The 72,089-nt window shown below is 35.7% G+C and overlaps 1 protein-coding gene across 1 annotated transcript; it reads left to right on the top strand.

Moving 5' to 3' along the window:
- Positions 1-14,537: 14,537 nt before the first annotated feature.
- Positions 14,538-33,049, top strand: LOC149577698 (uncharacterized). The gene is made up of 13 exons (XM_089825224.1): positions 14,538-15,113; positions 29,979-30,151; positions 30,272-30,309; positions 30,439-30,547; positions 30,667-30,690; positions 30,969-31,037; positions 31,124-31,180; positions 31,331-31,418; positions 31,499-31,574; positions 31,860-31,922; positions 32,027-32,187; positions 32,266-32,341; positions 32,616-33,049. The coding sequence occupies exons 1-13, from the start codon at positions 15,068-15,070 to the stop codon at positions 32,872-32,874; spliced, it is 1,239 nt and encodes a 412-aa protein (XP_089681350.1). The 5' UTR covers positions 14,538-15,067; the 3' UTR covers positions 32,875-33,049.
- The last annotated feature ends 39,040 nt before the right edge of the window (positions 33,050-72,089 follow it).

The raw sequence follows: 72,089 nt of genomic DNA, 5'->3' as shown, positions 1-72,089 counted from the left end.
CTAACATGTTGTAGTTCAATCATCATGATAACAATATTCTCATGATTAGTAATTATTCCCACCTTTAGAACTTATGAATATCAATTGTAAACTCACCTTTTATTGTTGTATACTATATATTTTGTTTCTTATTATTTTTGGCTTTCTTTACTTTCATTGATGACTATTATGAAGGTTATTTTGTATAACTCATTCTTATGCTACTCATGAGTATCTTGTTCTTATTGATGACCTTTATGAAGCATATTTGTTGCATGTCTTTGAATCCATTGTCATGGTATTTTTATGGTGGCATTTCTTTCTAATGGTAGTGTATTTCTTGTGATGACTTTTCCATTTTATTTTCTTTTCAATATGACATGATATCTAAAAAATAATTCAATCTCATACAAACATATTTAACTTTTACTATACCTCAAGAATTACATAGAATATACACTACCTTATTTTTACAAACTTTCCATTCTCTTTATCTATATTTTTCATATTCTTAGGTTTGTAGAACTTAGCTTGTTGTTAGATACATCTAACCTCTTCAACAATTGAGAGGAGTTTTGCATCTAGCTCAAGTCAATGTAGTTGGATACTATATCATGAAGATGTTTGTATGGACCAACATCACTTGATTTTGAATCATCAACCCAAACACTATAGGATTTTTAAAAACAACTTCTTTTGAACTACTAATGGGCATCTTATAGCTTATTGTGCATTTGGAACCAAAATTATTTAACTTGAAGAGGTTAAGTGTGAGACAATTAATAATATATTGTATTTTGATCCTAAGGATTGCCTTTTTATCTTCAAGAAGATACTCAACAAGAATTATTCTATTATATTAGAGATCCCATCATGGTTTATGTTTTTCCATCTTCTATAGAGTCTACACATAATCTAGCTCAACGTTAACACCTATCATGTTGTGTGGTGTCTATCCTATGGGAACTTCTCTTGAAATCTCTGTTGTTTACTGGCTATGTTTTAGAGTTACATCCAATACTTTATTTCTCTCAAAGAAATCTATGTACTTATATCCTCTAGCTCGAGACCTAAAATATGATTATAACATTATCCTCTATCTAGTGTGTCCTCTTAATTACTCTTATAGTTTATGATGATGCATATATGTCTATTCTTTAGGATAATTAATCAATTGTGATCTTTATAAAAAAAATAGATCTTTGTCCTTTATGACACTATGGTTCCTTCAAACATCTTGTAATTCAAACATGTCAAAATAGTGATAATGAACAACAAGCCTATCATTTATCTTTTATGTTCTTTGTTGTATAATTTAACATTTTGTTATCTTCTAACCCTTTATTACTATTATTCCATTAGGATATTCCTTAGAATGTCTCTACAATGGTGAATACCTCTTCTTACCTCATGAATTTAATCCTAATCAAAGAATTTTGTGCTTAAATGATGTAGGAGCATCCTCGGATAGTTAACAATCCTGTGTGCATAAGCTTTGAGGTTGGATTTGTGGATTTATGGTTTGCATAGTTGGGGATTTATTTGAGGAACATTGGAAAACCTTGTCCTAAGTGCACATAAAGTTTAGAGTAATTGTGTTGAAGTTAGAGCTATGTTGGTGGTTGCTAGCAAAATGTTCTTGATTTCTTGGATAGACTTTGGAGATGTTTTTTATGAGCTTTGATTCATGGGAGTTGGATTATGTGCTCTTGGATTTGGATTGTTGGGTGACATGTGGACCTATGCCTAAGGGTGCATACTCTTATGTTTTCACATGAGTTAGTCATGCATTGCAAACTTGGGGCTTGTCCTAAGTATTTATTATTACATGTATTTTATGTTTGTTGTCAAGTTGATTTATGGCTTGTAATGAGATTGGTTATATAATGTAACTTTATAGGCTGACCTCTAGCTTGGTTTAGTATAAGTCTCTTAAGTCATTGATTTTAGCACATGGAGTAGTTGAGAGGAGCAAAGTTGAGCAGAGCTAGTAGTTAAATGTGGACTTGGGAAAACAAGAATGTTGCTTGGTGGCTTGTGAGCATGATTTTAGATTATTCTTGGGGTTTTCTACTAGATTGTGGCTCTGGGCTAGCTGGATTTTGGATCTTGTGAGGTCTTGCATAATTGTTGTTGTAATTGCTTTGTATTTTGCCATAACCTGGAAGGCCTTAAAATTGACCATGTTAGATATAAATCTTATGATTCTATTATGAGTATTAACATTGTTTGGATCTAAATGTTTGTGTTATTGTTATTCTTCCATTACGTGGTTAATATGTTGGGGTCTAGGACATCTCCTTCGGGGATTCTTTTGCCTTATACTACACGAAGTGGTATTAGTTCTAGTTGATCTTGTGGTGTTAGTTGCTTTGGGTTTTTTTGGAAGATATTGGAAGATGCCCCTAAGAAGATTGGACCCTAGAGAAATTGTAGATCTCTATGATGTCATGGAGTGTAATGTCCCCATTTTAGCAGTTGACCAAGTGTGTGCGCGTTAGCCTTGTTCTACATGGTCCCGAGGGCTAACGAAGGGTTTAATGGGATCTTGGAGTGTTTTGGCCTAGTCATTTCCAGTTTGGGCCAAAATGAAGTTGATTTACTCAGTTTCAGGCATACTTACTATTTTTAGTAAGTCGGCAAGACATAGTGCAGGTCAATTTTGGGGATTGGATTCGATACTCCTCGGTGAGAGCTTTCCGATGAGCTATCACTCGCATTATTCGGAGTCCGATTGCTAATACATTTTAATGCCTGAAGTTTTATTAAAGTAACGTCTAATTTAATTGTAAAATATTAAAGTGTTACTTTAATATTTATTTTATGGTAATGTGTACCCAAGGGAGACATAAGGGGTATTTTAATATATGTTTTATATTACACATCTTTTATCCCACATTGCCCATATGAGTTGAGGGGACCCGTGGGAATAGAATAAAAGGAAGCATTTGTGGCTTCATTAGACAGGTTGAATATGAGAAGAAATTGGTGTGTGAGTTGCAGCTTTGTTCTTGGCATTTGAGGACGTCTATCCTCTCTTGTAACATTCTAGACGTCATTCCCTTGGGGTTTGGCCTTTGGAATTCTTTCTTATTGGCTTTAGTATCAGGCAGTTTAGTTGCATTTCCGGCTACAGGCAGATTTGATATTTTGCTCATATCTTCTTCACTACTTGTCCGACGCTTATGCCGCTTGGAGGGATTGGTATTATGAAGGTAGTGGACTGATTGGAGGACAAAGTATTGTAGCAGCAAGTTCGTAAGCATGGGCTGGAGTATTATGACAATATTGCTGAAGTAATTAGTGAGTTGATAAATCTGCCATGTATTTGGTTTTATGAATTCTGAAAATAACATTTTATTAGCAGCAGTTCATTTCCACTTTGCATATTGTTGTAGTTTCTCTCTTGTTTATGTTGTATGATACCAATTCCATGCACGAAACACAACAAACAAATAAACGTTTGATTTCCAGAGTTATAAGGGGTTTTAAGAGGTTGCATGCAAACTGTTTGACAAAATTCATTTCAGCAAATTGGTTTAGTTTTATGGGACATCCAGGGGTGTCCATTACAGTGGTATCAGAGCTATAAGTCCTGCCATCCTGTGGAGGTCTTATAGGGAATTTGGAACAGCCAGATAGAGGGAAAAAGTAAGTAAAAAAAACACAGGCTAAGCATTTATGTTTGAGCATGCGACAAGGGTCTTATAATTTCCGCGATACCAGAGCAAGACAAAATAGGATTTCAAACTTGCAAAGCAAACAGTCTAGTACATCCGTGCAGGGGGACATTGAATTCAACCATACAGACACAGAGGAGATATTCTGTGATCAGGACAATAATATGGGTGATCGAGATGACAAGAATACAGGATTAGGCGGAGGCAGAAATGCTGGTCCAGATCAAGGGGAGGTACTGTTCCGACAGTTACTGGATACATTAGAGCAGGGGCAGCGTATGCAGCAGGAGCAGAATAGGCGAATGGACATGATGTTGCAGCTCATGGCTAGACAGATGGGTGTCAATATTAATCCAGGTGATGCCAACAACAGAAACAATAAGAACGAGGGAAACAATAACAACGGGGGAAACAATAACCATGAAGGCCAAGGCAACAACAATGGTCCTGAGAATAACATTAATGGTAATAATGGACACGGCAACAATGGGAATGAGGCTAATAACTTTAGACACGTTGCACGCCCAGCATGGACTGTGAGCTCGAGACCTCTTCTACCCACTTTTCCACCCAAAGATCCGGTTCATCTAGTAAACGAACCGCAGATTACCGAGTTACAGGATCAGTTCAGGAGGGACTGGGAGGCTAGTGGACCAGAGTTTCAGGCAGATATTTCTCTTAGAGATTATATGGACTTGAGGATGAGACACATGCCTAAAGCAGGAGGGAGGAATCAAAACTTTGAGCTGAGGAAGAAAGTTGGAAAACTTTCTTTACCTTATTATGATGCTTCAGGGAAGATGACTGCACGAGCTTGGGTGCAGAAGGTAGATACATACTTGCAGCTTAATCCTATGCCTGAGGAGGAGGCTATCAAGTATGCAGCTATGCACTTGGATGGTGTTGCACATGAATGGTGGCATCATGGCATGGTGACTTTGGGGCATAATCAGATTACATCCTATGAGGAATTCACCGAAACATTGATTGGGAGATTTGACACTAAGGATCCCGAGTTACATTTCAAGGAGCTAGCACAGTTAAAACAGTCAGGTTTTGTGGATGCTTACATTGCCGAGTTTCAGCGCTTGTCTGTACTTGTTACTGATATCTCTCCTAGGAGATTGGTGGTGTTATTTTGTGATGGTCTTGCTGATCCATTACGAGGTTGGGTGAAGGGACATGATCCACTCACGTTAGCTGAAGCAACTAAAAAGGCACGAGATTTAGCCCCTTCGGTATACAAAGGAAAAAACCATTCAACAGATTCTTCCTACCGCAAGGACAAAGACAAAAAATCATTTCAAAAAGAGTATAGCAAACCCAAAGAAGGATCAAAAGGACTAGACAATGAAACCTTGAATGAACTTCGAAAGAAGAAGCTGTGCTTCCATTGTAGAGAGCCTTGGGACTTATCTCATAAATGCTCTCTCAAGGCTAAGGCAAATCAAATGGAGTATTTTTCAGCAGAAGAGTCAGAGTCAGAAGGGGAGGATCAGCACTCCGATTCAGATGAGGGTAACACTATAGAGGAGAGCAACATTCCTAAGGATGATAGATCGTTGGCACGCTTGACAGGGGCCCAAAAGGCAATCACATTTAAGGTCAGGGGTACTATCCAAGGGCAGAAAGTGATATCTCTTATTGACACTGGGGCTACACATAACTTCATAGATGCATAGTTGGTAGCCAGGAGAGGGTTACAGACAGAGGAGCATGATGGGTTTAGAGTCATGGTGGCTAACGGTGATAAGTTATTATGCACTCGGAAGATATCTAATCTTCGCATCAGGTTTGGAGATGGCTACGAGTTGGAAGATGAGTTCTATGTTGTGGACATGGGAGATTATGATGTCATCCTCGACATGACATGGATGGCTTCACTAGTTGAGTTCACACTCAATCTAGCGAAATTGGAGATGAGATTCCAACATGAGGGGAGAACTGTGGTACTTAGAGGGCTTTCAGATGGAGGTTGCAGAATAGTGTCCTTGAGGAGAATGCAGAGACTTTTTCGTCATGATGACATAGAGTGGGCAGCAGAGTGCCACATTATGCCAACTTCACCAGAGCCACAAGAAAAGAGTCATCCACTAGATGTCCAGAAGATACTTGATAGACACGCTAAAGTATTTAGCGATATTCCTCATGGGGTTCCTCCTGACAGAGGGATGGAACATGTTATTGAGCTCGAGGAGGGAGCCAAACCAGTTATGATTACTCCCTATCGTCATCCTAAGAAACACAAGGATGAGATAGAGAAGGCGATTAAGGATTTGTTGGAGACGGGGCATATCAGGCCCAGTAAGAGCCCTTTTGCTTCAGCAGTAGTATTGGTAAAGAAGAAGGATGGGACAATGCGCATGTGCATCGATTACAGGGCACTGAATAAGAAAACAATTAAAAACAGGTATCCCATTCCTAGGATTGATGAGCTGATTGATGAGTTGCATGGGGCATGCTTCTTCACCAAAATTGATTTGCGATCCGGATACCATCAGATCAGGATGAGAGCAAAGGACATTGAGAAAACAGCCTTCCGATGTCACTATGGCCACTTTGAGTTCATGGTTATGCCATTTGGTCTAACCAATGCACCTGCTACATTTCAAAGTTGTATGAACCAGGTATTCAGGAAGCAGCTGAGGAGATTTGTCTTGATCTTCTTTGATGACATCTTGGTCTTCAGTAAGACCTGGGAGGAGCACTTACATCATCTGGAGGAGGTGTTATCTATTCTGGAGAGAGAGTCATTGTATGCCAAGGAATCTAAATGTGAGTTTGGCATGACTGAGCTCCTTTACCTGGGGCATATCATTAGTGCAGATGGCGTTCGGGTTGATCCCGAAAAGATTAGAGCTATTGTAGAGTGGCCTACTCCCACAAACCTTACACAACTTAAGGGATTCTTTGGTTTATGTGGTTTTTATAGAAGGTTTGTTAAGGGATTCTCACAGATTGCTACACCCTTGACAGATCTTACCAGGAAAGGAGCCTTTGTGTGGACAGGGGCAGCACAGAGGTGTTTTGAGCATTTCAAGCAGGTAATGTCTTCATGTCCAGTTCTAGCTCTACCGGATTTCACAAAGCCTTTTGAGCTTCATTGTGATGCATCAGGTGATGGGATTGGAGCAGTATTGATGCAGGAGAAGCATCCCATTGCATTCGAGAGTAGGAAGCTTCGAGGAGTTGAGAAAAGTTATTCTGTCTATGACCGGGAGATGTTGGCCATAATGCATGCATTGGCCAAATTTCGATCATATTTGGTAGGTGGACGTTTTGTGATCAAGACTGATCACAACAGTATTAAATACTTCATGAGCCAGAGTGATCTTAATGACCGGCAACAAAAATGGGTGACTAAATTGCAGGCTTATGACTTTGACATAGAGTTTGTCAAAGGTAAGAAAAATGTGGTGGCTAATGCCTTATCTCGGAGACCTCACTTATGTGCTCTGGTAGAGATTTCAGGAGATTGGAGAGATCGGATTATAGCAGAGTATGTCGGAGATGCTTGGGCTTCTGGATTGATTTCAGGTACCATACAGGATGATCGCTATGAGGTGATAGATGGATTGATCAGAGTTCAGGACAGGGTTTATTTGATTCCATCATCACATTTGAGAGAGGCGATATTGAAGGCATTTCATGATGCACCCACAGCAGGACATCCGGGGGTCTTCAAGACCTACAGGCAGATTCGAGAGCGGTTTTCATGGAAAGGGCTCAAGGATGATGTTCAGAGGTATGTCAGGGAGTGTATGGTTTGTCAACAGAATAAGGGAGAACACACATTTCCTGCAGGTTTATTACAGCCCTTGCCCATTCCTGATAGGAAATGGGAAAGTATTTCGATGGACTTCATCACTGGTTTACCACGAGTGCAGGGAAGGGATTGCATCTATGTGGTGGTGGACCGCTTGACGAAGTTTGCTCACTTCTTTGCTATTTCGTCCACTTACACAGCAGCACAGGTGGCATATCTTTTCTTTAAAGAGATATTCAGGTTACATGGGCTGCCCAGATTCATTGTCAGCGACCGGGATAGTAAGTTTATGAATGTTTTTTGGCAAGAGTTGTTTAGGTTGTGTGGTACAGATCTTACACCTAGCACTAGTTATCATCCGCAAACAGATGGGAAAACAGAGATTGTGAATAAATGGGCAGAAGGATATTTGAAGAACTATGTAACTACACAACAAAAGGCTTGGATCAGATGGTTGCATATGGGAGAGTATTGTTATAACACCACTTATCATATGTCCATCAAGATGACTCCTTTCATGGCACTCTATGGTTATGAAGCACCTAGCTTCATGGATTTAGTTTTGGGGGACAGTAGAGTGCCCAAAGCCAAAAACTTATTGCAGGATAGTCAGGACATCCTGAAAGTGCTCAAAGAGAATATACAACAGGCCCAGAATCAACAGAAATTGTATGCTGATCAGCACCGAATAGAGCGTAGCTTCGAGGTAGGGGATATGGTTTACTTGAGGCTACAACCATATAGACAGTCATCGCTCAAGAAGAGTGGAGCTGAAAAGTTGAAACCTAGATTTTATGGTCCCTACAGGGTGATTCGCAAAGTGGGCAAAGTCGCCTATGAGCTTGAGCTTCCAGAGGGCAATCGAGTGCACAATGTGTTTCATGTGTCTAGGCTTAAGAAAGCCATTGGTCAGAGTGTAGTGCCTTCTGTAGATTTACCCCCTTTGGATGAGGAGGGGAAGCTTGTGTTAGTACCTAAGGCTATTGTGGATACCAGAGAGAGGAAGCTTAGAAACAGGATAGTGAAGGAGTATTTGGTCAAATGGAAAGACCTGCCGGAGGAAGATTCTACATGGGAGAGTGAGCAGGTTATTCAGCAGGCTGGACTGAGATTGCTTGAGGACAAGCAATTTCAAGGGGGGCGGACTGTAATGTCCCCATTTTAGCAGTTGACCAAGTGTGTGCACGTTAGCCTTGTTCTACATGGTCCCGAGGGCTAACGAAGGGTTTAATGGGATCTTGGAGTGTTTTGGCCTAGTCATTTCCAGTTTGGGCCAAAACGAAGTTGATTTACTCAGTTTCAAGCATACTTACTATTTTTAGTAAGTCGGCAGGACATAGTGCAAGTCAATTTTGGGGATTGGATTCGATACTCCTCGGTGAGAGCTTTCCGATGAGCTATCACTCGCATTATTCGGAGTCCGATTGCTAATACATTTTAATGCCTGAAATTTTATTAAAGTAACGTCTAATTTAATTGTAAAATATTAAAGTGTTACTTTAATATTTATTTTATGGTGATGTGTACCCAAGGGAGACATAAGGGGTATTTTAATATATGTTTTATATTACACATCTTTTATCCCACATTGCCCATATGAGTTGAGGGGACCCGTGGGAATAGAATAAAAGGAAGCATTTGTGGCTTCATTAGACAGGTTGAATATGAGAAGAAATTGGTGTGTGAGTTGCAGCTTTGTTCTTGGCATTTGAGGACGTCTATCCTCTCTTGTAACATTCTAGACGCCATTCCCTTGGGGTTTGGCCTTTGGAATTCTTTCTTATTGGCTTTAGTATCAGGCAGTTTAGTTGCATTTTCGGCTACAGGCAGATTTGATATTTTGCTCATATCTTCTTCACTACTTGTCTGACGCTTATGCCGCTTGGAGGGATTGGTATTATGAAGGTAGTGGACTGATTGGAGGACAAAGTATTGTAGCAGCAAGTTCGTAAGCATGGGCTGGAGTATTATGACAATATTGCTGAAGTAATTAGTGAGTTGATAAATCTGCCATGTATTTGGTTTTATGAATTCTGAAAATAACATTTTATTAGCAGCAGTTCATTTCCACTTTGCATATTGTTGTAGTTTCTCTCTTGTTTATATTGTATGATACCAATTCCATGCACGAAACACAACAAACAAATAAACGTTTGATTTCCAGAGTTATAAGGGGTTTTAAGAGGTTGCATGCAAACTGTTTGACAAAATTCATTTCAGCAAATTGGTTTAGTTTTATGGGACATCCAGGGGTGTCCATTACATGGAGACTAAGATTTTAGAGAAGGTTAAAGTTGATTTTATATCTAAGATGGAATTGATGAAGAATGATATGGTCATTGAGATCATGAGAGCTATAACTATTGTACCTAGGAATGTGGGTATTGAAGATGGCCATGATGAATTTGTTGAAGACTTTGAGGTTGCTGGATCTAGTGGTGAAGATAGAGTTGGTCGCATGGAGAGACTTGTGAAAGACAAAATTGGTCAGCTGGATAGATTAGGAGTTCAATTGAAGCTAAAGCATAAGATGGATATTTCTAATTTCTCAGGTACTTTGAATCTTGAAGACTTGATTGATTGGATTGGTGAGATGAAATAATAGTTTGAGTTAGAGGATATTGGTGATCTACTCAGATTGAGGTTAGCACAAAAATTGAAAGGACATGTTGCTTTATGGTGGAAAGAATTACGAAGAGATAGAGAAGAAGATGGTGAAATGAAAATCACTAGGTGGAGATTGATGGTTACAAAATTGAAATCTAAGTTCATTTACTGATTATGAACTTGACTTGTTTAAGAAATTGCAAAATTTTGAAGTAGAAGGATGTGACTGTGAAGGATTTTACTTAGTAGTTCTACAAGTTAACTATTTGGTTTGGACATAGAGAAATTTGTAAAGAAAGACGGCAATATATATTAATGGTTTGAGATTCAATATTTAGGATGAGATTGGTACGCTGAAGATTAATTCATTTGAGAATGCTAATCAATATGCTCTAAGGGAATTAGACAATTTGAAGAGAAGACCTCAAGTCAATTCTTGAGGGAAGGAGAAGTAGAATGTGAAGGACAAACAGATTGTGGAGGATGAACCAAAACTTGTTGAACAAAGGAAGATAACAAGTAAAGGTACATTTTTCAAATGTGGTGAAGAATGACAAAGATCTTTTGAATGTCCCAATATTGATAGAAATTATAGTAATAGAAGAGTTGTTATTGTGAATGAGCATATGGATTCAGTAAATGAGACCGAGGTGGAGCAGAACTTGTTGGTTTGACAAGTGTTGCTTAGTAAGAAGGTGTTGGAACCTTGTGAAAGGAGGAATAGTTTGCTAGAAAATGCTAGAACATGACTGGAGATTGTGGTAGTATTGATAAACTAGTTGTTGAGGAGATGGTTTAGAAACTTGGTTTGAAGAGAGTGAGACATCCTTGTCCTTATAGGATCAGTTGGTTGCAAATTGAACATGCTTTGGAAGTGAGGGATCAATACCTTTTTAATTTTCAGATTGGGCAATATGTTGATCAAGTGTTGTGTGATATCGTGGACATGAATAGTTGTCACATATTACTTGGTAGACCTTGGTAGTATGATTTTACAGTAGTGCATGATTGTCGAGAATATGTTTATTGTTGAGAAGGGTGGTAGGAAGTTTCCCTTAATTCCTTTGTAGAATGTAGAATTTAGTAAAGATTAGTGTGGAAAATAGACTTGTGGCACACCCAAGGCAAATGTGAATATACTTATTGCTAGAAAGGAGTTGCAGAAGTGGAACAAAGGAAAGAGTGTACAAGTTGATGACTTAGATGACATATATGTGAAGATCCAATTAGGGGTTTATGTGTTGAACCTTGCAAGATGTTCTTATAGCTATTAAGAACATCTTTTCTTCGCACCTAGGGTGTCTGACGCAAGCGCATACTAGGGTAGTCAACAATCTTGTATGCAAGAGCTTTGAGCTTAGATTTGTGGACTTATGGTTCATGGAGTTGAGGATGTGTTCGAGGCACATTGGGAACCTTGTGTGCATAAAGTTAGGAGTAATTGTGTTGAAGTTAGAGTTATTTTGGTAGTTGTTGACAACATGTTCCTAATTTCTTGGATAGACTTTGGAGATTGTTTTTGCAAGCTTCAATCCATGGGAGTTGGCTTATGCTCTCTTGGATTTGGATCATTGGATGGCATATGGACCTATGCCTAAGAACATGTACTCTTATCTTGTCATATGTGTAAGTTATGCAATGTAAACTTGGGGCTTGCCCTAAGTATTTAGTTATTTCATGTATTTAATGTTTGTTGCCAAGTTGACTTTTGGCTTGACTGTGTATTTAATGTAACTTATTAGGCCAACCTATGGCTTGGTTTAGTATAAGTAGAGGGTCTTGTGGTGTCTTGAGTCATTGAGTTCAACATGGAGTAACTGAGAAGAGAAAAGTTGAGTAGAGCTAGTGTGAGCTTGAGAAAACAAGAAGGTTGTTCGGTGGCTTGTGATCACATATTTAGATTCTTCTTAGGGTTTTATACTAGATTGTGGCTCTAAGCTAGCTAGAGTTTAGATCTTCTGAGGTCTTGCTGAATGCTTGTTATAATTGCTTTGTATTTGGCCATAGCCTGAAAGGCCTTACAACTAGGCATGTTGGATATCAATCTTATGATTCTATATGAGAATTGACATTGTTTGGATCTAAATCTTCATGTTATTGTTATGATTCTATTGTGTGGCTATTTGCTGGGGGCTAGGACATCTCCTTTGGGGGTTCTCTTGCCTTGCACTACATCATTACAAAGAATTGACTATATAATCATCACTCAGTTTTACCTATTGTTCTTTGTGCATTCATGAAGATGCTCTTCAAGGTCAATTTACATGAAATAAAGGCATATATGGAATAAAACCTATTCAATCATCTTGACCATTACATCCTTTTTCTTGATTGTGTTGTGAGTTAGACAAGGTTTTGATAAATGAATAACACAAACTAAGGAAGAACTCTATAAGAAATAAAGGGGACATTTTATGAGAACTACTAATTGGCAAAAATTCTATAGTTTTCACATCACATGCATTCAAATGAACTCTCTAAAGAAGTGTGAGTTCACGAAAATAATTTCATAGGTGTACCCTTATAATATGTTATTCTTTATATGAAATTTGAGTTTCTTCTCATATTTACTATTGCTCTTATTGATGTTCTCCTTGATTTATTATTTTTCTCATGAGGTTTGACATTAACTCTTTGGAAAATGCTATTCCTCACTAGTTTCTATTATTTTTTAAGAAAATCTACTGTCTCTATTAAAAGAGATCCATTGTAACAACCATCAAAGCATAAGGAAAAGCTTGTAAGAGCAAGCTTAAACATTCTTGGGGTTACTTTTACCAATTCCCAGAATTCTAACTAAAAGATCAAGCTAACTTATTTATAATTAATACCTAATAAGACATGAAAGGGAATGCGAAGACTTTGACTTGTTTTCCCTCAAAACTCAAGATTGACATATTTTCCCCCCTTTTCAACCTCATGGCATATAAAAACATAAACTCCCTTTATATAATATGTGACTTATTTTGGAGGAATTTTAAGATTGTATATTCTATTCCTTTTACAAGGAATCAATTTAAACTTATTTTTACTCTTAAGACTTTTAATCCCTTCCTTTTAAAAAACCTTTTAAAATGCTCCAAAACAACCTAAGACACCTAATAAACTATTTTTTTAGACCTAAAACACAAATAAGTAACACTTACCTTATTCCATCTACCATTAAATCTATTACTTCATCATGATAAATGCCATCACTTATCACATTATCCATCATGTTTTTGTCCTACTTGAAAGGAAAACAAGAGACTGATTACCTCTCTATAATTGAGTGGCCACCTTGGATCTCATACAAAATCTATACTCTGTCCATATCTAATTTGGTATCCACATTAGCTCAACTATTTTGTTTCCCAATTAATCCGCCACGTAGTTCCCCTTTACGAAACACCTTCTCTTTATAGTTTTATGGTATGTACAAGCTTTAGCCATTTCTTTGGCCTTTGATTTAGAGTAAAGTTTTGATAGATTGCATTCACTATTCTTAATGAGACTTCTTCTCAATGAATCTTCATAGGCCTTAGCATAGAACTATATTTTGATCACATTGTTTGTTGTTTCCTATTATAGTTTCTCACATGTGATTCTACCAAAATGGTCTTTGATTATGCAACAAACTTCAATTACCATAAGGTTCTCTCTTGAGGCCTCATCATTAATTATTTTTAACCAACCCCTTATGGTACCTTTCATTTCACATTTTCTCTTGAGTTAGTAGGAAGACCAACCTTCCAATTCCCATTAACTAGAACAAATTAGAATACAATTAATAATCGTAATTTCTTCTTAATAGTAATTTATTTGGCCACACATAAGTAAAAGTTATAAAGATCGATGTTTTAAAATTTGAATTTTGTTTAAACGACCTATCTTGAAAGACTTCAACTTCTAAAATAAAAATCATCCGAAATTACACTCTATACAAAAAAAGACACTACACTAAAAACAATCACATTTAATTACACATAATTGATAATACATCCATTAAACTTTAAATTGAAATATAATTTATTTAGTTACAATAACAAATGATCTAATATGTACTCTTACTAACAAATGTCTAAAAAATTGAATTTTACGCCAACATACTTTAGAATATTGACTAAAACATAAAACATAAATTTTAGAACACTTGGAAAGTATGAATAAAACCAAGTATTCTCTTTTATAAGATCTATATTTTAGTGTTTAATTTATGTTGCAGACATCTCCCACACTTGATTGTACACTTCCAACGAAGATAAAAACCACCACCTAAACAACAAAAGAGAACAAGGCTTGCATAAAACCTTACATAACAAAAACAATGGAAATTTCTATTAAGAACAACAAAAATTAGTCCGTTGCTATACAGCCACCAAAATGCACTTCCTTTACATTGCTTTTTCCAACTTTTGAAAAAATTAAGTCCTCTCCTCACCTTCGTATGAAAGTGCATTTTCGTGGCTGCATAGACGTTGCCCAAAAATTACACTATAATTTTAATGACACATCCGTTGAACTTTAATTGAAAGACAACTAGATAGGTAGGAATCTGAAAATTTGAATTTTGCCTTGGGATACCCGAGCCTATGCCCAAGGCGCGATCAGAAGGAAATAACAAAAATCAACGGAACAATTATCCGGCTCTGCTGCAGGCTTGATCAGAAGGAAAGCGGTGCTTCATGCAAGTCTTCTGCCCGCACGGTTTACACGAAAAAGTGTTCTGAAACGACATAGTTACTTCGCAGCGGTATTCTTTTGGGTGTTTTTCTGCGGAAATCAACAAAACTTCAATCTGGTCTCTGTAAACACATCTGATCTCATTTGACTGTTGTAGCCACACTCTTCTGTTGTGTGAAACTAAAAATTCCTCCGTGAATTTGAAAGATTTTAGGCCAGCAAGTAACCAATGTCTCCGTGGGTTTTCGAAAGATTGGACTCAATGAATGGCAGAGGAATTTTTTCAGGTTAACTGCTCAGGGTTTGTGAACTTGCAAGCGTTGCGTGCCGTTAAAGAATTTAGGAGGAACAACAAGAACACAAACAGTAACCAATGTCTCCGTGGGCTTTCGAGATATTGGATTCTCTGAATGGCCAAGGTATTATTTCAGCTTAACTGCTTGGGATCTGTAACATATATAGCTATGGTTTTTTTGTCTTAACAGTGAACAGTTGCATAATGATTTGCAGGTTGTAGCTGCACCTTTTATTTTAACTTATGGGTTAAGCAGGGTTCTATGGGAGGACTTAAATTCTATTTTATAGGAACATTAAGTCGTATGAATTTTTTTTGGATAACCATTTCGTGTAAAATAGGAGCTTTTCCTTTTTAGGCCTCTGAATTTGAGCTTGAGCAGATAAAATGAGGTAGACTGGTAATAATTTTACCAGGTCAGAAATTTTTTCAACCACATATCAACAAGCGTTATATAAAATTCCTGGGTTTTTTTCATTGGTCTCTCTGTTTAAGAATCCTTAATATTCTGAGTATTTTTTATCATTGGTCTTCTCTGTGTTAAAAGTTTTTGAATCCGTGTCAAATATTTTATTTTTAATCTATACACGTGACAGAAAAAATAGATTGACTACAATGATTTATACATCTAATGCATTGTTACCCATATATATCTAGTGTCTGTAGTTCAGACTCCAAGAAAGTGTAGCCGTTTTGGCCTTCTATTACTGAACAACCCCTTTTCTTCATTGTCAACATCCCTTCTCAATGAATCTTTCAGTTCCAGACACTGTTCCCCAATTTGGCCTTCAGTTTTCTTGAATGCAAAGCACACGCTGGCAACAACTTCTTTCTCCTCGCACAAAACAGGGATAATTCTCCCCCTAGCATTAAATTGGAAGAGAAGCAAGCAGCAGCATGAACAGAAGCAGGGGCCACTGCGCTATTGACACCAGTAGGTGAGATGATCAAACTACACAAACCCATTGCATAGGGAGATGATATGCACACCAACATTTTCATTCTTCTTCTCTGATTTCAATTGCCCACCTCAAATTCTTCTCATATTTCAACTGCCCACTTCAACACAGACTCAAAATTGTCAAGCAAAAGGATATTAAAAAATTGGTCCAGCTTATTAGCTTGGAAATAGCAACGAATTAAATGGAACCGCTCATAAGAAAAACCAATGACTTTATAAAGTTTCTTACCAGATTTCAAATTTGATGCTGACAGATGCAAAACTTTTATTGCAGGTCTGAACACTGATGTCAAAGAATAGATTTGCTCCAGAATCTGTATATGTTAGTACAGAAATAACAGAGATAATAAAATGTTCTTGAACTTGAAATGTAAATTGATCCTTTGATGTGCTTGCATTAATTGATTTTGATGCCTTGTTATTCGGGCAGATCAAGTAAACATATCACATGGAGGGGTGTGAGGGTGAATGGCCATGTCTCCGAATGGAGACATGAACATTCACCATCACACCGGTTTGGTGTTAATTAATCATGCCCGATTTGTTATAGACTTAACACAAGTCTTAATAATGTGTTACCGATATAAATTGCAACCCGATATAATATAGATCGATAGTGATCTAAAATCAAAAGAATCAGAATAAGTTTTGATCATGCCTTAAATGATCTTAGACAATATATATATATATATATATATATATATGCTGATCACAGTTATTTTCAAACTGAAGCTACATGCTTTAACACTCCCTCTTAGCTAGGGAAGACAAAGTGCATATATATATATAAGTTCTCCTTATTTGAAAAGCGATATCATCTATATATACTTAAGAAAATCAAGTCGCGTGATATTCTTTCCAATTATGGTGTGTACATAGATATTAAGTCTCATGATATCTACCATAAGAGATCATGGCATATCCATAAATATTATGTCACATAATATCCACCATGAGTTTGAACATATTGATCTTCAATAGATATTAAGTCACATGATATCTATCAACATGCTCTTTTAACTATCATGATTTGTCCATAAATATCAAGTCACATGATATTCATCATGATAGTAACCTAATAATTATAAAGTCGTCACCTTATATTATTAGAATCAACATTTCATTATAAAATATTGTCACCTTTTGATAATGTACATAGGGTAGGCCCATAAGTCATAGAGTCACACATATGACAAAAGAGTTTACACTTTAAACATCTTTTTTAAATAATACAAATTTACGAAGTTGAGACCCAATCACATAAACTTGCATTTCGACCATATCAAGATTCTTTTTGAAATGATCAACCTTCACTTTAGGAAGAGCCTTGGTGAGAATGTTAGCTGTTTGATCACCTGTATTAATATATTCCAACTAAATAGCTCTTCTTTCCACCATGTCTCTTACGCAATGGTAAGGAATTTCTATATGCTTGGATCTATCATGAAATATCAGATTCACAGATAACTTGATACAACTTTGGTTATCATAGTGAATATTGGTAGGTTTCATAGGCTCACAGAATAAGTTAGAAAGCAACTTTCGAAGCCACACTGCTTGTCTAGCTACCATTGCTGCTGTAATATACTCTGCCTCAGTAGAACTCTGAGCAACTGAAGCTTTCTTTTGTAGATCCATGAGATCATAGTTGAACCTAAGCTGTAACAACATCTTGATGTGCTCTTCCGGTCTTTTACACTTCTGGCCCAATCAAAATCAATATATCCATGCAACTCCAAGTTGGTATTCTCATATTTAAGTTCATACTGAATAGTGCCTTGGAGATACCTTAATATATGCTTCAAAGCAACAAGATGAATTTCACGAGTTTCACACATGAACTGACTTAATACATTCACAACATAGCAAATATCAGGTCGAATATCCACAAGATACATCAGAGGCCCAATTATTTGTCTGTATAAAGTAGGATCAACTAGTGTAGATTCAACACTTGCTTCCTTTAGCTTGTGTAAGTTGGTTTCCGTAGTTGTTGAAATAGGTCGACAGTTCCACATTCCAAATCTTTTCAGTATATCAACATATACTTCTTTTGATGTAGGAAGATATTCTCAAACTTCTGACGAACTTCCAATCCAAGGAAGTAATGAAGAATCCCTAAGTCCATTTCAAATTCAAAAGCCAAATCTTTCTTACATTGATTAATGAGATGTTCTTCTCCTATAATCAGAAAGTCATCAACATAAATAATTAGAATCAACATATCACTTTTAGTTACTTTAAAGTAAAGATTTGGATTGGCAACATTCTTGGTGAATCCAAGACTTAGAAGATATTTATCAATCCTTTCATACCAGGCTCAGGAGCTTGTTTGAGTCCATATAGAGCCCTTTTCAATTTACACTCATAGGAGGCAACATCATAAGTCACAAATCCTTCTGGTTGTTCCAAGTATACTTCTTCCTCAATTGTTCCATTTAAAAAAGTAGTTTTTACATCCATTTGATGGATTTTCCAACCTTTAGCTATTGCAATGGTTATTATAGCTCTAACTGAGGTATACTTGGCAACTAGTGCAAAAGTTTCTTCAAAGTTGATTCCTTCCTTTTGAGAGAACCCTCTAGCCACAAAACGAGCTTTATGTTTTTCAATGCTACCATTTGCAACATACTTAACTTTGAAGAGCCATTTGGAAGAAACAACAAATTTTCCTTTAGGTCTAGGAACTATATCCGAAACATCATTTTTTAATATCGATTGATATTCTTCCACCATTGCATCTTTCCAAGCTTGATGTTTAAGTGCTTTAGAAGCATTAGAAGGTTCATAGTTTGGACTCTCACACATGAATGCATTGTATGTTAATTTTCTAAGTCTTTTGCTTTCTTTGAAAGTCCCTGAAGGTGCTGCAAATTTATCTCCTTTCTATATAATTTTTCTTGCCCAAAGTGGCCTTTTAGAATTATTATCAAGACTCTTCTTGAGTCTCAGGAAGGATTTTAGTTTCATTTGAAGTCTCTTCAGGGTGCTCCCTCTGAATCTCAGGAGCAAGAGCCTCTTTTAGGGAACATGATAAGTCGTGTATCTAGATTAGCTAAAATTTTGGCTCTTTCGAAAGCAATATCTTCTTCAAAGATGACATTTGTCTTGAGTTCTATTTGTTTTTGTCCAAGTATCTAGATTCTGCACCCATTTACAGTTTCACTAAAATCGATAAGAATTCCTTTTCTTCAAGTAGGTTCTAACTTTGTCCTTTTCTTCTTAGGTATATGAACATACATAGGACATCCAAATATCCTTAAATGACTAATGCTAGGTTTTATTTCTGAAAATGTTTCTTCAGGAGTTTTGTTGTTCAAATGTGAGTGAGGACATCTATTTTGAATATAGACTGCTATATTAGATGCTTCAGCCCAAAATGACATGCTAAAGTTTTGATCATAAATCATAGCCCCAACAGCTTCTACAATAGTTATATTTTTCCTTTCAGCTACTCCATTTTGTTGAGGATTGTAGGGAGTTGTAAACTCCCTCTTAATCCCATCAAGTTTGCAGAATTCTTTAAATATTTCAGAAGTGTATTCTTTCCCATTATCTATTCTCAAAACTTTGATTTTCTTTTCTGAGGAGTTTTCAATGAGAGTTTTGAACTCTTTAATTTTAGAAAGAATCTCTTCAGATACTTTGCACTTAAGGAAGTATATCCATGTCTTCCTTGAAAAATCATCAACAAATATCACATAGTACAAGAACCCTCCTATGGATGGTGTAGACATGGGTCCACATAGGTCAAAGTGCACTAGTTCTAACACATCTTTAGTTTTTCTCAAAGTATGAGGAAATGACTTTTTAGTGTTTTCCCCTTAGGGACAACCTTTGCAGGATTTATTGTGAATATGACTCAAGTTGGGCATTCCAGTTACCAACTTCTTCATAGATGTTAGAGCACGGAAGTTGATATGACCTTATCTTTTATGCCATATTTCATTTGAATTTGAAGTCTCATGAACAAGTGCAAGATTTGTCTTAGTGCAAAGCTCATATAATAGTCCTTGTCGTACTCCTATTGTTAAAGCCTTCTCTATAGTTGAATTCTTAGGCCATGCTAGTACCTTACCTTCCATGAATGCAATTCTATAACCATCATCTTCAAGTGCAAATATAGATATTAAATTCCTTTTAATACTTGGTACATAAGGAATTCCATAAAGCTTAATATAATTTCCGGATTTCAATTTGATGGTGCAGGTCCCAATTCCTTTTACGACATTTGCAGAATCATCACCAATTGTAACTTCTTCATCTGTTTCTATTTGTATGCTTTCTGGGTTATCTTGATATCTAGTGATGTGTCTTGAAGATTCACTGCCAATTATCCAAGTGTTGGATATGGTTGATATTTGACTAGACAATACTGAATAGAAGGCATATTTCTCGAATTCTTGATCTTCATTTGATTTATTAGATTTGGCAAATGACGCTTGAAGTTTAGATCGATTAGGACAATTTAGTGCATAATGTTCATATTAATCACATCTGAAACATTGAATTTTGGACAAGTCTTTCTTCTGCTTTGACTGTCCTTTTCGATGAAAGTTTCTTTTCCTTTTGTTGTTCTTCTTTCCCTTATTAGAATTGGTGTTAAGAACATGAATGTTTTCATCTAAGGTTTTATGTTTTCCTTTAATCATTAATCTTGAGTCTTCTTGAAGACAATCAAATCTCAATTGATCTAGTTTTGGGATTTCAGATCTTGCGCTAATACCTTGTACAAAGGACTCCCAAGAATTTGGTAGTCCTCCTAATGCTATTAGTGATAACTCTTGGTTGACAATCTCATAACTGACAGAAGATAATTGATCTCTCAATTCTGTGATTCTCATGAAGAAGGCCTTCATTGTTTCTCCTTTATTCATGCTAATATTATTCATTTGTTGTTTAAGAGCAAGTTTTCTACCAATTTATTTACTATGAATGCATTTTCAAGAGCTTTAAACATGTGATATGCTACAACATGTTTTGCCACAATAGGCACTATGTGATCTCAAATGGCATCCACGATTATCTTCATGGCTTTCTCATTATTTTCGATCCATTGAGTTTTCTCTGGATCATCTTTAGGTTCTTCCTTTTCTTTTCTTACAAGAGATGCCAATTTGTTTTCTTTTAATAACATCATTATACAAAGTTTCCAGTGTTCGAAGTTATCAACACTTGTAAGGTGGTGTTCGAATCTTAATATGTTTGTCATCTTGAAGAGAAATGAGAGACTGCAATTTAATGTGAAATCTGATCTCTTAAACTTAATGAGATCTCTGCTTAACAAGGCTCTGATACCATGTAAAGTTTCTTACCAGATTTCAAATTCGATGCTGACAAATGCACGACTTTTATTACAGGCATGCACACTGATTTCAAAGAATAGATTTGCTCCAGAATCTATATATGTTAGTACAGAAATAACAGAGATAATAAAATGTTCTTGAACTTGAAATGTAAATCGATCCTTTGATGTGCTTGCATTAATTGATCTCAATGCCTTGTTATTCGGGTGGATCAAGTATACATATCACACAGAGGGGTGTGAGAGTGAATGAGCATGTCTTCGAATGGAGACATGAACATTCACCATCACACCGGTTCGGTGTTAATTAATCATGCCCGATTTGTTACAGACTCAATACAAGTCTTAATAATGTATTACCGATCTTTATGAACTACAGCCCGATATAATATAGATCAATAGTGATCTAAAATCAAAGGAATCAAAATAAGTTTTGATCATGCCTTAAATGATCTCAGACAATATATATGATCATCGGTTTTAACTGTGCATTGTTTCATATACTGCTATAATACATATATGTGTGTGTGTGTGTGTGTGTGTGTGTGTGTGTGTGTGTGTGCGCATCATACTAGTATACATACGTATATATATGCCGATCACAGTTATTGTCAAACCGAACCTACATGCTTGAACAGACTTAAATAGAGAACTAAGAGCATTTTAGGTTTTAATAGAAATATCCAAAATTGTAAAATTGTTTTTGTTCGTCCTTATAAATGCAATGAGACTAGTAAATTGAGAAGGGTTGGATTTTCCATGTTGCTGTCCACAAGATTTTAACCAGAGTGGTAATGTAGATGGATGATCCTTTTTGCAACTGTTGTATATCTCTTTGACAAGGGCATTTATAGATTAGACACAAGGAGAGTAGCTAAGTTCTTATATGGTTAAAGAAAATCGATGTCGAGAAAACTTGACTAACTAATCTTACTGTACAAATACAAACCATTAGGAGGATTTCTATACCAAGCAAGTTGAGGAAATAGAACATAGGATTCATTGAACAAATACATCTGAAAAGACTATAATGGCATCCCATATTTGTAATGTCCCCTGCTAGGTTTAGGACTGTTATAACCAGAGCTATCCCATACTCAATATCCTTATGTCCTAAAAGCTGAATTGCCAAATATATAATGATTCAAATCTATGTTATTCCATGTTTCAAGGTAAGGAAAAATTGTTTGTTTACCAAACATCTTAAGTGATTTAGTTTGGTTTACTAGTTATAATTCTTAAACGCCAATGCTGATCTTACTACCTCAGTTTGAGAAGGAAAAAGATGTGGATGCAACCTAAGTGCTTAGAGACCAGACACAATAAGCTCCCCCAAAGTTTACAAATCTAAGCCTTTATCCTATTTTGGGACCATACCTTTAAGGCGTGAGGGATGTTGATCCCTATCCTATTCTGGGAATCAACCTATTGACTGGATTTAGATTGCCCCTCCTTGGAAAACCAGTCCCTTCCTCTTCAGGTATTGAGTAGTAGAAGGATTTAATATTGGACACATGCACAGATGCACACATGCACGCACACACACACAGAAGCTGATGCAGACTTTTTGGCTGCAGAAGCGGACAGATGCAGACACAGGTGAAAGCTTCACGTTTCTTACAATCATTTGATAAAAATCAAACACAACTTATAGGCAAGAATAAGATCTAGTAGTCTCAGTCGGGAACTATATAGTAATAAACTTATAAAGGACAAACAATCAGATACTAGAAGACCAAATACAAAGAGTTTACTTGTCAAACTTATTGGCCAAATATGTAAACACAAATGTCAAAAACCCTTGAATGCTGAGAAACTACAGGATTTAGATAGATGTTCTAAACAATACAAGTATCTTCAGTATTTGATGGTAAACAAGTAGTATATGGTTCAAGTATTGCAAAGGTAAGGCAACATCTATAACATCAAGGCTTACAACCCATTTGGGCTCAAAACATTTTGGAACTTAGTAAGCAATCTGTTGTATAATAATCCAACTCTAACTTCTTGGCTTCATATTCTGATGCGCTGTTTCCCAAATACCCATGGGGCATTGTCCCTCATCTCAACTAAAAAATACAGGTCAAGATTTTGTAATTGTGATGATTTGCTGATTTGCATTGGAATCGTGAAGATTGACATATATGATATGGTTTATAATCTTATTGAATATATGAATTTCAATTTGAATATGTATTGGTGAAGTTACAAGCATCGTGCTATCAAATGTTTTAATCTTGTATATGTCTTTCATTTCTTTGCATATATATATATATATATATATATATATATACACACGCGCATCCACATCCCCCACCTACTTCTTGCATTCGCATCTGAATTTGTAACTAGATATAGATATATTCTAACCTTTAATCTTTTGATAAACCTTATATCAGGATACTGAATATTTTCAGGCTACAATAACAATTAATCTATGAACGTTACCTAGGGATGTGTTTCCGGCCCTAAGACCCAGGTTTTGGAAACAAGAACGGTTTCGGGGACGTTTCCTAGCTGTCCCCACCTAGACAGGAAAATCAGAAAAGCGTCCCATAAACTTTGGAAACGATCAACGAGTTTCTGTCTCACGTTGACTGTCCGAGGGACTGTGTTGAAGTTTCCTATCTGTCTCGAGGAGTGCTAAAAGTTTCCAATTTAAAAAAAAATTTAACCCAAAAAATCATTAAAAAACCTGTTTTAAAACCCATTTGCGGGCCCTGTGCTTGGAAGTCAGACCTAAAATAAATTATTAAATAAAAGTCATAAACTTTCTAACTTTGTTTACATATCAATGAAATGTAACTAAGGTTTGTTTGTATTTCTCATTTTGCCCATAGCACATGCACACAAGGAATGTTGGAGTTTTAAGGGAGAAACATACCTTTTCATCATAAATCCCTAACTTCTTACCATTAGCATCCTTTGAAAAAGTGCAACTCTTCATTATTTCTGTCCCTTTGAAAGGGATACAACTTTTAACAATCAGATCTGTAGTTCCTTTTTAAATCAGATTGTACTTCTCATTCTCTATTATCCCCCCTTCAAAATGGAGTTCACTTCTCCCTTTTACGCTTCATATTTGGGGGGGTAACAACTTATCATCTCATGCTTTTTGACTATTCATTAACTTCAATCAAATTAAAATTATATATATATTATAAACTTATTATTATTTTTTGTTAAATTGCATCAAAGTTGGGACATTGCAGTCCACCCCACCTAAGATTGCTTGCCCTCAAGCAATGATCATGCTTGTTATAGTCACCTTCTCAACTAATCACAAGTATGCCGTAACAATCTTCATAAATTGCCAATTCCAATTTTGTACCATTTCTAAATCTACATAAACTTGTTAGTTTTTTTAATAAATCTGCTTGTTGTTTCCTTTAAGAACTTCACCCCTCAACATGGCATGTTCAGGGTGTTTCTCATCACCTCAATGTACATATATGGTGAACTCCTCTTTCAAAAATCCTTTTCATTAGATCTGCATTCTTATGTCTTCATTTGACTTAAAATCTCCTCGTGTATTTTATTTGTCTTCAATGTTTATACACTTGCACAAATACGTTTCACATATCACTCTCACTTCACACCATATAATACTTATTACATAATTCAAGAAAATGGTTTTAATATCCTTTTTTAATCTTTGCTATTAAACTGAACAGAAACACCTTTTTACAAAGGATGCATTCCAAGAAAGGCATCCTTCTATTAATTGGTCACAGCCCTTTGAGAACTGTTTACTTTAATAATTTATATGCTTGATGTTAACAGTTGCCATTTTGGTAATAACTCAAACAAATCGCTACCTTTTGTCTTTGACTTAATCGTTGCTTGCTTCGAACAAAGTGTTGTCATTTTATGAGTCGCTTTTCTATTGTTTATAGTGAATAGTTAGTGAACAATTGTTTGCACTCTGAGCACCACCTAAATGGGAATTAATGTGTATACATATGATTTAGCAAGCAAATATTTAGTTAACAATGTCGCCTTCAATTGATTTGTTAGAATCAAACCACCTTCAACAAGATCATTGTTATTTACTCCTTCAATACATGTCAAGGCTTCCTCGCTAGGAGGGAAACAAACAAATCCATAATATTTTCCAGGTTCCATTTGATCTCAACAGGTTGCATTACAACTGAACTTTCTCAAGACCATATTTTTTTGAATTCCTCTTTTAAATGCTTCTTCATCCCAGGGTTCCTTAAATCCATCTTAAAATACAGTCTTACTTTAATTGTTTAATTTCAGTTCCTTCACAATTGTTGCCATATGTTGGCTTTGGCTACCATATTTGTAGGTGGCTATATATGAATTCGATTTGTGTATGTAAGTTGTATTTTATAGTCACTGAGTGAAGCCTTCTATGATGTCAGCCAGAACTGCTTTCTCTAATATAACATATATAAGTCATTGTCCCCGTCCCCAAATAAAAGTCCTTTTTTCTTGTTAAGATGTCCCAATGTTCCCCATTGCCTGTGTTATGGTGCTTTTAATGTTAACTTAGCCTTATTCATTAAGATAAATTTCAAAGAGATATAGGTATAATAAGTCAATCTAATTATTGTTAATCTAGTCACAGTGGCTTCCTACGCATGTTTTTTTCTTTTTCTTTTTGATAAACCCCTTTTTTGGCCAGCAAGGTTCAAAGTTCATGAAATGGTGGAACCTGCAACTTCTCAGGGTGCAACAACAATTAAATCTCTAATAGATACTGTGACCTTTAACTGATTTACCGCATGCATGCCCCAAAGACCATACATAACAAACATAAGCCTCCTTTTACATGGCAGTAAACTGCATTGCTTATAGTTTCTAGAAGCTGTATTTTTTAAGACTCAACTAAACCACTCTAGCAGACAACTAACCTATCAAATACAACTATATTTTTAAATGGAATGTGTATAATTTCATTTTCAATACAAAAATTTGCAAAGATGAGTGTCATCTTATATTTTTTCAAAAAGATGCACTAAAAAATACGAGTTCTTTTTTCCTTTTTTAAATCATCATTTTTTTTAAAACCTAGTCCATAAACTGTTGAACATAAGCCTTCCAAAATAAATCAATCAATCACTATTTATGCTAAAAAACCCGAAGCTCCATCATGCAAACCCTTACTTTTCTACCACTGAAGGGTTCACACTTGAAAAAACTAATAACTAATTAGCCAGGTTTTTCGTCTTAACTTTTATTGATTACAAAGTGACACTTATATTTTTGCTTTTTTGGATCTGGTTTAGAATGAAAACTACCGGATTGTCCTTTGGTACCATGAGATCTGCAGTATTATGGAGGTTTCAAACTTGAGGAACATAATGTTTCGTTTTTGGTATAATTAGTGATTTATTTATATATTTATTTTGGAATGCTTTTTATTCAGAAGTTCAGAAAGTCATGCTCAACAGTTTATAGAAGAGATTTGCAAAAAAACTGATGATTTAAAAAAGGAAAAAAGAAACTTGTGTTTTTTTAAGCATATCTTTTTGAGAAAATATAAGATGACACTCATCTTTGCATATTTTTGTATTTCATGAAACTGTACATATTCCATTTAAAATTATGGTTGTATTTGACAGGTTAGTTGTTAGCTAGAGTGCTTTGTCAACTCTTTAAAACACAGCTTCTGGCAATAGTAAGCAATGAAGTTTTGTGCCATATAAGGAGGCTTCTGTCCTGTTTCTTATGGTCTCTGGGGCATGCACGTGGCACATCAGTTAGAGGTCACAAGAGCTGGCTGAGATTTGTTATGGCACCCTGAGAAGTTTTGTGTTCCACCATGTAATGAAATTTGAACTTTGCTGGCCATAAAAGGGGTAACATGCATGTTGAATTGCTTTGACTAGATTTACAATGATTTAATTAACTTATTATTGCTATATCCCTTTGAGATTCATCTTAATGGTTAGTGCTCTGTTAGATTAAAAATAGTGCAATCGATTGATTTCAGCTAATTGAATTGCCCATTTTTTAAAGGCATTCACACCTATAAAATTTTAAATTCGAAGGTAATAGGCCTCATCCATACCTTGTATGTTAGATCTTCCAAATACGAAGCACCTACACAACCATAATATTTGATATGATTCTACATTGCTTGCTGTATTGATAATTTGGGTTTAAATCCCCTGTTACCAACTTTTCCCCAAAGCCTGCAACAATCAGGTACAAAATGTCCTGAAAATGGATTTGGGATGATTTCTCGGAAGTGCACATGGTACCACTTTTGGTCCTCAGAACTGTTCAGGCATCTTTTATTTTTTGGCTTTCTAATTTGAATTGTACATTGAAAACTCTAAATTGAACCTCAATGTCAGAAAGATTTGCTGGACCTAGACTGCAAAGTTTAACAGTTAAGTCACTCTAGCATAGGCCACAATATAATACCATAACAGAGAGCAAATATATAATAAATTGTCATGGGCTGTCACAATCATCGATTTTGTGCGACCATAAAAAGCAGAATTTTGAGCAAAGACCAGACAGAGCTAGTGCATTAAAGAACTACCTAAAAATTGAGTGTTAAAAGGAGAAAGCTCAGACCCCCAACTGACATAAAAAGTTATATGAAAAGCTAGGCTACAATCTCCAAATTATTATGTAACTGTTTACTGTTAAGACAATACTTGTCTACTCATTATAACGTTAAGTTGGTGGTCCTGATGCAGGTTTTATTTACACACAATAATAATTGCCAATAAACTAAATATTGAAATGCTTATAATCTGCTATTAGTTCAAAGGTATCTGTAACTTCTTTTCCCAAGCTTACAATATACAGAATATCCAGTCCACGTTTCTTTCATTTCTTTATCTTTGAGATAATTTTGTTGTAAGTTTTTAATCTTAATAAAACCTAGTCTTCTTTAAATTCTGCAAACAGTATTGCCGGCATTATTGGAACTTCATCCTACACTGGGCCAGTTTGAGGTTATCTTTAATTGCTTTTATACCTGTTCAGTTTCCTCATAAATTTTTTAACTGCAAGAATCTGCATTAGACTGGGACATATTATCCTACTTCAAACTGCCATTCCCATCCCCGGAGGCATTTCAGGGGATGGGTGACTTTGGAGGATGTCCCCTAGCCATCTCCCCAGCCTCGTCCAACCAAGAAAAAATGGAAACATCTTCGAACACATACCCAAAATGAGTGACAGAAGGAGACACATAGGGGATGTTTGGTCATCTCCAAGACAGAAGGGGACATCTTAACGTTCTCTGATTGTCCCAGGGATGGCTAGCTGTTCCCTTTTGAAAAGAAAATTTTAAATAATGCTTCAAAAATTGTTTATCACATTAAGATGACAGCATGATAACATCAATTATCTTAATCATTATAGCAGTGACAGCAACAACTGTATTATAACATCAATAAATATATTACAATTTAGATTCATTGTTACTGATATAAGCTAACAATAGTTAATATTATTATATCAGCATTAATAGTTTAGATTTCTGATTTTACTATTCAAAAAAGTACCAGAGTTCAAAATTCTTGATATGATATTACTCAGTTATCATTGTCAGCTGCCAAAGAGATTAAAGCTGCATTTGCAATGGTTTGGTACAGTGTGATATTGTAAGAGAGATTAAAAAACAACAATTTCTTTCGGTAATGTGGTTGGGATGCAGGTTTTTCAGACATCATTCAACATCGTTTGGTCATTGTTCATGTTCTGTAACTGTTGTTACACTGTTCTTTAATTTGTAGAAATTTGATTCTTTCTTTCACACACACATTTATGTATGTATGCATGTATTTATGTATGCCTGTACACACACACACATGTGCGTGTGTCTATATGCACATATATGTATGTATATTCATGTGTATTTGTGTGTAGAAATATTTGTATACACATACACATAAACATACACATACACATACATATATGAAATGTTGCCCAGATCAATGGTCATTAGAATGCTCTAAATTCTGTGTTGAGAGGATAACAATGCAATGCTAGAAGAGTATTAGGGTCAGCTAGGAGATTTATCTCCGTTTGTGTCCCATGCCAGCCAGCGAAATAGTCATCTTGGGGTTGGGGCTCTGGTCAGAGTCATGTGTATGCATCGCCATAATGCCATCATTGCATGGAGAAGAAAAAGCAGCTGTGCCTGATAGAGATCAAGGTGCTGAAGTTGATTTGAAAGGCACATTTGTTCGGTTTTATACATACTCTTCCAATTGATTTTATCTTCACCAAATAATATATTATATAATTTTTATGTAATTTTTGTACAGACGTACTCAAGTTGATTTTTTGCTGTTCTGATTTACTCAAATACCTGTATCTGTACTGCTGATGCAGGTTTAGGCATAAAATTCAAAACTTATTTCAGTAGCATTTTTTAAAAAACTCTTAAGTTACACAATTTTAATTTTTTCAAATACCATCATAATTGATGAAATCCAATCAATTATGAGGCCCATCGCCATTTAGAAAGAATATTTGTGTATGTGGCTAGCTCATTTTAGTATGAGAAACAGTTGAATACTGACAGCAATATTAGAATATGGTTTTGAAGTTCATTCTGCAAATTGTACCTGAAATATGTTTTGAAGTGTTATACCTTCTGATTACTTATTACTATTAGCTAAAACTTTCTCAGTGTAAATTTATGTCATTTTTTCATGAATCATATATGTTTAACTTGAACTCTTATCTCTTGCAATTTACTTTAATTTGTTTTTGGGTTTGGATAGAAACCACAACCAGAGAACAGTTCGAACCATTTTCCACTTTCCAGCCAACTGTAAATACTGATGGCAGGCGATTTTCTGATGTAACAAATACTACTTCTTTTTCAAGGAGAAGAAAGAATCCAGAAAGTTTTTGCTCAGTACGCATTTCCAATGAAGACAAGAAAGAGAGCCAGGTTGATAATTGTTTTATATTGATTGTCTTCGATAATTGTTTCTCATGTTGATACATTTTTGCTTTTTTTATCACTCAGGTTGCTTATGAGATTTTTTAATCTTTTTCATCGTGTCTCCAGGAGATAGCTTACTTGAAGAATCTTGTTATACAGAAAGAGTATCATTCTTACTTCTTTATTAAAAAAATTGAAACTTTTTTATAAGTTTTAATTCTCCTGATTGGAATTCTAGCCTTGCATTTGTTTAATTTGTCTTGTATGTTTTTCTCATGTCCAAAATCATTCAGAGCCATTCTTGAATCCACCAGACAAGAATTACAGAAAGCATTGTCGTATTCTTACAAAATATCTCAGCAAAACAAGCAGCTAACTCAAACCAATGGCCAAATGTTTGCGGTTTGTATCGAGTACCCTTTCCATTCTTTTCAATCCTTTGCCTTAGCATAAAGTAGGGATGATGAATTATGCAAAAGATAACATTGTATCTGGCTGGTTGCTTGTCTTGCATTTTTCAGGAATTATGTATGCTTAGAGAAAAGGTAAGTGCCTTCCTCTTCTTAGCAATTTGATAGATGTCTTCCCTTTTTTCCTAAAACTATCAAATCTATTTGGAATTGATTTAGAAAGTTAGCAATCAAATAATCAGTTGGGTAAAAATGTTGATATTAATCATTGTTTAGCTACTTCAATGGCATTTGTGTGTTGTTTGATAAAGTCTATGTTCATATTTTAGCAAGAGACTTATAGGAAAAGTGAGGATCAGCTTTACATATGCTTACGATGCAAAAATCTTGATTTTTTTTTTCAAAATTGGTAGATCAAGGTGCTGGAGCATGAGTACAATCAAATGACTACAGTGTTTAGACTCAAAAGTACAGAGCTTGAGGTGAGTACAACTTGGATTATTTGTTGTTCACTTTCACTCCACCAGGCATATGGCCTTTTCTTTAGTTTTCTGTTTAATATATGCAGGAAAAAGTGAGAGATTTGTCACAGAAACTGGAGAACAAGCATACAAACTTAATTAAGGTATAGCCCACGCCTGTTAAGAATTTCGTATTTTGGATTAAATATTAATTTAAAGTTTAAACTAGTTACATTTAATATTAGCGAAAGCCCTCTACAATTTTAGTTTTTTTTTTCGGAAGAACAAATAATACAAGCATTTCCACCTTTTAGGATTTCGGACAAAGTGACACTCAATTATATTCTGAACCAGGACATTTGCCTTCCATACAAAACAAGAATTGTCACTCTGAAAATCTAGGTAATTCTTTACAAGTTAAGTGTTTCAGTTGATCTGTTTATTTTCCTTGCTAGATTCTAACAACAGAAAATCTCATTCAGATCACAACTCAAATCAAGGTGAATATTCTCCAAGGACTAATTTGCCCACAAAAGAAGGGAAGAAAGATGTTAAAAGGTTAGTTGGAGTAACAACAAAGAGAAAGTTGTATCTACTAAAAAAGTTGTATCTATAAGGATCATAGTTAGGAGACCTTGCAAGTCATTGTCAGCCTCGTAAATTCTTGATCCAGGCTGCCAATGGCACATTTGGTTGGCTCTACTTGGCAAAACTCACCTATCAAAACCAAAAGCAAATATGAAAAAAATGTTGTCTGTTATTGAATCTAATTCTATGATTTAGTTTTTAAAGTAAGCTCCAGTTATGGGCATTAAATGAAAAGTTTTTTCTGGACTTATTCAGGGAAGCTCACTCTTTCTCAAGAGCAAATATGCCTGTGAACGAGGAGGCCCAAAATGAAAAAAGGTAGTCAGTGTTTAAATTGCTATATATTTTAGTTTTGAACTGGGTTTTCAGTTTGAAATTTCCTATGTCATTATGGTGAAATTCTTTGGTGGGATCTTATACAGGGTTTTTCTAAGAAGGCATTCTACTCATGTCAGTTACAAAGAACCTAAACTAAATACTAAGCTTAGGCGATCAGATCCTACTGTTTCCACTCAAAAGATCTTCCAAAGTGATAAACACAGTATGTCAAACATCTCAGAAAATCTGGAGAAAGCAAGTAAAGGTATTTGCTCCTTAAAATCTAGCAATTAAGCTATTTTCTTGACTTATGTTGCATGTCTGATGTTTTGAAAATTCCCAGGGGACATTACAAATGAGGTTGAAAGCTCTTCAAGGTTAAATTTGTTAGCAAACGATGAAAACAAAATTAATAAAAGGTAGCTTGAGCTAAATGCTTATCACATCTTAACTTCTAAACTTGCTACTTACATTCTACAATTTTTAAAATGAAATTGATTGGGTCGAACTATTAACCACACCAGGATTTGTGGCCTCTATAATTTGGCATCCTTCTGTGAAAGTGCTAGGCAGTTTTCTGTAAAATATGACTTGCTTTAGTCAGTTCACAGGCTATATAGTTTACTCTTAAAAATTTACAGTCTAACAAGTTTTGCTCGAATAAATATGGAAATGCCATTATGCTTCTTTCAGGTTGGGTTCAAAACACTGTCCATCCAACAGTATCAGTGGAGATTCAAATCTGAATTCAAACACCAAGCATCAATCTAATGTCCAGCAGCATCAATTACAAGAAAACGTGGTTTGTAATCCTTTGGTATTTAGCAATGATCAGGGTGTGACAGAGATAAGGAGGTCGTCATCAACCGGAAGGCCTGTGCGGAAAGCAGTAGAGACTATATCCTCATACAAGGAAATTCCTAGAAATGTAAAATTGCGTAGGTCTCAATGACTTTACGATTAGTAGCAGAACTTTCTTTTTATTAAAATTTTGATTGTGTAACTAAATTGCGGGGAATCTGAATGATCTCTTAGCAAAGCCATACTTTTGATGATAGAAGCACTTGAGTGTACATATCTTCATTTTTAAAGATATTTCTAACAACCAGAGGCAAAATTTGAAACTATTATTTGGGGTGGTTGTATGCTCCCTTGAGTTTCTTTTACTGAAAGGCTTCAGCATGCCTTTGTGAAGTCTGCCATTGGATTTGTTTTGGAACTAATAAAATCTTAAATATTGTCATATAACAGAATTGATTCACCTTGTAGGATGGGCTGCTTCTCTACTTGTTTGAAAAACATCTACAACTGGTAGTGTAAGAAAACATATCCGGGTATTTAGTGCAAATGTAGTATAATATTGAATGGAGAAACAGTTGATTCCTTTGAAGTCTGTAAGGCACACATTACCGGCCTTGCTATATCAAGGTGCTTCTTATGGCTTCTAAAATGTTTAATTTACAGTTGGATAAAGGCAAAACAGATATTCATTTTGTCAGAAATTTCGGTTCATCTTTGGACCAAATATCTATGTATGGTCAAGTAAAGTGCACCCATAAAAGTTCCATCATGCTCTCTGATGAGAAATTACTTGAAATCACTAGAAAGTTATAAAAATTAAGTCTCACCACGGAATTAATCGAGGAGTTGGCATTTTGATTGATTTGTGGTACAATAATGGTGCTCTGTGCTACAAGCTATATTTGCCACAAGTTTTAAGATTATAGTAAGCAGATGTAGTCATACTTAAAGTGTCAGCTCTGATACCATTTGCTAGATTTGGTGGAGAACCTCTGTTGTATGCAGAAAGTGCCCAATAAAGAATATGAACCGACAGAAAATGAGCAGTTGATTTTTTTAAAACACATTGACATATTTTATAACCCTCTTGTCTATAAATGTGACAGCTATTCTGTGGATATACTTTAAATAGAAGGTATGCCATCTCTGATTGAACATTTCTTCTCACAACCAGCTGTACAGAACTTTGCATGATATAATTTGACAGTGAAACATAAGACTCGTTTTATCAGTCTTGTCAGTTTTTGGAAAACTGTTTCTGTTGTGCATAAAACATTAGTATTTGAAGTTTTCACATAATAGTGGTATTCACACATTCATTTAAATATGATGTGCATTCTGTATGCTCTCTTATACAAAGCTTGACTATAACAAGATTGGTCTGAGTTTTTTTAATTGGTTGAAGAAATTTTATTAATAATTAATAAGAATTTACAAACTGTATGCAAACATTTGAACTGATAAAGCTTTTGTCCAACTTGAGTGTGAGAGTAAATGGCAAGGACTGTAAAACAGTTTACATAGAACCATCTTGAAGCTGCCAGTAATAACAAGCACTTTTTGTGAAGTTCATTACAAAAAGCTGAATTAAGAGCTTGATTGGCTCTTACCATGTTCACTGCATTGTTGAATCAAGCTGCTGAAAAGGAAGCTTTTCACATTTGACTTAGCCTCAAAATCCATGAGCTGAACCTGCAATTTGTACAAAGTCCTCTTGAGGTCTTATTAAGGCTTAATTGAAGATTGAAGAGTAAGGGTCTGTAGTGATAGAATGGCATAGATAATTATGATCTCAAATTGAAGAGAGTAAAAAGTATGCAAGAAGGCAGCCAAGCACCAGAACTGCCAGAGATGCTTAAGAATGATTTGACTGAAGGTTTGGGAAATAGTAGTATGATAAGAAGAGAGTCCAAGAAAAGCATTGGTCTGACTTGGCATTACTACCGAGAAAAAAGAGATTGCTGACTACTTGATTCTACAAGGACAGATTGCGATTGAAAGCAATGTTCCCCTTTTGAAATAGGATCTACTAGAAATTTTTTTTTTAAAATTATATCAAATGTAATATAATATAATTATGAGTTGAGTAAATGAAAGATTATGAAATTTACAATGTAGAGTTGATATAGTAGAAAAGAGAGAAGTCATTTCAAAGGATAAGCAGGGAGGAAGAAAGAGAAATATAGGATAAAGGAAAGATTAATGGAAGAAGAAAGGAAAAAATAGGGAAGTGACTCTTAAGTAATGGGCCCACATGGATATGTTTATGCTTCAAGCTAGGGCACTTGTTCCGTAGCCTTTGTTTATGTTTTTTGTTGTTGTTTGTAGGGGGCTATGTTTACGATTGAAGGCCTCTTTTTTGAAGCTAGGACACTTGTGCCCTAACCTTCTTTTTTACCTTTTTTTGTTTGTAGGGGACAATGATTAGGATCAAAGGCCTCTTCTTTGAAGTGTTTGGTTGCATTGGTGTTCCTTGTTTGTTGCGATTTGTTGTGTGTTTGAGTGCTTGCCATTAGAGTTTTTGCAATTAATGAGTTAAGAACATTTGAGAAGGTAGCTATTGAAGGACTAATTGGTAAGCTTGCTACTTTTGAACTTAATAATTTTGATAACAATTCTGAAGGTTGAAACCGCCTTCAAGGCCTCTATAGTAAGTACTACAAGAAAAGGTAAAGAGGTAATGACTGAATTTGATAGTGTATCTAGTCTTACCAAGGATATTGATGCTCTTTTAGAAAAAGAGAGAAGAGAAGGATAATTTGAAGCATTGATACCAAGAGGACTACCTAGAGGAACGAGTAACTACATAGGCAAATTTTCATTATTACTTTTTTTTCTCGTAAAAAGATTGGTGACATTGAGCTAGGTGTCCTAAAGTAGAACAACAAAGACATAAGGATACATATAAGAAGTACAAGGGAAGTCAAGAACTAATGCTGTGTGGATGTGCATGAAGGTATCACCAATGAAGAATTTGATGGTAATGATGAGGAGATTGTCCTTTTTGCTACAAAGGAAGATCATCCCAAAGAAGACAAATAAATAGAAAAGACATTTGTTTCACACATTGGGTAGATTGATGACAATATCATAGACTGTGGATGCTCACATCACATGACCAACGACAAAAGTAAGTTCATTAGACTTAATGAATCTGGGGGTGTGTTGTAAGGTTTGGTAATAATTCACGTTGCTTCGTGAAAGGTGTTAATGTTGTAGCTTCAGTTAGATTAGTTTGATCAAATTATCATGTTTGTCAATTGAACATCATCATTGATTAATAGTCATTAAATCATTCATTATTATTATATATATATATATATATATATATATATATATATATGAGCACGCACACACACAATATTTGGATAATTCTATTTGATGATTCTTAATCAAATGACTGGTCACTATATCAACCTTATTAATCAATAATCGTTATGCAACAACTATCTTATGGCTAAAAATATTATTTTATGAATTGGAATTTCAATAAGGGATTGCTCTGCAATTATCCTCTGATTGGTACAACAAGACTACAATCTTTGAGGAGGCCTTCTGAAGAGTAGAGTGTCATCCTCCACTTGGTTTGACATCCTACTATAATTAATGCAAGGGGAAATTGATGGAAGAATTGTCATTGATGGCAAAGTGCTTCACTAGCAAGGATATAATCAGCATAACCACCATCACTATCAAAGGCCAAACTTTTTAGTGAATGGATATTTAGATACAAACTGTGATATCATTACACATTGAGCAATGATCCAAAATATGCAAGTGTTATTATATAGAGAAGATTGTATCCCTCTGATTAGAAGAATGGTTATGAGAACTATTTCTAATTCATATACATAATTATATAAGATGTGTGATATTACAAAATATTCCATGGAAGCAAATCAAAGATTTGAAGGCACAATCCTCAATGTTTAATTGAGAGCAATATATAGACCATATGTCAATATGTCTAACACTAGACATATAAAGTATAAACAACGATTTATGTGACAAGCCAATGATTGAAGGCAGAAACATTCTAATACGAATAAAGCAAATGACATGCAGCAATATGTACTTACTAAATTATGAAAAAAATACAAAAAAGCTATAATATATTACAACAACATTTCATATAGCAATAAGATAAGATAAAATAAATTTATTAATGTCCAACAAGAGACCGACGAGGGTCTAAGGGACTAGAAACAATACAAAGGGGCAGACACCAGCAGAGGGAGCACCAAACGATGTCCGCAGAAAGAACGTGAAAGCAAAACAACAAAATAACCAAGAAAAGGGAATAAAATCAGCTAAGAACTCATAGGCAAGAAGTAGTCCAGAATGGAAAGGTGGACATTAGGGTAATTAGGTACTTTGGAAGGTCACCTTTGAGGTCTACTAGAGGGACGTTGTTGAGTGTAATCTCTATGGGGCCTCACAGATCTGGTGAGAACCGAGATAGTGCAAAGAGGTCGCTTCAATCCTCGGGCAAGAACTGTAGGACTAAAGAAAGAGGTGATAAGTTGCATAGGGGTCGATGTCAAGCAAAGTTGGAGCTGTATAGTGTGCTTGCGAAGCTACATGGTCCCCTGAAGATAGAGTGCAAGACAATGTTGGTCAATATATCTGAAGAATGAGGGAAGAGACTGACACTCTTTGAACAAACAATAGAATCTCCCTCGGACCTCATAGTAAATGGGACAACAACAAATAAAGTGAAGCTCAGTCTTGACCTCCTCGATGTGACAAAGCCAACAAATCTTGTCCTCCCTACCAATCTGGTGATCAGTTTGAATACATAGCCGGTGAGAACCCACCCTGAAAGATCCCAAGGAGATGCGAAGAGCATGAGTCCAACAACAAGTGAGGTACTAGGGACGTAAGATGATCCTATTTTGGATCTCAAGAAAGTGGTCAACATAGAAAGCCATGCGTGGATGGAGCCCACCTAGGGGATTCCTCTAGGTCGTGATAACATACTGTCTGTAGATGTCAAGTCTAACATGCTCATTCAACTCTTGCTAAGGTGGAAGAAGATGAGTTGGACCTTCCAGAGAAAACTGGAAGGGGGAAAGACAATCCAAACTAATACCAATCGAGCCCAAGAGAGCAGAGACCTAGGTGTACCAACAACGACATCTGTGACCAGAGTCAGAACTTGCCACCTCCATAGAGGAGCAATAAGCCAAGTAGGAATATCTGTGATGATCGTCGGAGGAATCAACAAAGCCTCAAAGCCAGTGAAGGAGCTAAACTAAATAAAAGATGGTCCCCAATCTAAAAAGGTGAGCACCAAACTTAGCCAGAACGATGTTGTGTTGTGTGAATTGGTGACATCTGATAATGGGCTGAAGGAAAAGAGTTTGGACTCTCTCAATAGAGGCCCAGTTAGACTCCAAGAGAGAGGGGCCCCAAACAGTAGAACCATAGAGGACAGTCGGCTTGACCAGGTAGTCAAGTAGAGAAATCTTAGTCGAGAGCACTATCACTCAAGAAGAGCAAGGGAGCCACGTCCCTTGTTGACTTTGGGTTGCATGGTTGGTCTTAGGCTGAATTGAGGTCCATAAAACTTAACCCCCAATTAAGTATATGAAGATGCAATCTTGATCTCTGTACCCTGTAAGTAAAAATGGGGATGGGATGTTCTTAAACAATTGAAGACCATAACCCAAGTCTTGCCCAGATTTACAACTAGTTCACATGAGTTGCAGAAAGAGGCCAAGCCATCAAGGAGCCACTAAAGACCCTTGAGAGAAGATGCTAGGAGAATCACATCATCATCAAATAGGAGAATAGAGATCAATACTTGATGTAAATAACAACAATCGCCAGGGAGCAAACAATCACAAAGAAAAGCCTCAAGCTCGTCAATGTAGATGCCAAAGAGAGTGGGGGAGAGAGGACAACCCTGTTTCACCCCAATATTGCTCTGGGTAGGATCAATGAAGCCCTGTGGGGTCCTGAATTTGCCCACAACATGTTTGTATAACCTCATAATAGCTATAAGAAGAATCTTTGAGATCCCGATGTCTCTAAGACGCTGAAAGAGAGCTGCCCAAGGAATAGGTCAAAAGCTTTGCAGAAGTCAACAAAACAACAATAAACTTTCACTGAGCGGTGGTAAGCCTCCTTAATGATGGTCTATAAAGTCAAAATGTGATCAGTGGTGTGAAAATTTGAACAAAACCCATCCTAATCTCTAGCTCGACAATGTTGTTGATCAAGCTGACTAGACAGGATACCGTTCAACACAATCGCATAGAGTTTGGTGAAGGTATGCCCAACTGCAATGGTCCTGTAGTTTTTGGGATTAGAGGCTGGCCTAGATTTATGGGTCAGATAGATAATATGTCGTGACCAAGAGTCAAGGAAGCTGACACAAACCACTCAATTAAAGAGCATTGTAAGAAAGGGACGTAGGACAAAGATACCCAACATGAAGAATTTAGCCTGAAATTCTTCATCGCTTGGAGTTTTGCTAGTGTTCATAACTCTAACTGCCTCACTAATGTGGGAGAAGGAGAAGAGGTGACAACAGGTGGGGAGGAGGATGAGATGGAGAGGGGGCTAGCCAGGAATATCATAGAGTGTGGAGGTGTGGGAGACAAGGGAGTAAAAGTCCAGAGTAGGGGGCAGGCTGAGGGAGAGCATAGCGAGGAAACATGGTGTGCCAAAAGAGCTTTGGGGACTGGAAGAACATGACACAAAGAGACTTACACTGCATTAAAGTGAACTTCCATTTCTTATGGCAAAGAAAGTAGCGGTAGTCGAGCCTCATCTAAGAGGAAGAGGAGGAAGAAGTAGTGGGTGGAGTAGAATGAAGCATGAGATGAAAGGATTTTTAGTCCTCATCGAACCATTGATTCATGGGGCAAGACTTGCGAGTGGGATGAGGGGTGAGCGAGGAGGTGCAGTGGGGAATGGAGAGAAGGGAAGACTCCCACAAGGCGGATGCATGTAAGTGGAACTTGGAGGTGACGTTCCCAGAGTCGAGGAAAGGGGTCCTCGGGGAGAAGTCGTCTGAGGTGATGGATGAAGAGCTCCGTGTCACCATTGGAGAAGCGAAAAGAAGTGCGAGCATGGGGGAGGGAAGAGGGGGGCAAGAAGAAGTGGATAAGCAAGGAGGAGAAGGTGTCAAGGGTCCCTGAAGGGTAATGCTAAGGAGGGCATGGTCAGCTAGAGGAAGGCAAGAGATGGTAAAGTGGCAAATGAGAGGGATGAAGGAGGTAGTAGAGAGAACATAATAAAAAATGCTAGCACCACCACCATTTGGGCAAAAAGTGAAGAGTTCAAATCCAAGAAAGCAAGAGAGTCCATTCAAGATCACTAAGTCAGAAGACTCACAAAGCTGTAACAAATTATGACCATACTTGGTGAAGGGCACCTAACAATCCTCAGAGAGCCAAAGCAAACCCACAAAACTTGGATCAAAAGCAGTCGTATACATGGGATCAGACTTGCGATCATGGAGAGGAGGTTGTAGGTCTCTAGTCTGCGCGTTAAAGTCTCCCAAAAATAATGATGTCCCCCATGGTAGAGAATCTAGTAATGTGCTCAAGAAGGTCCTCATAGGGGTCCCCACTCTCAGTGCTATGAATTGAATATAACAAAGATGTTGGCGGGAAGTAACAGACAACAATATAGGTATCTCTATAAAGCAAGGTTCCTCAATCAATGTGAATCTACATGAATCTGGCATAGCTATCGGAGTGAACCAAGGAAATTCTACTGAAAAGGTGGTCTTGAACCAGAACCTCTAGCCCCACAAAAACACTTGACTTCATCTCTAAAAGATGAGAGCCACTGATAACCTGAAATATCGAGAAGAGGACACATGGGGCTCTCATGTGTCTCTGTAATAAAAAGAAGGTCAACAAAACCAATAGCATCATTAAGTAAGGTAGACATAGACCAGAGGATACCATTACCGTTCCAGTAGTTGAGACATAAAGAGCTTGTGCTCAATAGCTATTGAGCCAATCATTTGGCCTTAGAGGCTGCCCTCAGAACCCAACCTGTAAGAAAGGTGTCGTGGATTACTACTTTAAGATTTCTGATGACTGCATATTTACCCTCTTGTCTTGCTACCACAACAAGGGCACGAGCTTGCTTGAGTTTTTCCACCTGTGATTGGGTAAGGTCCTCATCTAGGTAGATCTTAGGGGAAAGAGAGAATAACTTTTTCTTTGCCCTAAGAGCCCGCAACCTGTTAGAGAGGGAGAGGAACTAGATGAAGAGAGTACCATCAAGGCCTAACCAACACCTATCAAGAGTGATGTCTGAAATGTCCAGTTGATCCTTGAGAAAGAGTATCCAGCAATCAAAGGATCATCAATGGAGGAGAGACCATAGATTTGTAAGTTTAGTTCACAGGTCCACCTAACTTGCTCATCGTCCATCTTCCCTTGAACTAACTTCTCAACACTTGAAAGAGGAACCTCAACCATAGAACTGCATAAAGAAGCCTAAGACTTCACCTTTAATTCAATCTCTATTAAAAGTGAAGAATGCCTATCGACGATCTCCAATTATTTCTCCTTTATAGTGTCTAACTCCCTGAGCTACATGGTAGCAGATTCCATATTAGCTTTGAGGCCTGTATTTTCAGCAATTAGAGATTGCACAATATCTTGTAGTGTAGTTCTCAGATTCCAACAAAGCCAACTGTTCTGCAATTTTAACATAGAGTGAAGTTGACTGAGCAACAACACTTTGTAGGACATCATTAACAGACTCCACTGCAACCAAGTGATCAATGAGCTGCTGGAGTGTAATTGGATCAAATAAGGGTGCCATAGCTTATAAAAGAAGGTGCCCCTAGAAGCTCATAGCCTTACCACAGATCCGGCATTTTGTCAAACAATTTACAGCTTTGTGATGCACAATCTATCAAACAGTTGGAACCTGTTTGAAGACGTTGGCATCAAATGTATTGGACCTCGACATTCAATATGTTGTGCCTGAAATGACAGTTGTTGTTGTCTTGGGTGGTGCGTTGGTAGAGATTTGCAAATTCCACAACACTTTACCTTACTATTGAAACACAGCCAAGCTGACAGGCAGTTCTTGCTCTGTATTCTAGTGCTCCATGGGTGGTCATATTCTAGTGAATAACCTAGCACAACTGTTGATGCCAAAAACTCGAAAATCTAACGATTTTGACCTAAACAGCTGCGATCATTCACACCTAAACACCTGCGATCAATCATTCACGCCTGAACACCTGTGATCAATCCTTTCTTCTCCAACTATTCTCCAAGGGAAACAAGTAATCATACTTATATTCTTTTGGTATGTGCACTGGCAATAAGATAAGACAAAGGAACCCTTGCAATAGAAACATTTCATATGTCAAACAACATAAAGGAACCCTGCAAAAGTTAACACAAAATATGAAGATTATGATCAAGTGCACAAAATGATAAGTCAACGATAAGGAGTAAATAAGAGCCATGTATGCATCACTCACATGTTCGAATGGTTCAGAAAGCTTGTTGAAGGTAAATCTCAAACACGACAATAGCAATCATATTTAACAACAATGCCAAAGAAGGCTATAATCTGCAAACAATAAGTGGACAACTACTATTTTCTCTTGCCGACTTTGTCTAGAATTTTGTTTCTAGTGTTGATTTAGCTATCTTATCTCCTGTTGTTGTGGGTATTAAGTCCCATGTTTCTTCTGCGAGGGTTTTGGGGGTTAGTAGTGGTGCTACCCTTTTGGATAATCTAGGTCCTGGTTCTTTAGGTTTATCTTTGGATTGGCAGAGGGTTGCTAGAAAGATGGAGGATGGATGGACATCAGTTAAAGGTAAAAAAGTTAAATCATCCAAACCTTTGTTTGATATGTCTTTACATTCTCAAAAGACTAGACCAAAATGTAAATCTTGATGGTCTTTTTCTAGGCTGGTTTTTAGCCATCTTGTTGGAAACTTTGGTGTGTCCCTCTAGTTTGTTGGGTGCTGTTTCATAGTTTTTTTAAAGATCCTTCATTATTTTATCTTTTTGGTCTCTTTGTAAAAGGTTTTGGTTCCTTTCAAAACCTACTTTTACTTAATCAAAACTACTATTAATGACATATCATGCCCAATAAGACATAAGTGATAAAGTTGAAAGCCAAGTCAACATATATATTATGCAAAGTAGCAAAGATATTTGAGATGAAGGAGCGGAAACAATAAAATCTTTGAGACTCAATAAAATGAAAATATGATGATTAAATTGATATGCTCTAAGCATAAAGATAACCACGAGACATATATGAAGTTCAATGGAAGGCACAACAACAAATTGGACAATCGAGAGGTGCCAATGTGTGTGGCATGTCAGTCATGTATTGAGGTATTTGATATGAAGTCAAAGACAACCGCCTTATTTACAATTTGTAAGATCTTTCTCAGACAACGACATATGATTATCTCCAACAAAAGATGTATTTGGAAGACACAACAACTAAATTAAATTAACTCATTGACAAACTCCAGATCATTGCCGATTGTGTCAAGAATATGAAGTATGGTGGTCAAACTTATTAAAATTTTTATGGCTGAGGCTCCCCTTTTAAGCATTGAGAAGTTAGTTCAAGGGAAGATGGACAATGAGTAGGTTAGGCAGATCCATGAACTAAACTTACAATTTCGTAATCTCTCCTCCATTGATGATCCCTTGACTGTTGGATACTCTTTCTTCAAGGATCAGTTAGACATTTCAGACATCACTCTTGACAGGTGTTGGTTAGGCCCTAATGGTACTCTCTTCATCCAGTTCCTCTCCCTCTTTGACACATTGCGGGCTTTTATGGCAAAGAGAAAGTTATTCTCTCTTTCCCCTAAGATCTATCTAGATGAGGATCTCACCTGATCACAGGTGGCAAAACTCAAGCAAGATCATGCCCTCATTGTGGCAGCAAGACAAGAGGGTAAATATGTGGTCATTAGAAATCTTAAAGTAGTAATCTGTGACACCTTTCCTATAGGTTGGGTTATGAGGGTGGCCTCTAAGGCCAAATGAATGGCTCAACGAAAGTTGAGCATAGGCTCTTTGTATCTCAACTGCTGGAATGGTAATGGTATCCTCTGGTGTATGCCAGGCTTACTTAATGATGCTATTGGCTTTGCCAACCTTCACTTTATTATAGAGACACATGAGAGTCCCATGTGTCTTCTTCCCAATATTTTTGGCTGTCAGTGGGTCTCCTCTTTTAGAGATGAAGTCAGGTGCTCTGGTGGGGTGGCCTATCTTATTCGAGACTACCTTTCTAGTAAAAATTCTTTTGTTCACTTCGAAAACTATGCCAGATTCATGTGGATTCACATTGATTGAGGAACCTTGCTCTATAAAGATACCTATATCACTGTTTGTTAATTTTCGCTAGCATCTTTGTTCTATGTAGTTCACAACATTGAGGGTGGGGACCCGTATGAGGACCTTCTTGAACATATTACTAGATTCTCTACTATGGAGGACATCATTATTTTGGGAGATTTTAACATGCAGACCAGAGACCTACAACTTTCTCTCCATGATTGCAGGTTTGATCCCATGTGTACAACTAATTCTGATCCTGGTTCTGTGGGTCTGCATTGGCTCTCCGAGGATTTTAAGGGGTCCTTCACCAGGTATGGTCGTAATTTGTTACATCCATGTGAGTCTTTTGATTTAGTGATCTTGAATGGACTCTCTTGCTTTCCTGGATCCGAACTCTTTACTTGTTGGCCACATGGTGGTGATGCTAGCATTGTTGACTATGTTCTCTCTACTGCCTCCTCCATCCCTCTCATTTTCCACTTTACCATCTCTTGCCTTCCTCTGGCTGATCATGCCCTGCTTAGCATCACCCTTCAGGGACCCCTCACACCTTCTCCTCCTTGCTTATTCACTTCTTCTTGCCCCCATCTTTTGTCTCCCCATGCTTGTACTTCTTTTCACTTCTCCGATGGTGACGCAGAGCTCTTTATCCATCACCTCAGATGACTTGTTGCCCCTTCCCCGACTTTGGGGATGTCACCTGCATGTTCCACTCATTTGTGTCCACTGTGTCGGAGTCTGCCCTTCTCTCCATTCGCCATTGTACCTCCTCGCTCACCCCTTGCTCCACTTGCAGGTCTTTCTTAATGAACTAGTGGTTCGATGAGGACTGCAAATCCTTTCATTGCATGCTTTGCTCCACTCCACCCACTACTTCTTCCTCCTCTTCCTCTCAGTTGAGGCTCAACTACTGCTGCTTTCTTCACCACAAGAAATAGAAGTTCACTTTGCTGTAGTGTAAGTCTCTTTGTGCCATGTTCTTCCAGTCCCCAAAGCTCTTTTGGTGCACCATGTTTCCTCGCCACACCCCCCCCTCTACTCTGGACCTTCACTCCCTTGCCTCCCACACCTCCACACTCTATGATATTCCTGGCCAACCCCTTCTTCATCTCATCCTCCACCCCACCCATTGCCACCATTTCTCGTTCTCCCACATTAGTGAGGTAGTTAGAGTTATGAACAATAGCAAAACTCCAAATGAGGAAGGATTTCAAACTGAATATTTCAAGTTTGGTATCTTTGTTCTGGGTCCCTTTCTTACAGTTCTCTTTAATCAAGTGGTTTGTGTTAGCTTCCTTTACTCTTGGTCACGACATATTATCTATCTGATCCATAAATTTGGGCCAGCCTCTGACCTCAAAAACTACAGTACCATCATGGTTGGGTATACCTTCGCCAAACTCTATGCGATTGTGTTGAACGATGTCCTGTCCAGTGAGTTTGATCAACAACATTGTTCGGCTAGAGATCAGGTTGGGTTTTGTTCAAATTTTTAGACCATTGATCACATTTTGACTTTATGGGCCATTATTGAGGAAGCTCACCACTGCTCGATGAAAGTTTATTGCTATTTTGTTGACTTCCGCAAAGCTTTCGACTCTATTCCTTGAGTGACTCTCTTTCAGCATCTTAGGGACATTGGGATCTCAAAGATTCTTATTACAACTATTATGAGATTATATGAGCATGTTGAGGGTAGATTCAAGACTCCACAGGGATTCTTTGATCCTATCTAGAGCACTATCAGGGTGAAAAATGATTTTCCTCTCTCCCCCACTCTCTTCAACATCTACATCGACGAGCTTGAGGCTTTTCTTTGTGATTGCTCACTCCCTAGCGATGGTTGTTATTTACATCGGGCATTGATCTCTATTCTCCTATTTGCTGATGATGTAATTCTCCTAGAATCTTCTCCCGATTGTCTTCAACGACCCCTTGATGACTTTGCCTCTTTTTACGACTTAGGTGAGCTAGTTGTAAATCTAGGCAAGACTCAAGTTATGGTCTTCAATTGTTTGAGGACATCCCATCTCCATTTTAACTTCCAGGACATCGAGATTGAGATTACATCTTCATATACTTGGGGATTAAGTTTTCTGGACCTCAATTTAGCTTGAGACCAGCCATGCAGCCCAGAGTCAACAAGGGGCTCAGATCCCTTGCTATTCTTGAGCAACAGTGCTTTCGACAACACTTCCAAGATACCATGACTAAGATGTCTCTTCTTGACTCCCTGGTTATGCCAACTATCCTCTATGGCTCTATTGTTTGGGGCCCCTTCCTCTTGGAGTCTAATGGGCCTCTATTGAGAGAGTCCAAACTCTTTCCCTTCCATGCATTATCATATGTCACCGGTTCGCACCACACAACATCATTTTGGCCGAGTTTGGTGCTCACCCTTTTAGATTGGGGACCATCTTTGATTTAGTTTGGCTCCTTCACTGGCTCTAGAGCATTGCTGATTCCTTCGATGATCATTCAGATATTCCTACTTGTCTTATTGTTCCTCTATGGAGGTTGCAGGTTCAGACTCTTGTCACAGGTCTCATTGTTGGTACACCCAGGTCTTTGCTCTCTTAGGCTTGATTGGTATTAGTTTGGATTGTCTTCCCCCTTCCAATTTTATTTGGACGCTCCAACCCATCTTCTTCCACCTTAGCGGGAGTTGAATGAGCATGTTAGACTTGACATCTACAGACAGTATGCTATCATGACCTGGAGGAATCCCTAGGTGAGCTCTATCTGCGCATGGCCTTCTATGCTAAGCACTTTCTTGATATCTAGGACGAGATCATCTTACGTCCCTGGTACCTCACTCATCATTGGACTCATGCTCTTTGCATCTCCTTGGGATATTTTAGGGTGGGTTCTCATTGACTACATATTCAGACTGATCACTAGATGGGTAGGGAGGATAAGATCTGTTGGCTTTGTCACCTCAGGGAGGTCAAGACTGAGTCTCACTTTATTTTTCATTATCCTATTTACTATGAGATCAGAGGGAGATTCTACTGTTTATACAAAGAGTGTCGATCTCTTCCCTCATTGTTCAGATATATTGACCAGCACTGTCTTGCACTCTATCTTTAGGAGACCGTGTAGCTTCGCGAGCACACTATACAACTACAACCTTGCTTGACATCGACCCCTATGTAGCTCATCACCTCTTTCTTCAATCCTATAGTTCTTGCTTAAGGATTGAAGTGGCCTCTCTACACTATCTTGGTTCAAACTAGATCTGTGAGATCCCATAGAGATCACACTCAACAATGTCCCTCTAGTAGACCTTAGAGGCGACCTTCTAGAGTACCTGATTGCCCTAATGTCCAGCTTTCCATTCTGGACTACTTCTCGCCTGTGAGGAGTTCTTAGTTGTCGTTATTCCTTTTTCTTGGTTATTTTGTTTGTTTTTCTTTCATGATCCTTTTGTGGACACTGTTTGGTGCTCCCTCTACTAATGTTTTCCCTTTCTACTATTTCCAGTCCCTTAGACCCTCATTGGTCTCTTGTTGGACATTAATAAATTTATCTTATCTTATCTATCTTAAAGTCACGATTAAGTTAAAAGATAATTAAGATAATTTAATGTCCAATAGGAAACCACAAGTGGGTCTAAGGGATTGAGAATACAAATAGGGGCCAGAAAGCAGCCAGACCACCAAATGGTGTCCAAGTGCAACAAAACAAAACAGAAACAAGCAGAACAAGTAGAAAAGAAAGAGGGGGGTTACAAAACTGCAAAACTAGTAGTTCATAACCATGGAAAAGTAGCTCAAAACATAAGGATAATTAGCTGAGTGCAAAGAAATCTGAGCCCTACACCGGGTAGAGGAGGTACGTTGTTGGTGATGGTACAAGTGGTCTCTGTGTATTCTCCTCGATCTGGTGTGAGTATCCATGGCACCGAGGCCACTTGGTTCCCCTAGAAGAGGTAATTAGGGTGAAGAAGGAAATGATAAGTGGATAGAGAGATGTAGAACTAGAGGTGAACAACTCCCAAAGGGTGAAATCCTGAAGATGGAGAGCCTCTTGTAGAAAAAGAGCAAGGCACCGCTAGTCATCATACCTGAAAAAGGGGGACAAGGACCTGCACTCTCTGAATAAGCAATGGAACCTCCCTCTAATCTCATAGTATATGGGACAATAGGATATAAAGTGTATCTCTTTCTTGAAAGAAAAATATTTAATTTGAAAAGGTGCAATTTATTGTTAAAATAACGTGTCTGTTGACTTTGAAAAGTCACATCGGTTCATTTTTATGATATAAAAGAAGAGTCGATTAGTTAAAAGGAATAAACTAAGAAGTTGAAGAATAAGAGAGCAGATTAGGAATACATATATTCAGTTTTCTGATACATATATATGTATAGCACAGTAAAAGATGAAATGGAAGATTATATATATATATATATATAAAAGAAGTGTATTTCCAAAGATAAGTATATATTTCAAGTAGATATAAATTTCAGATTGAAGAGAAATTGTAGGTCATAGCCTACAAATCATTGTAAAAGAACTGTTTATATAAGAAATCATTTATTTATCATGGTTTTCTCCTGTATAGGGTTTCCATGTAAATATTGTGTTATTGTGTTCATGTGCATAATTGTTGATTTCAACATTTAAAGTTATTAAAGAAATTATTTGGATAAAAAAAATTAAATGGCAAAGTAGATGTTATACTGATTCACCCCCCTCTTAGTATAATCGTGTGCTCCTCAATTGGTTTAAGAGCCAGTTCCTTTATTAAAAGACTAACCACTAGAAGGTAGATATAAAAGAGCACAAAATGGGTGAAATATTTCAAAACAAAACACCAATGTTTGATGGGACGAATTAAGCATACTGGAGTATAAAAATGGAAACTTATCTAGATGCTATTGGATTTGATGTTTCATAATCAGTGCTAGATGGTTACACACCACCACAAAACCCACCAATGGATACAACCAAAAAGAGAAAATGTAAAAATAATGATTAAGTAGGAGATATTCTCCACAACAAGTCAAATTGTGATATTGCTATCTGGATTTAACTGTGTAGTTTTTGAGTCACTTATGTTTCATGAGTAGTGATTCAACAAATACATCTCACGACAATCAATAGAACACTTAGCACTCTTCAGATCTAGGTGGTGCTCACAGAGGTGAAGCACTAAGACTTCTTGGGAGGTCACCCATCCCTGTACTACTCCAGCTTGAGAACACTTAACTATAAAGTTTCCTCCATGGTTAAACCCACTCTACTTGCAACCCCATTTGCAAAACCTTCACCAAGTATTGTGCCTTATGAACCATTCATTAGAAAGACTTTTAAGCTCATCAATTGATAAGTAGGAGATATTTTCCACAAGAAGTCAAATTGTGATATTGCTATTAAGAATTAATTGTGTAATTTTTGAGTCAAAATCCTTGACTCATGTTACATGAGTAGTGATTCACTGAATCCATCTCTCATGATGATAAATGGAAAACTTAGCGCTCATCAGATCTAGGTGATGTTCATAGAGGTGAAGCACTAGGACTTCCTAGGAGCTCATGGATCCCAGTATTATTCCATCTCAAGCACACTTAAAAACAATGCTAAAGAAAAATATTCAACTCTATGTAATCTTGTCGAATTAGAATTTGCAAAAGTTATGCACTATAGATTTGCCAAGGACATCTGGGAAAATTTGAAAAATGTTTATGAATGAGCTGATAATGTAAAGAAAACAAAACTCCAAACCCATCAAAACATATTTGAATGAAGGATGTTGAAAATGTTGCCACTTTTCTTGATCATATAGATGAAGTTGTCAACTCAATGAAAGCCCTTGGTGAAGAAGTGAAGGAACAAATTTTAGTAGAAAAGATTTTAAGATCATTACCTATGAAATTTAATTCTAAGATATCTGCAATTGAAGAGAGGATAAATATAGACACACTGACAAGAGATGAATTACATGGGATCCTTACTGCTTATGAAATGAGAATTGGAGGAAAAGAACCCACAAAAGAAATAGCATTCAAAATATTCAAGGAAGGGAAATATAAAAAGAATGGTTTCATCAAAATCTCAAGCAACAAATCAGATGGTTCAAATACTCACTTCAAAAGAAAGTTGGAAAAGGGGAATGGAAAGAACAAAGGAATATTCAAGGACATTATGCATCAAAATGCCCTCTAAATAGCAATGATTCCAATGATAATGAAGAGGAAAAATACACAAAGAAAAAAAGGAAAGAAGCATGGTAAGAATAATCATAAGAAGAAGAAAATATCACAAGCATAAAAAGGGATTTTACTCGAAGAAAGAAAGAATCTCATCATAAAAGAGCGATGATAAATACCAAAGTGATGATACAGAAGATGAGATGCTATCTTTGGCCATGATGATTGAGAAAGAAGAAGGAGATGCTAGTGAGTCATGCAATGAGGATGAAGGTGTTGATGAGGGAGGTAGTGAAGATGAAGAAGTTGATGAGTCAGCTAGTGAGGAAGAAGATGTGGATGTCATGGAAGAGTTACTCTATGCATACAAACAAAATAAGAAACTAAAAGAGAAAGTCACTAGGTAGAAGATGCAAATTAAAGAATCAAAGACCCAACTAAGAGAATCCAAGTTGAGGATGAAGAGGATTGTACCAAATTGAGACAAGAAACTAAAAATTTGAAAAAGGACCTAGAGGAGAACAACACCAAATTGGATAATAGCCTCAAATTTGAAAAGAGTTTCGAAATCCTAAAAAATGTCATTGATAGTCAAAGACTTCCTGTGAGCAAGATGGGAGTAGGTTATGAAGCAGAGGCAAACAAACAAGATCATACATTCAAAGGTTTTTTCAAATAAGGAAGTAGTACTGATGATTCATCCACAAAATTTAAAGGAGTTCAAAAAGAATTATTGAAAGCAATGATATATAAACCTATCTTTTATGGATATTTATATTTATGCAACTATTTTGGTCACAAGCCTAGAGAATGCATAACTCAAATAAGAAATCCTCTTGGATGGAGAAGCATAAATTATGATTCATATTTGAACTATTATATTGTATGTTATAAATGCAATAACTATGGCAAAATAAAAAAATATTGCAGACTTGATAGAGATGACAAAAGACGGGAAGCCCAGGATGATCATAAATCAAAAACTATAAAAGTTTGGAGAAAGAAGATAACTAAAGGAAAAAAGGAAACAATTGCAAGTGCAACTTGCAACTCATATACCTCCTAATTTAAGATAAGATGCGTAAACTCAGGGGGAGATACAGATGAGAGATTTGATTAACTCCTTAGAGAAAAGAGTAAGATAGTTTGGTTAGCAAAGATGATTACATCAATGTATAAGTTTGAAAGCCGAACCTTCAAATGAGTAATTGTAGTAATGACAATACTCGAGCATGGATGGTTTCTTAACTGGAGTTCAAGAGAACTTTCATAGGGGGAACATTTGTTGACAAGCTTATAGATGGAATCTTAATAGCCATCCCTTTGTCATTGAAGTCAAAGGGCGGGATATAGATAAAGAAGAGAGTCAAAAGAAATGAAAAAGTATTCCCATCAATGACAAAGGGGGAGATTAATGGAAGAATTGTAATTGATGTCAAAGGGCTTCACTAGCAAGGATAATATCAACATAACCACCATCAATGTCAAAGGCCAAACTTGTAAGTGAATGGATATTTAGATGCAAATTGTGATATCATTACACATTGAGCAATGATCAAGAAGATGCAAGTGTTAATATATAGAGAAGATTGGATTCCCAAGACTAGAAGAATGGTTATGAGAACTATTTCTAATTCATATACATAATTATATAAGATGTGTGATATTATAGAATATTCCATAGAAGCAAATAAAATATGCTCATCACTGAGCAAATAGAGTATAAACAACAATATCTATGACAAGCAATGATTGAAAGCAGAAATAATCTAATACGAACAAAAAAAATGACATGCCACAATATGTAATTATTAAATTATAAATATAATATCCAAAAAAAATCTAAGTTATAGTATATTACAACAATATTTCATATAGAAATATAAACATCTCACCTGTCAAATGACATAAAGGAACCTACATAAGTTAACGTAGCATCTGAAGATTATACTAAAGTACATAAAATGATAAGTCAATGATAAAGAGTAAATAAGAGCCATGTATGCACCACTATCATGTTTGAATGGTTTAGAAAGCTTGTTGAAGGTAAATCTCAAACACGAGAGTAGAAATCATATTTAACAATGATGCCAAAGAAGGCTATAATCAGCAAAGAATAAGTAGACAACTACTATTAATGGTATACAATGCCCAACAAGACATAAGCGATAAAGTTGACAGCCAAGTCAACATATATATTGTGCAGAGTAGTAGTGATATTTGATATGAAGGAGCAGAAACAATAAAATCTTTGAGACCCGATAAAATAAAATTATAATGATTAAATCGATATTCTAAGCATAAATATAACCATGAGACATATACAAAATTCCGTTGAAGGCACAACGATGTGTGGCATGTTAGTCATGTATTAAGATAGCGATATGAAGTTAAAGACAACTTCCTTATTTACAATTTGTAAGATCTTTCTTGGACAATGACATAGACTGATTATGTCCAACGAAAGAGGTATTCAGAAGATGCAACAAATAAATTAAATTAACTCATTAACAAACTCAAGATGATTGTCAATAGAACTTATTACTAGCGCTTGCACCTTTGAAGGGTGCAAGGGGTAAGTCTATAGTCTTGTATATTTGTGATGATCTTTTTAAATAGTTATTACATTGTTTCTGGTTATAATTAAATCTTGTAATTCCATTTAAACAATTAATAGAATATTTCAACTTTTACTCATCTTGCATGGTTAAAATAATTATATTTTGTTTGAAGTGCAAAATGAATTGGGCGAGTTTCCTCTCTTTTTTATATAGCTGTTTATGTTATAGTCTTGTTTCTTGTTGTAACACAAACTCATGGGATTTGTGTACAACCATAGCCCATGAGATGATGATTGTAAGTTGTCTCCCAGTCGAAACAAATCAATGCTAGTAGGAGGGAATTCCTTAAAATCAAATAATATAAATCCAACCCTATCAAATTGCTATGTGAGAACAACTATGTTAGATTACATGCTTTCAAAAAAAATGCTCAACATCTTATTGTAAATTTATTATTAAAACTGAAAGCATGTAATCTTGTGAAAAATCAAACTATTGCAGTCACTGATTATTAATCTCCTATCATAAATGATTATTAAACTACTGAAAACAAATTCTCAGCTAATATCGAAAAATAACACAACTGCAACTTCACTTAAAATACGGAAAGAAATGCGCAACAAAATCAACACAATATTTTCGGACAAATTGTCCCTGGAAAAACCCCTAAGGGAAAACCAGTTCTACAGATGAGAAATTATATTAAACTTCAGCAAATCAAGAGATACAAAATTCCTTGCCTCACACTGGCAGAACTCCGACAACCTCCTAATTTCTTCCGCTGATATTTCTCACTGCTATCCCTGCGCTAACACTGCGCCCTTGCTAACACTGCAAGACTGTTTGCTAACATTGCAAACTACTTCTCCAAAAGCTTCCTTGCTAATACTGCAAGACTGTTTGCTAACACTGCAAACAGCTTCACCAAAGCATCACCGCCTTACTTTCCAAATGCCCCCTAGACCCCTTTTTATACTACTCTCGTTGGTAAACCAATGACTGAGATTAAATCTAACCAACGGCTAAGATTAAGACAACTCGACAGCCAATAATAGAATTGGTTGCAAAGTGTCCAAAAGGGAATCTCTAAAATTAGTAAATAATAACCATTTACTAATTTTTGGCAAGTGGACAAACAGCTGTCCAAACCACCCATAAATACAACCACTATTCATAGATAAGGACGAACAGCTGTCCAAGCTACCCATAAATAGTGCTGCTATTTTCGGGTCAGAAATAACAGCTGTCCAACTAACAATAATTAACAAATCTAAGATGGTTGTGATCACATAGCAAATTTATAAGTTGGATTTGAAGATTCTTTTATTTTAATTTAATCTACCTTATTGTCATTTATTTGTTCACTTTTATTCTAATGTCATAACTATGATTCATGTTTTCTAACAAATGTTCTTTAATTTACTAAATTAAAATACTTCATGGTATATCTAATAATAAATTAATAATTGATCAAGTACAATTATAAATTCTATATCAATTATTCAATCTAATTTGATGTCTTTCTTGTAATTTCTGAACCATAGACTATAAGGATCTCATGTTCTTATTGGCAAAAGGTGAATTTGAGTGTCATAACAAATCAAATTTAACTACTACGGTGGTAATTAAAAATAAACTTGTCATATATCAATACTTGTTCAAAAATAAGACAAAGGACCACATAATTGAATCAAAGGTTACAATTGAAAGGAAGCTTAAATGAATTTTTAGAATATCATTTAATTAAAAATATGTAATCTTTACGTAGTTAAAAAAACATAAATATGTAGTATTTTAATTAGAAATCATAACTTTGTAATGTTTATGTGTAATGCTAATTTGTAACAATTTTTTTTTTATGGAGGTCATCCACAAACAAGTTTTAGGTACCTGATGCGGGCCCATGCCTACACTCAGCAAGACTTGATCCCTGGTAGGCTCTTTGTGAGCCATTCAACTTTACCAATAAACCAAGGACCTATTGACAAGTATTACTAACCAACACATAATTGAAAGACAAGTATTACTAACCAACATACTAAAAGTACATAATATCATGTGCTTCTTTCCAAAAGCTCTAAGTTCGCAGCAACATAGTGTTGTCGAGTCATTTATAAGGACACATCAATTGCCATAGCGAGCTATTGCCCTTTTGTAACTAGTAGTGGGTGGGCCATTTAGATGATTAAAAATTTACTCAATTTAGTGAGTGCAAACATGATACCCATGTGTTAACAATGACACATGTCAGATTCTCTAAGATGGGTCATGATGACGAGGTGACCATCTGATATATAGCTTGGAATTTGCCACAAAAGGATCCCTTGCAAAGTACTATAGGATGTTTTTGGTTTTCTTTTATACCATTATAAAATCAATCTTCATATAGATTATTTTGAATAATGTTGTGCAAATTTCAAGTTAGCTCTTGCCAATATGTTTACTATATTCTAGTTACATTGACAAACAAGGATGCAATGCGTCTACTTCCTGTCGATAGTTTAGTAGTTTTGATTTGTGTTGTGGATAGTAGTTTTGATTTTTGTTGAGTTCAATAGAAAGAAATAATATTAATGTAAAGTGTTGTTTAACAATTAAAATAAGTGTTAGAGATTTTGTTAGAAAAAAAAAACATGTTTTCAAAAGTCTTTAAAATAATTTGTTGTATTTTGTGTACAAAAAATTTCAAGCCCTATTGTAGTACAAAACAACCAATCAAATTGTCAATAAATATATTTTTGTGAATTAGTTTAAATATAATGTATATTTAGAATATATATTTTCAAAAAGTAATTAAATAATAAACTATTGTGATTGGACAAACATATGAAATGTCAATATTTTTGTTTTGTGAATTAATTTAAATATAATATATAATAAAACTTTATAGTTGCAAAAAGTACTTGAGTAATAAACTATTCTGATTGGATGAAAAAGTTGCACTCCTTACTGTAGCGAAACAACCAATCAAAGTGTCAATAAATATTTTGTATTGAATTATTATTAATGCAATAAATATGAAAACTTTATATGTCAAAAAGTATTTGAATAATAAATTGTTCTAATTGGACAAACAAATTAAAAAGTTCAAGTGCATTAAATGCTATAGTTTCTTGCCTACGACAGGAACTAATAATTTAACTCAATCAAACTTAACAATGTTAAATAATTTAACTCAATCAAACTTAACAATGTTAAAATAAGGAAAAAATCTCAATTGTACGAGGAGTCATTTTTCAGTATAAGAAAGGTCTACAATCAAAAGTTAGAGTTGGTCAATAAAAGTAGGATTTTTTTTAAATCAAAGAAATGTTCTTTTGACTAGTTTACAGTCAAATGTTATCAAGAGAAAATAATATATAGTATTGACTATTCTACTATTGAACTCTTGGATGTTTAGTGGAATAGTTAATTATAGTTAATTCTCTCATTCAAAAATAAATAGGAATTTTGTTTTAGGAATTTTAATCAACAAAATAAATAGAACCACAATCTACAACTATATATATATATATATATATATATATATATATATATATATATATATATATATATATATATATATATATAAAAACATTTTTGAATAATAAAACATTTAAATAATAACTTTGTTTCGTAATCTATACCGCCCCTGTCCATAGAAAAGGTTTACTGTGTTCGAAATGGCCATGAAATGAGCACTCAGGACATTGAAGATGAGGATCAAGTCAACCATCAATACTTGTCTACTCATAGATCAGATTACTTTCTCACTAAAATTCTGATGTTGTAATAGCTGTCATTTCAATGGGCGTGAGAAAATGGGTGCATGATGGAATAGTTTCCATCCTTTGCGGGGATTTTAGTCTCCACAAGCAGCTTTTCTACAGAAAGCGAGTTATTTGCAGGACATTATTCTATTACATTAAAAATCATGCAACATTTGTGCTGCTATATCATTTATCATATTGAAAACAATCACTCCTTTATGCCTCATTAGCTGCTCAATCATCTATTACATTGCAAATAATCCAACCTTTGTACAACATTGCCTTATCCAATGTTTGTGCCATAACAATCTTCTACATTGGAGAATTATCCTCCTCAACTATCTCAACCCTAATTTTCTTTAAAGAGTCTCATGCACACGTATGATACAAGTTGTCTCTTCAGTTTCAGGAAGGCATCCGTTAATCACTGTTTAATGTATTAGCCTTGCCAATAGTTTGCTGCCTTGGCAGGAACTAATAAATAAACATAGAGTCAAATGGTATAAAACTCCTACTAGATGTGTCTACAACAATTTTCACTCAAGATGTTGCTAATCCGTATTGAAGAATTTGTTTTAATCATCTCAGTGGCCGCTTCCTAGCTATCTGCAAGTTATTGATAAACCACCTAAATCCAATGCAAACGGATCCACAAAAGGTATTCCGATATTGATGGTTCCTTTGCAATAATTCTTGTTCTTTATCATGTCCACCCACACACACTAGTGGAGGCTAAATTAGATTTTTAAATGACCTTTTAGAGGATAAACCTCAATGCATGGACATGTCACCAACCATTTTTCATATTTTTCGATAGTCATCAGACAATTCCGGCATGTTACAACATTCCTAGGAATAAGCCTATCGGCTTAAAAATTTCCTTCTAAAAGCCACAACTGAGTTAAAAGAAAAATATTTAATTTGAAAAGATGCAATTTATTGTTAAAATAATGTGTCTCTTGAATTTGAAAAGTCACATTGGTTCATTTTTATGATATAAAAGAAGAGTCACTTATTTGAAAGGAATAAAGTAAGAAGTTGAAGAATAGGAGAGCAGAATAGGAATGAAAAATATAATAAGATGAAGTAGTATGTAAAAAGGAAAAATACGAGGAATGAACATACATATATTCAATTATCTGATACATATAGATGTAAAGTATAGTAAAAGGTGAAATGAAAGAGATTTTAGAGAGAGAGAGAGAGAAATATATAGAAAGAAAACATAAAAAAGTGTATTTCTAGAGATAAATAAAGTTTTGAAGTAGATATAAATTTTAGATTGAAGAGAAATTGATGCAATTAAAGTATCCATCATTAGTTGAAGCAAGCAACTTAGTCAAGGTGGATAAATAGTTTGTGTGCAATGGGTTGGTGCTCATGAAAGACAATAGTGGGGGTGGTGTTTCTAGTAAGTTTGAGCCTGCGAAGTGTGGGAGTTGGAGCTTCCAATAATTCAGTGCTCATTAAAATAGGCATTGGAGCCTCTTGTAGGTCATAGCCTACCAACCATTCTAAAAGAACAAATTATATAAGAAAGCATTTATTTGTCATGGTTTTCTCCTGCATTCGGTTTCCACGTAAATATTGTGTTATTGTATTTATATACTATTAAGTTTCAGGATTTGCACCCAATACTGAACTGAAAGAGTTCAGTAATCCTTACTTAACATGGGAATCACTTCACTTCGTGAGACTTGCAAATGAAATGAAACCTTCGAGTTCTAGGCCGGCTCCTATTGTATCTTTCAGTGAAAAAACTCTAAAATACTTAACATAAACTTGTAGGGGAAAAGGTGAGAAACTACTAAAAGTAAACCTAAAACCTAAAGCTTAAATTAAGAAAAGGGGTGATACATCAAAAGTGATTATGAAGACTCAAAAACACTTGATAAAGAGGACTATATAGCTATGTGAAATGCAAACAAAGCACATATTCCTGTAAAGATTTGCACAAATAATTTATGATAAGGTTTCAGTAATGAAACAACAAAAGGAGAAAAAATTAACACCTCACTTTAATCAATTTCACCTTTAAACACATATCATAACCTGCAAATAAACTTACTTTTCTACAAATAGGTGCTGGAATGAGACAAAAGGACAAGGAATAATGAACATTCTCAAGTTAATCTATCAAATCATTCAAAAGATGCACACAGAACTTGCATAAAGGAAAAAGGCTTAACAATGAACAAAAAAAGCATCATCACACTATTGTCACTTGTATTATGTCTCCAAAAAGATGAATTATTGACTCTGTAACAAAGCTCAAGACTCAGAAAATAAGTCTCAAAAATCTCTCATAAAATCAGAACTCCCTCCAAATGAGTTTAAAAACTCATTAAGTACAATGCCCAGCTCCTTGGGTCGTATGTAGAATAATAGCCTCAAAATCAGGGCTTAGAAACTTCTGAAATAATATTTTTTTCCCTCAAAAAGCTCCATCAAGTCATAAAGAACCTTATGACTCACTCAAAACATCTCTAAAAATGCTCAAACAACTAACAAATGTCTCTTAACTGTCATGGTAAAGCCAAACTTGACCTCAGAAAGCCTATATTCCCTCTAGATGTTCCCAACTAATTTCTAACTTAAAGACCATTACATAGGAATATAATGACTCACCTTTTGCATCTAAAATATAAAGGAAAAATATTAATGATTTATAATTATATCATTGAATATTTTCCTCTTTACATGAAAACGCTTATGCAAACAAAAAACAATAAGCCTCTTATGTTTTAGATTTTAAATAATAAATAATATTAAATGATGTCAACATATCGTTATAATATTATTTCTTTACAATCATAAGTTTTATGCAAAATATAAGCTATTGCTTTTTAAAAAATAACCAAGCTATACATATGACCTTCCCACATTTATTTCATTGCAATACAAGAAAAGGGATAAAAATCCTATGATTTTATCTATGGACTCCAAAGAGAAATAAAATATGGAAAATGGTATGAATAGTTTGAATACCATAGAATGGACTCATTTCAATTTTTTTTTCACTTTGCTCTTTTGGAGGTTCTGGAAAGTTGGAGATGACAGTTTCAGGCCTGAATGAGTCGCCATATCTGGGTTCTTTGCTTGAATGTAATTATTTGCAGTTTCTGGAACTAAAAATGAAATTCACACTTTTTCCTTCTTCCAGAAAAATCTGGGAGCAACGATTTTTTCTTTTAAGCTGGGCATGCACTCATTTCATTTCTGTTATTGAGCTTGGAGGTATGGTGCTATTGTAAGATTATTCAGTTTCTCTTTTCCTTTTCATTGCTCTTGTATTATGGCATCATTTGTTGGTACACCGTGAGTTACAATTTATTTCTGAATGAGGGTTTTGCTTCTCTATTTGTTGAAACCATTTTAGCATCATACCAATTATTTCCTTCTTGCCATGTGATGTATTTGCTATTTTCTGTCTAAGCTCGTGCAGCGCAAGGCGAATCTACCATAAAAAGGTATTGAAGTCGTTGCTTTTGTAAATACCCAGATGGGTTTCTTATGCATAATTTTATAATTAGCATTTTGTGGTCAATATGGAATTCGTTTACTTGAAATTCACCTGCTGTCATTGTGATGACTTTTAGAATCATTTCTTACTATTATCCACACCCTTACACTTCTGTATGAATGCAAGTTGTCTTTTTCCTCGTTAAAACCAAAATGGGATTTATAGCTTGCTACCACTGGAAGAGCTTTTATTAGTTGATTCCATCTAGAAATAGCTTGATATTTATTCCTTTCCTTTGCGTCGTATACTCTCCTCCTCTCTTGTTCTGATGAATAAATATGCAATATTGCATCCCTAATTTCCAACTTCTTTTAAAAACTTTTGTCACTACATTTTGAGAATAAGAAGCACGAATTCTAGCTATTCCTTATATTTTAAGATTGTATGTTTCAGTTTGCTAATTCAACTCCTCTTTACCCGTGGGTACGAGTAAGGAATACAAATAAAAGCTCAAAATCAGCAAAGATTGATGAATTATAGAATACATAAGGTGTAGATTCTAGTAGATTCCAGCCCACTGATATAGAAATAGCAACCAAGTTGTTTGCCACTCAACAATACTTCCAACATTCTTTCATAGCTGTCACCATACTATAGTATTGTTAATCAACAACTCAAGCAACAATATCTATTGCTTCAAACTATTTGACTCGAACCATGATTTATTTGAGTGTTAATGGAGCTTTCTCAGCATGTCTTTGATATTTCATAACATGAAAAGGCATTTTCATATACCCTTTATTAAAAGAGTAAAATTTCATGCATATTTGCTCAGAATAAGAAGCACAGCCTCTTTGCTAATAAAACCATGCTATATTAAGTTTTTTGGGTTGCAAAACTTGCTAGCACCTTGCTGGAATAGTGGCTGAGACCAAGAATAATGATGCTTGTGAAACAAAAAGCATACATATTATTTCATTTCTAGTTGTATGCTCTACTATTGTATTTTAGTTCTCCAGGTATAGTCTTTCATTGATTCATTATTTTTTCTGGACTTCCTTGCAAACTCTTTAGCAATATGTCTTCAATCCATTACAAAGTTGATGTCATTTTCTTGATTTGAGAATGCCTCCATCTACAGTCATAATTGCATTCTTTTATGTATTTCTTTCTGTAAATGACATCACCATGACCTCTTTAAACGTATGTAAGAAACACTTCTCTTTATTGAAATGGTTAGGAACCACTTTATTTAAATTCCACCATTTAAGTAACATAATTTTTCTTGAATAGGAATCCTCAGTTGTAAATGGCGAGTCTGTTACATCAGTCATTCTTTTACATCTGATTCCCATACCTGTGCATGAGTAGTTACTTTGTTCTTTTACTGATGTATGCAATACCTCTATCATATTTCATAGGATCCAGTTCATAAAACTTAGTAGGGTAAGGCCTCTGATGATATTTCGAGCTTCACTAAGAGCAGATGTTGACAAACAAATTCCAAAGTATTGCTCGATTTTAGCTTTGTCCCACTTTTCAATGTCTATTCCACATCTACAACAAATATGCCTTCTTGCTGCTCTATTTCTATTTTTGAATGGCAATTTGGAGAATAATGCTTATATGTTGTTTCAGAGTTTATGATACTTCATCATGATATTGACCATTGCTTCTTTGCTATAATCATTTCTATCTTGTTGCATGTTTTATGAGGTTCGAGCACTGGCTCGTGACACTCACAAATGACTTTTATCTATTTCAGCATTTCATTTCAATGTCACTGCTAATTTTCTTTTATGATGAAATGAATCGATAGATAGAGTATGTGTAGAAATAGAGATATGCAGTCATTGCTTAGATCCTTTGAGATCTAACATCAATTTTCTCTCTTTTTTGCAGCTGTTGGAAAATGTGGAGCTTGGAGCTGGACGAGTACAATAGGGAATCCATAACTAGTCAAAGCAGCAGGCAATGATTGGTTATCTCTACTCTTATTTCTTTCATTCACATGTATCTTTTGTTTGTGTATTTATTTATGAAAGAAAATTAGATAGCTATACTCTCGGCTTGTGTGAGATCCTTTCTTTTCAGCATATCAATTCATTTCATTTTTTGAAAACGTCAATTGTATATTTGAAAGTGAATAATACAAGGATGTTTCTATTTTTTATAAATGAAATGAATGGCACTTATGTAGTTTTCTCGTATGCATACTTAAATTTTACACATGTGCAAAATTTTAGTAACATGTACATAATTGTTGATTCCAACATTTAAAGTTATTAAAGCAATTAGTTAGATAAATAATTTAATTCAAAAAGTTGTTATATTGATTCACCCCCCCTCTTAGTATAATCATGCGCTTTGAAATTTTTATTAGAGCCAGTTCCTTCATTAAAAGACTAATTTCTTGAAGGTGATTTGAAATCTTTCAAAACAAAATACCAAATTTTTATGGGACGAATTACGCTTACTGGAGTATAAAATGAAAACTTAACTAAATGCTATTGGATGTGATATTTGTCAATCAGTGTTAGATGGTTACACACCGCTGCAAAACCCACCAAGGAATACAACTGGAAAGAGAAAATGTGAAAATAATGCTAAAGAAAAACATGCAATTCTATGCAATCATGCCAAATTGGAATTTGCAAAAGTCATGCATTGTAAATCAGTCAAGGAGATTTGGGATAAATTGAAAAATGTTTATGAATGAGTTGATCATGTAAAGAAAGTGAAACTCCAAACCCATCTAAGTGTATTTGAAAGTGTTAAAATGAAGGATGATGAAAATGTTGCTGCTTTTCTTCATCATATAGATGAAGTTATCAATTGAGAAAGCCCTTGTTGAAGAAGTGAAGGAACAAGTTTTAGTAGAAAATATTTTAAGAGCATTACCTATGAAATTTAATTCTAAGGTGTCTGCAATTCAAAAGAGGAAAATTTTATACACACTAACAAAATATTAATTACATGGTATCCTTACCACTTATGAAATGAGCATTGGAGGCAAAGAACCTACAAAAGAAATAACATTCAAAATATTCAAGAAAGGGAAATATAAAAAGAATGGTTTCAAAAAAAGCTCAAGTAATGAATTAGATGGTTCAAATACTTAATTCAAAAGAAATTCGAAAAGGGGAGTGGAAAGAACAAAGGAAATTTCAAGTATCTTAACTGTAGAAACTAAGACATTATGCATCAAAATGCCCTCTAAATAAAAATAGCTCTAGTGATGATGAAGAAGGAAAGAAGTATTCTAAGAACAATCATAAGAAGAAGAAATTCCACAAGCACAAAAAGAGTTTTTAATCGAATTAAGAAAGTAGCTCATTAGAAGAGAGCAATGATGAACACCAAAGTGATGATGCAAAAAATAAGATTTTCTTTCTGGCCATGAACAATGAGCAATAAGGAGGAGTTGCTAATGAGGCATGCAATGAGGATGAAGGTGTTGATGAGGCAAGTGGTGAAGATGAAGAAGTTGACAAGTCATCTAGTGAGGAAGAATATGTGGATGTCATGGAACAGTTACACTATGCATACAAACAAAATAATAAACTAAAAGAGAAAGTCACTCAGTACAAGATGCAAAATAAAGAATTAAAGACTCAACTAAAACAATCCAAACAAGTTGAGAATGATGAAGAGGAGTGTGCCAAATTGAGACAAGAAATTGAAAAAGACCTAGAGGAGAGAAACACAAAACTTGATAATAGTTTGATATTTGAAAAGACTTCTAAAATCTTAACAAATATCATTAATTGTTAAAGACCATCTATGAGCAAGACGGGAGTAGGCTATGAAGTAGAGACAAACAAACAAGACCATACATTTAAAGGCTTTGTCAAGGAAGGAAGTAGTAATGATGATTCATCCACAAAATTTAAAGGAGTTGAACTTATACATAATTATAGAAAGCAAGGATATAAACCTAGCTTTTATGGATATTGCTATTCATGCAAATATCTTGGTCACAAGGATAGAGAATGCAGAATTCAAATAAGAAATTGATGTAGGAGCATCCTAGGGTAGTTGTCAATCTTGCAAGTTGGAGTGGTTTGACATTGGAGTTGGAGGACTCGGTCATAGGTGGGTTAATGCTTGATTTCTATTGAGAAGTTCTTTGGTTGTAGTGTTGGTCGAGGGGCTTGGTCTCTAAAAAAGCTTATCGTAAACTATTGCTTGGCTATGCCTAGCATGCTCGGTCTCAAAAGGAGATCGATTTAAATTATTTCTCAACTATGATTGGCGTGCTTGGCACCTAAAGGTACTCCACTCCTGAAGGAGATTAACAATGCTTGGGTGGAGGTTTTGCTAATGCTCGATAGTGTAGATTTTTGAATGGTATTTTTGTGGATTGGATCGACAAACTTGGTGTGTTTAATGCACGTAGCATGTGACTATGACATGTATTGATTTGGAGATGTTTGTGGAATTATTTGGGCCTTGGATTTTATCCTAGGTGCATTTAATGGGTGTTGTAAGTTGGCTAAGGATTTTTGTATTTAATATCTATTTAAGGTTGACTTGTGGCTCAAATATGTAATTAATGTAAGAGAGTATTTAATTTATAACTTTCTTGGCCAACTTGTGGCTTAGTTGGGTATAAGAAGTGGGTCTTGTGGAGTATTATTCATTCAATATGGAGGAAATATGGAGTAGTTGAGAGAGGGAAGTTTGTTAGCAGAGCTAGTAATTGTGTCTTGGGAAACAAGGAGGTTGCTTGGTGGCTTACAAGTATAAGTTTAGATTCTTCTTAGGGTTTTCTACTAGATCAAGAATCTAGGCTAGCTAGGACTTGGATCTTGAGAGGTCTTGCATAATTACTATTGTAATTACTTATGTATTTGGCCGTAACCCAGAAGGCCTTAGAGCTGGTCATGTTGGATATAAATCTTATGATTTTATTATGAGAATTGGCATTATTTAAGATCAAAATATCTATGTTATTGTTTATGTTCCAATGTGTGGTTATTTTCTAGGCCTAGGAAATCTCCTTTGGGGATCTTGTTGTCTTGCACTACATCAGATGGTATGAAAGTGAAGGTTTGATCTGGTTAGAGATTATCAAAGCGTAGTTGGGTTTTGTTGATCTTGTGGATTTATTTCTTGGGGTTTTTTAAGATCTTGGAAGATGCCTTTGAGAAGATTGGACACTAGGGCGATTTATGATCTCTGTGATGCTATGGAGACTAGGATTTTAGAGAAGGTTAACAAAAATTTCAAATCTAATCTAGTGATGATGAAGAATGAGATCATGAGAGCTATAGCTAGTGTACCTAGGAATTTGGGTACTAAAGATAGATATAAGGAAGATCTTGAAGACTTTAAAGTTTCTAGATCTAGTGGTAAAGACATAACCGATCGTATGGAGAGATCTATGGAAGACAAAATTGGTCAGCCTCATAGATCTAACACTCATTTGAAGATGAAGCACAAGATGGATGTTTCTAATTTATCAAGTACTTTGAATCCTGAAGATTTAATTGATTGGATTGGTGAATTAGAAGACTACTTTGAGTTAGAGGATATTGGAGATCCACTCTGAGTGACGTTGGCACAAACTAAGTTGGAAGGACATGCTTCTTTATGGTGGAAATAATTGCAAAGAGATAGAGAAGAAGAAGGTGAAATGAAGATCACTAGATGGAGATTGATGTTGACAAAATTGAAGGCTAAGTTCATTCCTACTGATTATGAACTTGAGTTGTTTAAAAGGTTGCACAATCTAAAGAAGAAGGATATGTCATATTTGATTTCTAGGCATGATTGTGTGAGTTTTTTTTTCATCAATGTTTTGGATCATACTACATGATCCATCATTAGGATGCAAGAGAATCAGGGAGAGCAAAGAAGGATATGACTGTGAAGGATTATATTGAGGAGTTCTACAAGTTGACTATTCATTCTGGACATAGAAAACTTTATAAGGAAAATGTGGCTAGATATATTAATGGCTTGAGATTCAACATGCAAGATGAGATTGGTATGTTGAATACTTCTTTAATTAGATAAGTTGAAGAGGATAAATCAAGTTAGTTCCCATGAAAAGGAGAAGCAAGATCACTCAACAAATGATTAACCGAGTATACAAGGTGAACCAAAACCTATTGAGAAATGAGAAGGACATGTGTAGGTGAATTTAAAGGTACTTATTTTTGTTGTGGAGAAGAAGGTCATAGATCTTTTGAATGTGCTCAAAAGGTCAGTGATATGAGAGTTGTTGTGGTAAATTAGATTGTGGGCTTGGTCAATACACCCGAGCAGGAACAAGAATTCATTGGCTTAATGGGTACTATTGGTAAGAGGGTATTGGAACCTTGTCAAAAGAGTAATTTTTCCAGGACTCATTGTATGTTTGCTCATAAAATCTGTAATGTGATTGTGGATGGTGGTAGTACTAATAACCTTGTTGTTGAGGAGGTGGTTTAGAATCTTGGTTTGAAGAGAGTGAAACATCCTTGTCCTTATAGGATTAGTTGGTTACAAGATGAACATGTTTTGGATGTGAGGGAGCAATGTCTTGTTGATTTTCATATGGGAAGTATTAGTATCAAGTGTTGTGTGAGATTGTGGACATGAGTAGTTGTCACATATTTCTTGATAGACCTTGCAAGTATGATTGCAGAGTTGTGCATGATTGTGTCAAGAATATATTTATAGTAGAGAAGGGTGTCAAGAAGTTTTCACTAATTCCTTTACAGAATGAGGAACTTGGTAGAAGGAACTTGAGCTTTGGGAGCCAAGTTGAACAAAAGGATTTTGAGAGGGTTAGAGATCAACATGGAAAATATACCTTTTCTACACTGAGGATGGATATGAGGAAGATGAGTAAATAGTTGTCTGCTACTATGAAGGGTTTGTGGAAGTAGAACAAGGGAAAGAGTGTGCAAGTTGAAGACTTGGAGGACACATATGTGAAGAACCAGTTTGGGATTTATGTGTTGAATCTCGTAGGATGTTCTTCCAGTTGTTAAGAACATCCTTTCACACCCATGGTATTTGATGTAGGAGCATCCTAGGGTAGTTGAAAATATTGCATGCTAGAGTGGTTTGAGCTTGGAGTTGGAGGACTCAGTCATAGGAGGGTTAATGCTTGATTTCTATTGAGTAGTTCTTGGTTGTAGTGTTGGCCATGGGGCTCAGTCTCTAAAGGAGCTCAGCATAAACTATTGCTTGGTTATGCTTGGCGTGTCTAATCTTTGGAGGAGCTCAATATTAATTATTTCTTGGATATGACTTCCATGCTCGACACTTGAAGGTACTCAACACTTGAAGGAGGTTGGGAATGCTTGGCTAGAGGTTTTGCTAACATTCAACAGTGTAGTTTTCTCAATGGTGTTTTTTTGGATTCGATCGACTGATTTGGTGCATTCAATGCACATAACATGTAATCATGACATGGATCAATTTGGAGATGCCTATGGACTTATTTGGGCCTTGGATCTTTATCCTAGGAGCATTTAATGGATGTTGTAAGATGAGTATGGCATTTTTAATTTAATATATGTTGCATGTCAACTTGTCGCTCAAATATGTATTTAATGTAATAGTTTTTTAAATATGTAACTTGCTAGGGTGAGTTGTGGTTTAGTTGGATATAAGTAGAGGGTCTTGTGGAGTCTTGAATCATTATTCATTCAACATGGAGGAAGAAAGGAGTAGCTGAGAGAGGGAAGTTTGTTAGCAGAGCTAGTAGCTATGACATGGGGAACAAGGAGGTTGCTTGGTGGATTGCGAGCACAAGTGTAGATTCTTCTTGGGGTTTTCTACTAGATTGTGGGTTTGGGCTAGCTAGGGTTTGGATCTTGAGAAGTTATTGTGAAATTACTATTGTAATTGCTTATGTATTTGGCCGTAACTCGGAAGGCCTTACAACCGGGCATGTTGGATGTAAATCTTATGATTATATTATGAGAATTAGCATTATTTTAGTTCAAAATATCTATTTTATTATTTATCTTTCACTGTGTGGTTATATATTGGGGGCTAGGAGATCTCCTTTGTGGATCCTCCTACTTTTCACTATGTCAAAAATCCTCTTGGATGGAGAAGCAAAAATTATGATACATATTTGAACTATAACATTGTATGTTAGCAATAGCTATAGAAAAATAGAAAAATATTGTAAACTTGATAGAGATGAAAAAAGACGAGAACCCAAGGATGATCATAAAGTGAAAACTATAGAAGTTTGGAGAAATAAGATAGCTAAAGGAAAAGGAGAAATAATTGCAAGTGCAACTTGAAATTCACACACCTCCTAGTTTAAGATGAGATATGTAAACTCAAGGGGAGATACAAATGAGAATTTTCATCGAGCCCTTAGACAAAAAAGTAAGATAAGTTGATTACAAAGATGATTACATTGATGTATACATTTGAAAGTAGAACCTTCAAATAAGTAATTGTAGTAGTGAAAATACTGGAGCTTGGATGTTTTCTTAATATGAGTACAAAAGAACTTTCATAGGGGGAGCATTTGTTGACATGTTTATAGATGTAATCTAATTAGCCATCCCTTTTCCATTTATGTCAAAGGGGGAGAGATAAATAAAGGAGAGAGCCGAAAGAAATGAAATAGTATTTCCATTAATGACAAAGGGGGATATTGATGGAATAATTATCATTGATGTCAAAGGGCTTCACTAGTGTTGCACTTATAATAATCCTTACTCTTTTGATTCACCCTTGAGTTTTATACATCCTCAAGTCGAAGTTGAACTTGAACCTTCATTTTATCCTAAGTTCAAGTTTATGTTCAAGTTTTCTGTGAGAAAGTTGAAAACCTTTTCTTTAATCCTCTATTGGTGGTCCACCAACTTAAGGAGTTAAACTTGAACATTGAACCTTTGGGTTTTAAGTTCAAGTTCAACAACATGATTTTTGCTAATTGGTTGTGGCTTGATGATTTTCTTCTGCAAGCATTTCTTCCTTGGAAAGTCATCGACGACCTTGAATCATTATGGATACCTCCTGAATCTCAAATACCATACATGATGGAATTGATGGATATTGGAATATGATGATAAGGATAGTTGGAAATTGCATGGAAAGTATGGATTTCAATTAGACAAAGTGTGATAGTATGACAAGGTCATCAAAAAAAGGGGATGTGTGTCGATTTGACAAGAGGAGTTAATTGAAAAGGCTAAGATGTCTTGTCAAATAAATCTTCACATGAATGTATTGATTATTCCATACTCTTGTATCTATTTTGATCTTTCTCAAGTCATCACCATAAATATTGGTCTCTTCTCTATTTGTTCCCTAATTAGCCATCTTTGAGATTAGAGGAGACAAAGCTAGTAAAGATTTGCAAGAGTATTTTAACATAGGAAATTGGTGAGTTTCGAGTACTCCACTCTATAATTTCCCATTTATGGTTTCTCCTTAAGAAATTCAGGCTATTGTATGTTGTGGGTTAATTTCATTTTTAGATTAACATGTCTCTTTTTTGAAGAGAATAAAAAAGCTTTCTTTTTAAATGCAATGCCCCTAGATGTTTCTTTCCAATTGAAAAGGTCAAACCTTGCAACTCTTAGAGTTGCGCAAAGACTTGTTATCGAGTTAGAAGATGACTTGATAATAACAAGTAAATGGAAAAAAGATGTACAAATCCAAAATTCCCAGGCCACTACTTCCTCCACCAATGATCCATTGGTTTAAAAAATGATGAATGATACGATAGTTGTCAAAAGACAACTGCCTAAGGCCACTACTCCTTATCAAGCCATCCCACGTAGATATCTGAACCAAAATACCTCTAACTCTAGAAAATAATTTAACCTTCCTCCTACCCAGAAAAGGCTTAAAATTGAGCTACCTATAGGAAAAAGAAACATGTGCATCTTTTATCTTACTAATGATCATGACGAGGCTACGTGTCCAGAGAACACAACACGTAAATAAATGGAAGCAAAAAAGGCAACTACAGCAAATATGATTTTTGAAGAAGTTTCCTCTTAAGTACCTAGTGATTCTATAAGTTACTATCTAGAATATGAATATGATTTTGACAGAGGTGGTGACATTTTAGTGACTTTGGAAGAACCACCATGTCCAGTCTTAACCAAAGGACAATGAAAAGGAAAATTTGATTCCCAACATAAAAATATCGTAGCATCTCCTCAAGTGAAAGATGTGAAGGCCCACACAAGGGAAGGATATAAATTGACACAACCCAAAGTTCCTCAACTTCAAATCCTGAAAGGGTTTGATCCCGATTCACTCTTTGATATTATTGAATTTTATAAATCTTCTAGATTTTAGATTTCTCTTATTGATTATTTGAAGATGAATCCCCAGGAAATTGATAAGTTAATAGATTATGTTTGTGAACCTTCCCCAAAGTTAGCTGCCAAGTAAGATAATAAGGTATCTTCCCATGAAGAACTTAAAGAAAAATAATAGGATTCTCAAGAAGAGAAAATTCAATTAAAAAATTTAAGTCTTTCTAGCCTTCTCAGAGAAAAATCTGAACCTTTTAATGTGTCTCTATTCATCCATGACTTCAAATGAAGTAGTTGCATTATAGATTCTAGAGTCTTTGATAATATAATGCCATTAGTTGTAGCCAAAGCCCTTGACCTTCCCTTGACAAAAACCTTTGGTAAGTGTTACTCAATGGATTCCAAGCAAGTTCCATTGGTAGGCCAAATCAAAGATGATCAAGTCTAATTGGAATCCTTTCTCAAAAAGAGAATAAAATTCACCATATTAGTAGTAAACATCTCCACCAGTTATGGAATGATGCTAAGTAGAACCTTCTGTAGAGACTTGGGAGGAGAAGTTAAAATGGGCTTGTTGCAAGCTGTCATACCCATAGGAAACAAAAAACTAACCTTGTTGCTTGAATCCATATCTAAATATATTGTTTCCCCATTAGATGACCCTAAGTCCCAGATCCTCTACCAAGAAAATGATTTTCCTAACTATTTGATTATGCTTGAAGTTAAAGTGGCAGGTACCCCTTAGGACAATGATGATATCCCTTGGATCCTAGAGTTTGACAAAAGTTGTTGCTCAATTGGATCGAGAGAAGGTGTGGAATTGATCTCTCCTTCTAGTCATAAATTCCCCTCTTCCTTCAAGATCACATTTGAAAGCACAAATAACATGGAAGAGTATGAATCCTTTCTTTTTGGATTAGAGGAGGCAAGAAAAAAGGTCATTATTTATTACTCAAGGCAAGGGGAGAAGCTGAGTAAATTGTGAAACAAGTCATAAAATTGTTCATGGTTAAGAATGAAAGGTTAACACATTGTATAAATTGATTATGGGATGAGTTAGATTGGTTTGATATCTTTTCTATTGAATCCATGCCGAAAGAATTCAACGTTTGGGTTGATACTTTGGCAGTGTCAACATCCTTGTTGATTCCTCACTTAGAGCTTGCAAGTGATAGATATACCATAGAGATAATATAGAGACTGAGTGTACCTGAAAAAAATCAATCATGGCAAGTGTTAAGAGATGATGCCCACAACCATGCTTTCTTGCAAAGCTTGGATAAAGTTATAACTAACTATTTTGAAGGCTCATAATCAGAGTTAGTGGAGCTTTAGAAAATTTTATACCCAAGGGATTCATGAAGCTTTAGAAACTTTTTGATAGACGAGATTATTTCATAGGTAAAACAACTATGTCTAATGAAGATTCCCCTAACAAGTGTGAGAAAATTAATATCAGTGAAAAAATAGATCCCAAAGTGGTGAACTTGGGAGTCTATTGCAATGAGGGAGAGAAGGCACATTTCACCAAGTTGCTGAAGGATTACATATATGTTTATTCCTAGTCTGATGAAGACTTTAGAAACTTTAGGGAAGGACATTTTAAGCATTATATACATCTAAAACTAGGAACATCACCTTTCAGAAAAAAACTAAGAACATACAATCCAAAGGCATCTGATGCCATCTTTAGAGAAATTGACAAGATGCTTATGGCCCGCATTATTTTTCCCATTCATCATTCTATGTGGGTGACCAATATTGTACTAGTTAGGAAAAAGAATGGAGAGATTAGGATTTGAATGGATTTTAGAAATCTCAACCCTGGTAGTTTGAAAGATAGCTTTGCCTTGCCTATGATGGACCAAATACTCCAAATGGTTATGGGTTCAGAGA

Source organism: Cupressus sempervirens, chromosome 1 (assembly GCF_028749045.1).
Source record: "Cupressus sempervirens isolate cs-2001-9-10 chromosome 1, ASM2874904v1, whole genome shotgun sequence".
Lineage (NCBI taxonomy): Eukaryota > Viridiplantae > Streptophyta > Pinopsida > Cupressales > Cupressaceae > Cupressus > Cupressus sempervirens.
This window is presented reverse-complemented; position numbering and strand designations above follow the sequence as displayed.

What these genes read in the sequence shown, in the direction of transcription:
- LOC149577698 (XM_089825224.1), top strand. Translation starts at nt 15,068, where the DNA reads ATGTCTCCGTGGGCTTTCGAGATATTGGATTCTCTGAATGGCCAAG. An exon ending in TTGTCACTCTGAAAATCTAG is followed by an intron (nt 31,419 to 31,498) that starts GTAATTCTTTAC and finishes AATCTCATTCAG; the next exon opens with ATCACAACTCAAATCAAGGT. An exon ending in GAAAACAAAATTAATAAAAG is followed by an intron (nt 32,342 to 32,615) that starts GTAGCTTGAGCT and finishes TGCTTCTTTCAG; the next exon opens with GTTGGGTTCAAAACACTGTC.